General features: G+C 44.9%; 1 protein-coding gene and 1 long non-coding RNA gene across 2 annotated transcripts; one reads left to right on the forward strand and one right to left on the reverse strand.

The window, feature by feature from the left end:
* The first annotated feature begins 5,953 nt into the window (after positions 1-5,953).
* Positions 5,954-7,128, forward strand: LOC143937322 (uncharacterized). Its single transcript, XR_013263657.1, has 3 exons — positions 5,954-6,060; positions 6,260-6,526; positions 6,624-7,128. It is a non-coding gene; the product is annotated as an uncharacterized LOC143937322 (long non-coding RNA).
* A 2,778-nt stretch (positions 7,129-9,906) lies between these two features.
* Positions 9,907-27,591, reverse strand: LOC143937306 (interferon-induced transmembrane protein 1-like). Its single transcript, XM_077460797.1, has 2 exons — positions 27,108-27,591; positions 9,907-10,346 (listed from the first exon to the last, which is right to left on the reverse strand). Exons 1-2 carry the CDS (start codon positions 27,372-27,374, stop codon positions 10,167-10,169), a joined length of 447 nt encoding a protein of 148 aa, XP_077316923.1. The 5' UTR covers positions 27,375-27,591; the 3' UTR covers positions 9,907-10,166.
* Between the last annotated feature and the right edge of the window lie 44,498 nt (positions 27,592-72,089).

Consider the following 72,089-nt stretch of genomic DNA (forward strand, 5'->3'; position numbering starts at 1 on the left):
CATGCACAGTGCCAGATATCTAGCTCTGTAGCACTGTATGTGGGTGGAGGTCCCCTTATTATATTAGTAGGTGAAACTATTTATTGCATTTGAGTTTATATGCAGCTACTGTTATTTTAGTTAACTCAACCCCTTCCGATTTTGGATTCTGTAGCTAGTTTTAGCTTAGGGCTCAATAACCAACATAGGATAGAGCCAGATTAGACATCTGACAGCCACTTCTGGTAGTTAGAGGTCCAGCTGCATAACAGATTAAATTTTTTGTGAAAAACGTGTAGCGCTTATTTGTTTTTACCACATTACAATGTGACCAATGTAATCAATACATGTGTTAGACTGTGCACAAAACACATAAAAAGAAATATATAAAAACATTTAAACACTCAATTGCTGTATATGTAAAGCTAGAATGTCCAAGTAAATATATATGAAAAAAATATGTCCACAAAAGTGGAAAAACAGCATGAAAACAGATGAAGAGTTCTCCAGATTTTCCAAGGTTACTGTGTGTGACACGATGAAGTGAAAAACAGTCCTACACCTTCTCCAAAGGATAATCACACAATCACCGCGTGAACCCTCCACCACATAAAATGGGGGCTTACCAGATTTAATGGATCCTACTCAAAATTATATTTGGAGGATCATATGTGCTTGTAGGTATACATAGGCTATTTTTGGAGTGTTGTCTTTTTCTGGAAGGCTTTCAAGTGTAGCTATTTTCTCTGCGGTATGTCTCCATCCACATAGATCATCATAGGTAATGGGATAGATATAAAGGAAGAAAGCAGGGACCACAATAGTGTAACTCCGTTTTTCGTTTCAAACAATTTAATTAAAAATTATCAAACTCACGTGTACAAAGAACATAAGCGCTTTTTCAGTAAAATCTTCACTGCAGCCTGAGATTTTACTGAAAAAGCGCTTATGTTCTTTGTACACGTGAGTTTGATAATTTTTAATTAAATTGTTTGAAACGAAAAACGGAGTTACACTATTGTGGTCCCTGCTTTCTTCCTTTATATCTATCCCATTACCTATGATGATCTATGTGGATGGAGACATACCGCAGAGAAAATAGCTACACTTGAAAGCCTTCCAGAAAAAGACAACACTCCAAAAATAGCCTATGTATACCTACAAGCACATATGATCCTCCAAATATAATTTTGAGTAGGATCCATTAAATCTGGTAAGCCCCCATTTTATGTGGTGGAGGGTTCACGCGGTGATTGTGTGATTATCCTTTGGAGAAGGTGTAGGACTGTTTTTCACTTCATCGTGTCACACACAGTAACCTTGGAAAATCTGGAGAACTCTTCATCTGTTTTCATGCTGTTTTTCCACTTTTGTGGACATATTTTTTTCATATATATTTACTTGGACATTCTAGCTTTACATATACAGCAATTGAGTGTTTAAATGTTTTTATATATTTCTTTTTATGTGTTTTGTGCACAGTCTAACACATGTATTGATTACATTGGTCACATTGTAATGTGGTAAAAACAAATAAGCGCTACACGTTTTTCACAAAAAATTTATTATGTCACATTTGTACACCTAGATGTTGTGTTAGCTGCTGTTTGTATACTGGTTACACATTCGAATAGCGCAGTGTTTTTGGTTCTTTTTGAAATTTGCATAACAGATTAGAAGTTACTAGGGCTAAGGATGCAGAGTAGATAGGCTAACTCTCAGTTCCAGTACCACAAAACGGTTTCTGCTGGTGAGAATCTGTGTTCCAGGCTGGTTGGACATCATTTGGAGGATCTCCCCATCACCCCTGGTTTTGTCTTCAGGTCTCTGACACAAAGACAGACCCTGCATTGTGATCATCCTTAGGGACCCCTTCAACTGAACTTTGGTGCAATATTCATCTGGAGGTATCTTTATTATTGCTATAATGTATATACCCAGGAATATGTGTACAATTCCACCAAGACTCTTGTTGGGCCTTTGTGATAATACCCATTTGTACATTGGATGTATGTACTACTTGCTAGTGCAAGTATTTTCTCCTTAAAGTGGAACTTCACACTGTCAATCAATTGACTATTTAAAATCCTTATGCTGCTAGCCTTAGTAAATAAATAGCAAAGCATATTACAGTTACATTGGATTATAAGCATAATTCATTCCAGAAGAATGCTTGTAATCCAAAGCACTCATATATCAAAGCGAGTTTGCCCATAAGAATCAATGGAAACTCAGATAATTCGTTCCACAGCAACTGCTGGTGTATGCAGTACCGCATGTGACCAGAGGTGCGGGGGCACCAGAGACACTCGGAGACACTTCCTGTCTCCGAGGGTCACAGTGCTGCGTCACCTGCGCCCCCGCCCTTGTGGCCACTGTACTGAAGACAGGGATGAATGGGGGCGGGGGGGGGGGGTACTGACTCACATATTGATTCATTAATCCCTGTAGTGTGGGGAGGTGTATGTGTGTGTGTGGGGTTGGGTACTGTAAGGGTGGATATTCTCTCTTTATTATTTTATTTCATTTCATGTAGTTGAACTTTAAAGCTGAAAGTGATTGTAAAGTCTAGTTTTTTTGTTGTTTTTTTTTTTTTTTAAATAACAAACATGTTATACTTACCTGCTTTATGCATTTGGTTTTGCACAGAGCAGCCCGGATCCTCCTCTTCTCGGGTCCCTCTCTGCTGCTCCTGGCTTCTCCCTCTTGTCGAGTGCCCCCACAGCAAGCAGCTTGCTATGGGGGCACCCGAGCTGAGCTGCAGCTCCATGTGTCCATTTAGCTGCCACAGAGCTGCCATTCGGCCCTGCCCCCCCCCTCTCCCCTGATTGGCTAACTGACTTTGATTGAGAGCCACAGGAGCCAATGGTGCCGCTGCTGTGTTTCAGGGAGAGTCACAGATTAGCGAGGGATTCTTGGACATTGCTGGACAGAGAGGGGGCTCAGGTAAGTATTAGGGGGCAATGGGGGGGAGGGGCTGCTGCACACAGAAGGCTTTTGCATAGAATGCATTAAGATAAAAAAAAACTTCTGCCATTACAACTCATGTGCAGGCAAGAAGCATGCTGATTGGAAGAGAGAGCAGAGTTAAAGTTTATCACTGTGCTGCTTCATCTTTTACTGTCCAGTGATAGTCTGGTGAAGGTCCAGGAAGAACTGGACTCAGAGGAAGTGGGTAAAATAAAAAAGGTGCTGTTTAGAGTTCCTTACAACATACTTTGCTTATTGCCATATGCATTACAGAATTGCTGTTTTGCCATGTTTGTGTTGCTTTAAAATACAGACTATTAGTTAGTGTACAAACTGTTCTACAGTGCAAATTAGCACATTTTCAAAATACCTTCACATGACTCCATACCCATTGCTTAGTCATTTGTTATGTGTTTATGAAACACAACTGTAATATGTAGTGATGTTGTAACATGTAGATTGCAACAGTAGACTTTACATTTTGCTACCATTCTGTACTAGAAGGACTATATCTCATTCTCATCCCGGTCCCTTCATGGGCATACTTAACTTCCATACTAGAAGAAAATGCTCACACCCAGAGTGCAGACAGCTGATAACATATCAGGAAGATGTCATAGGTGCAGCAAGTACAAAACAACAGCAGAGGCAATACAAAGTACCCAAAGCCCCCGTTCACATTGACTGGGGCTTTGAAATCATGTAACTTCATCTGAAATTGCACGATTTCAAAGCTGCATCTCAGTGCGACTTCGGGTGCGACTTTGAAGACCTCTGTGCAGCTTCGTCTATTCAAGTTGCACCCAAAATTGCCAAAAGTAATACTGTACTAATGTACTACTTTTTCAAATTAGTGCGGCACCGCAAAGTCGAACAGTGCCATTTCCGGCAATAGGACTTGACTTGTCATGTGATTTGACCAGTCAATGTGAACGGGAGCTAAACTAGCGTATTTAAAGTGGCTCTAAAGTCAAGACATGTTTTACCTTAATGCATAGAGGTAAAAAAAATTCCAGTAATTGTATTGCCTCCTCCTTCAACACCTCTCTAAACACTTACCTGGGTCCTTTCTCAATCCAGCGCTGTTCCCCACTGCAGTGGCCACATGACACGGAGGCAGAAGTGGGAGCCATTGGCTCCTGCTGCTGTCAATCAAATCCTGTGAGGAGGGTGCAGGGTGTAGGGCCCAGTAGGGTCTATTGCCAAGTCTAAGGACGCACACAACCTGCAGTCAGATCAGTCCAAAGAATACACAGGGGTGAGCCAAGGTCAAACACAGGCAGGGTCCAGATACAAGCCAAAGGTCAAGCCGGGAGATCAGGAAACAGAAGCAGAGTCTAGGAACAGGCCAAGGGTCAGACTAGGAGATCAGGAAGCAAGGTCAAAGGCAAGCTGGGTCACAACGGGTAACTCAGATCAGGAAGCAAGGTCAAGGTACACAAGGCAGCTTAGGAGATAATCCAGCAAGGTCCTGTGGTTGCAGGCTGGCTTAAATAGGGCCACTGGCGCCAGAGTTAGTCACACTAGTTGTGCGCCATCGCGCATGCGCAGTATTGCGCATGGGTGTGCGCCAATGTGCGCTGATGACAACCAGCATGCACCAATGTGCGCTGATGTGCACCGGTATGCCCTGATGCGTGCTGATGTGCACTGGCATGTGCCAATGCAGGCTGATGCATGGTGCATGCTCGTGCATATCTTGGGACCCTCCGTAGGCGTCCATGAGTGTTCAGGACGGCATTGCAAGTAGTGTGACCGCCATGTGCCTGACACTCTGTCTTTACTTATTTGAGATGAGAGGTTTAAACAAGAATTATTCAGCCAAATCCTGGGTTTAGCCAAGACTAAGTTGAAATAACACTTGCAGCAATAACAATTAGCAATGACACGTGAATGACAACAATATACACAATCACTATGGGATATTGTAGGAAAGCTACCATTGGATATAAGCAGATGTGCCTACTTTAAAGGGGAACCCCAGGTTGACCTATAATACCTTTATCCTAATGAGAGATAGTATACTATATTGACCAGTAAAGTGTCCCCTTTAAGAGTACAAACAACGCTGTCCTAAAAGCAAGGCCTTGCACTGTCTTCACCGGCAACACTGGAGCTCATAGAACCAAGATTCCTGGCTGCAGCAAAGTGATGATGAACAATGCAAGATAGTAAATCCCAGTTGTTAGCAATACTATTTGTCACATGTGCACTGTGTTGAAAATGTAGTACTGAGCAGGGCAATGGGATCTGTGGGTGCAAGCCCCCCCCCACCAATCCTGATACACCTCGAAGCATCCCGATGGGACCAATAAATGATGCTTCCTTCCTCAGAGGGCAGAGACAGGGATCAGTCTGCTACTTCAATAGACCGGTTCCGCACTGTTCAGCGCTGCTGCAGGGGCTGGAGTGGCAGGCTGTGTGTCACGTGCTAGGCCGCAATTGTCTTACACAGTGGTGCTCACACGGTGAGATCCAGGAAGTCTCTTCCACAATTCCCATGCAGAGCAGTTAGTCTGCTGGGAGATGCAGTTCACGGTCACTTCTACAAGATCAGCAATACCTATCCAGCAGACTACATCTCCCACAATGCCTTTCTCTGTGCTTCAGTAGATGATGTCAGTGATTCAGATCCAGCACTAGGGGGACATATGAGCAAGGCTAGAATAATGATAGACAGTCTGCAAAAGTCAGATAACCATAGTCTGCTCCCGGCTCTGGCCTGAGACTTCAGGCCACACTGACACACACACCGCCGCTCTAACCAAGGTAAGACTCTGGTCTGACTACTCATCCCCACCATACCCCTATTGTACCGTTTTGACTCCCTCACTCATCCCTACCATACCCCAATTGTACTGGCATCCAAGCCCCCTTCCCCCTCCCCCCCCCTTTTTTTTCATTGGTTCAATCAAATCCCTATGTGTATGGCCCCTTTCCTTTTTTTTTTTTTGTTCCCTTCCCCCAACTCACTATTTACACCAACTATTTCCAGACCCACTGCCTGTTTGAAACACCAAACGTGCTCCGACCTGAGCGATGTGTCCGTCATTTACCACCGCCAGCTTTTTCTCCACAATACAATTGTACACGTTTTCAGTGGCTTCTCAGGTAATCATACTCCTCTATTACTACTTTTATTGCTCACTGAGAGGCCATACCCAGTCAATCATTTCATTTTATGCTGACCGGCTTGAGCTTACTCAGTATATATATATATATATATATATATATATATATATATATATACACACACTATTTACTTTTATTTCAATTTCAATCTTACTTACATCCTACGTACCCTTTTTAGATTACCCCCTGCGGGTTCTGTGAGGGACCTCCACTGACGCCCTCTGTTGGGTGAACCCCCACTTCCTCACTCAAGGCTGTGAGCCTTCCATCCAGGGCGGGAGCAATTCTTCAAGGATCAGTCTCTCTCCACCTCCTGGTTCCTTCGTCGGATGCGAGGAGACACAAGGCAGCACACCTCCCATTCCTGTTCTCCTGAGGTCTACCATTGTTTTTAACTATGTATAATTATGGATGCATTTATGACATATCGAGCTTCTGATACAGGGTCAGTACAATACTAGCTTTTACTCAATGTTAGTATGCTACAGTGACTATAACCTTTGTATTAGCCACGCATCTTATGTTATTTCCTTTTTTTGTAGATTGATATTATATGTTTGCTGATCCATTTCCCTCTGGAAGAGTTTGAAACACTCGAAACACGTCGGAATAGGAATATTCACCTGTATTTTGCTCTTTGTGTTTATTGTATTTTGCATCCTGTTTTGCTTTTTGTACCCACACATTCATTCATATCCCTTCTACTATTTGGGCTTCTGTTTGCCCATATGACCACTATCCCTTTGATTTTACTTGAAGTAAAATAAAAATATTTGTTTTAAAGTAAGATATTGCCTACTAAATACTTGTCCTGCCCCTTTAACCACTTGGGATCCGCGCTATTGCCAAATGACGGCATTAGCGCGGACCTACATTTCCGGGACTACGTCTATTGACGTCGTCCCGTGTACGAGCGGCCTGCGCGCCCCCTGAGGGGCGCGCGCGGCGCGCTCTGTGATCGGCGAGTCCATGAGACTCGCCTGATCACCAATCCGTGCAAGGGGTCGATCCCGACCCCTTATCACGTGATCAGCTGTCAGCCAATGACAGCTGATCATGTGATAGAACGGAGCCGGTAATCGGCTATTATTCCTCCTCGCGCTGACAGCGCCGAGGAGAAAAAAAAAAAGCCGATCACCGGCGGCCGTGATCGGGACATCAGTCCCGATCACGGCCATCAATACAAGGGACCACCTGCCACCTGCCAGTGCCCACCTGCCTCCCGCAGTGCCATCCTGAAGTAAAATAAAAAGCTAAAGTAAGTGCCCCCCGTCAGTGCCCCCCGTCAGTGCCCATAGTGCCCACAGTGCCACCCACAGTGCCACCCACAGTGCCACCCCACAGTGCCACCCACAGTGCCACCCACAGTGCCACCCAATCTGCCTCAAAGGTGCTGCACCCCAGTGCCGCCCATCAGTGCCCAGCAGTGCCGCCCATCAGTGCCCAGCAGTGCCGCCCATCAGTGCCCAGCAGTGCCACCTATCAGAGCCACCTATCAGTGCCACCTATCAGTGCCCATCAGTCCCATCTATCTGTGGTACCTATCAGTGCCAATCCGTGCCACCCATCCGTGCCACTTATCCGTGCCACCCATCCGTGCCATCTTATCTGTGCCCATCTTTGCCCATCAGTGCCGCCTTATCTGTGCCCATCGGTGCCGCCTTATCTGTGCCTATTAGTGCCGCCTTAACTATGCCTATCAGTGCCCACCAGTGCAGCCTATCAGTGCCCACCAATGCAGCCTATCAGTGCCCACCAATGCAGCCCATCAGTGCCCACCAATGCAGCCTATCAGTGCCGCCTAATCAGCGCACTTCAATGAAGGAGAAAAATGACCCGTTTGCAAAATTTTATAACAAACTATTAAAACATGATTTTATTTTTATTTTTTTTTGCATCTTTTTTTGTTTGTTTAGCAAAAAATAAAACTCCGAGCTGTAACTAAATACCACCAAAAGAAAGCTCTATTTGTGGGAAAAAAATGATAAAAATTTCATTTGGGTACAGTGTTGTATGCCCGCGCAATTGTCATTCAAAGTGCATCAGCGCTGAAAGCTGAAAATTGGTCTGGGACTGAGGGGGGTTTAAGTGCCCAGTAAGCAAGTTTAAAGTCCCGCCGAGGCACCCTTTTCGTATCTGCCAGAAAACTAGTGAGCTCCTAACTTCTTGTTTTAGCTGACAACTTTGCCTTTGCCGCAATCTCAAGCAGTGTTATCAGCCTGACTACAGAACACCTCCCCCTTATGTCATGGAGATAAAGAGAGGGTTGTTTTTTCAGTAGTCCATCACAAGTTCACTGAGCAGGGTTGACAACATTGCTTGGGATTTTAGTGTAGCATGTTGTCAGCTCAAACAGGTGGATCGCAGGTAGATCAATAAGAATTTTCAACAAGGGGAAATGTATTGCAGGGCTCAGCCCACCCCACAACACAACTTATTGGCCAATGTCTCCGTTTGTGTGACAAGCATAGTGGCTGAGGGAGCTCAGTAACACTGAGCCTGTGACTTTATCAGGGTCAGCACTGCTTAGCTGCACTGAGGACATAGGGGTTTATTTACTAAAGGCAAATCCGCTTTGCACTTCAAGTGCACTTGGAAGTGCAGTCACTGTAGATCTAAGGGGGACTTGCAAAGAAAATAAAAAAAACAGCATGTTTGCTTGTACATGATTGGATGATAAAATCAGCAGAGCTTCCCCTCATTTCAGATCTTCCCTTCAGATCTACAGCGACTGCACTTCCAAGTGTACTTGTAGTGCAAATTGGATTTGCAAGGAGAGGCAGAACAAGGAGATGCCTATGTAAACAAGGCATTTCCCCTGCACAGATCCACAGAATCGGTTCACAGGACAACTATTGGTCGCACACTCCACAAATCTGGCCTTTATGGAAGAGTGGCAAGAAGAAAGCCAATGTTGAAAGAAAGCCATAAGAAGTCCCGTCTGCAGTTTGTGAGAAGCCATGGGGGGGACACAGCAAACATGTGGAAAAAGGTGCTCTGATCAGATTGAACTTTTTGGCCTAAAAGCAAAACTCTATGTGTGGCGGAAAACTAACACATCACTCTGAACACACCATCCCCACTATGAACACCACCACTGGCAGCATCATGTTGTGTGGATGCTTTTCTTCAGCAGGGACAGGGAAGCTGGTCAGAGTTGATGGGAAGATGGATGGAGCCAAATACAGGGCATTCTTAGAAGAAAACCTTTTAGTCTGCGAAAGACATGGGACTGGGGTGGAGGTTCACCTTCCAGCAGCACAACGACCCTAAACATACAGCCAGAGCTACAATGGAATGGTTTAGATCAAATCATTTTCATAAGTTACAATGGTCCAGACCTTAATCCAATTGAGAATCTGTGGCAAGACTTGAAAATTGCTCTTCACAGACTCTCCAGCCAATCTGACAGAGCCTGAACTATTTTGCAAAGAAGAATGGGCAAAAATGTCACTCTCTAGATGTGCAAAGCTGGTAGAGACATATCCAAAAAGACTTGCAGCTAAAGGTGGTTCTACAAAGCATTGACTCAGGGGGGCTGAATACAAATTCACACCACAATTTTCTGATATTTATCTGTAAAAAATGTTGAAAACCATTTATCATTTGCCTTCCATTTCACAATTATGTGCCACTTTGTGTTGGTCTATCATATTAAATCCCAAATAAAATAAATTTACGTTTTTGGTTGTAACATGCGAAAATGTGAAAATGTCAAGGGGTGTGAATACTTTTTCAACTGTACCTTGAAGGGATCTTCATTCGCAGATCAACGTGTTGGATAGATAAAAAGGGCACATTTAAAGAATAAGTCAAAGGCATAGGTTACATTTTGGAAGCTTTATTTCAATTTATTTATATCAAATTTATCTAAGCCCCAAAACATGTGAAAGGTGTATTCAAGCTCATGCAATAAAATAATACAAGAGGCAAATTGATAAGTGGAAAGTGCATTGCCCATAGCAGTCATAATCCACGTTGTACTGATCTGACGTCAGAAAAATTTGTTCTGATTCCTACAGATTCCACTTTGCGTTTTCTCCTTACACTCTTCTGCAATCACATTATTGCTTCACTCAACCCCTTTATTTCCCAAAAAAGTTCAGTATTGCAGCCTTCAGTCGAACAAAATTATAAATGATGACAGACACTGTGATCAAGAACCAGAGTATAGTCAGTACTGTGGAGAAGATATTTAAATAGCGGGCAGAGGTGCTGTATTGCCTGGCTTGACTTTGCTTTCCATTCAACTTCTGGTCCCGAGACTGAAAGGAAAAAAGAACAAAAATAAATAATGAGCAATCACCAGTACCTTGTATTGTAGTAGATAACTATGCATTTAGTACGTTATTTGTAGTAAAGGAAGCCCAACTGTGCTGCACTTTCTGAATGGCCCAGTGGCGGGGGAAGGACGAGAACTTCTGAGTGATTTCACTGCGAAAAGATCTCTCTGCAATGGGGATGGGTACCTGTCAAAATAACGCTTATGTGCCCCCCCCTCCCCCCAAAGGTGCCAAATATGGTACCAGAGGGTGGGAGGAGGCTGATGAGCAGAGCTTCCACTTTTGGGTGGAATTCTGCTTTAAGGTGTATTCATTGATTGCACAGCTTGGAATCACTAAGTACTGTTTTAAGGTAGATTTAAATCAAGTCTCTAAAGATTCATAAGCATTAAATGGGTTGTAAACCCTTGTTTTAAAAATACTGCTGCTTACACAGCGGCTGTATAGCGTAATGAATGAAGAGAGATTAGGCAGCTTAGTTACTGGCGTGCAGGCAGTGTATTTGATTATATATATATATATATATATATATATATATATATATATATATATATATATATATATATATATATATACTCTGCATTTAGCGTAGATTAGATATTCAGTGTAGTATCTATATTCAGGCAGTGCAGTATATATATCATTTAGTGTATTGAAATCCATACCAAACCCTTATCCGAGCACACAACCTGGCAGGCCGCAGGAAAAGGCGAGAGAGCACCCCCCTCCTGAACTTTAACACGCTACATTTTCTCAACATGGGGAGGGTGCTTTGGGGTCCCCCCAAACACCTTATCCCCATGTTGATGGTGACAAGGGCCTCTTCCCCACAATCCTTGTCCGGTGGTTATGGGGGTTTGCGGGCGGGGAACTTATTGGAATCTGGAAGACCCCTTTAACAAGGGGGCCCTCCAGATCCCGCCCCCCATGTGACTGGGTATCGGGTACATTGTACACCTATCCATTCACCAAAAAAATGTCAAAGTAAAAATGGCAGACAGTTTTGGACAAGTCCTTTATGAAAAAATGTATCACAGTGTCCGGTGTTTCCAAGAAAAAAAAACACGGAAAAACTCTGCCTCAATGTGAGGCGTCCCCGCGACTGCAGCCTTTTCACAATAACAGCTGTTATATAGCTGAGGGAGGGTCACCCGGTGACGTAAACGGGTGACCCTTCCCCCTCTAATGTCACGTGATGTCAGAAGGGGGCAGGGGTCACCCACTTATGTCACCTAGTGGCCCCGCCCTCAGCTATATAAGAGCTGTCAAAGCAAGTGTTCTCTCACCCCCCACCCCCCCCCCCTTTTCCTGCAGGCAGATTGCGTGCTTGAAAAAGGGTCTGGTATGGATTTTGGGGAGGACCCCACTCCATTTTTTTTATTTTGGAGCAGGGTTCCCCTTAATATTCATACCAGACCCAAAGGGCCTGGTAATGGACTGGGAGGGGAACCCGTTTTTTACAACCATGTTTATCTATATTGCCGGGAAATGAGTATGGGTGATTCCGCGCAAGGAGTAAATACCAGCAGGAAAAAATAAAGAAAAGATGTATAAAAGAAAAAAATGTTTTTAAATAGGGTAGGTGAAAAGAACTGCTGCCTCTACTAATCTACTAATCACTGTAATGTGTATATATATATATATATATATATATATATATATATATATATATATATATATATATATGTATGTATATATTGCTGCTCTATTAGTGACCATTAATGCATAAAACCTGTGCTATAATCCAATATAATGCATACTGTAAAGTGAACAAAAGATGATTATATATATATATATATATATATATATATATATATATATAAGTGCTCATGCTCCGTGATTCACACACAGTCTAAAGTGCTTAAAATAATTCAACAAAGTCCATGGAATGAAAAATAAAAGTCCATAAAATGAATAAAGTGATTGCATGAAGACACCTGATCACTTTATTAATTTTATGGACTTTGTTGTTTATTTTTCATTCCATTGACTTGTTTGATTCACGGAGCATGAGCAATTTATATATATATATTATATAGATATATATAATATTTTTTTATTACATTTACAGTATGTATTATATTGGATTATAGCACAGGTTTTATGCATTAATGGTCACTAATAGCGTGGTACTATATACATATATATGCACACACACATATATATATATATATATATATATACATTACAGTTTTTTCACATTGTGGGAAAGTGTGGGAAGTGCAAGCAGCTGTTTTTAGCTTTTTAGTTTTTAGCTTTATCTCACGGTAGTTTACAGATTTGGCAGCTCACAAGGTTTTACCCATATTTCTCTACTAATTACTACCACCTGGGTGAGTAAATAAATGAAAGGAAGTGAAGTAGAATTTGGCGCTGTTCTAACAACTGATCTAAATGTTATGTGACAGGTGATAATAAATTGTGACTCAAAAAGGCATGTATAAATGCCCCTAAATATACAAACTAGTGCTCATTAGATTATGCATGGACTACTAATACATAATTTGCACATAAATATATAAACAGTCACATTAAAAGAAATTTGTGTGAAAATAAAAAAAAATATGAATATGTAATGATTAATAACAAAAATAAATATACCAAACGTGATGAATTATGATACCAAGCCAATATAATACGGCAACTCAATTGGTCAATAGTAATCCAAAAATAAATATATAGTGCGGTTCAATGGTCTAAAAATAAATAAATAAAGTGCTCTTGTGCCAGTGAAGAAACAACGCTGATCTAGTTCATTTTCCAATAGGTGATCACAACATGTGTGTCTTATTCGTGCTCCTATTGTGGCTTCACTCACCAGAAATTTCTCCCCCTCCTGGGGTCTGAAACATTCACAGTATATGCCACTGTGTAGCACTCTAGAGACTGTCCCATCCTCGGTGGTTTAAAAGTACTGCCATCATATACCAAATGCCATAAAAGAGAGAGGGATCCCAATAGTGTAATACTGTATCAAACTATTTTATTGCATAAAAAATGTGGAAACTCACATTCAATGAAAACAGTAAAGCATGTAATGCTAACACTAGCGCTTGTAGCCAGAAGTGATGCAAGGACGTATGCTGACTCCACCCTATGTGTTTTGTCACTCTGAGGTCATTTGGAGCATGCAGTATACGTCCTTGCATCACTTCCGGCTACAGGCGCTAGTGTTAGCATTACATGCTTTACTGTTTTTATTGAATATGGCCATGCACCATTTTAGCTCGGATTTCAGCCTGAATTTTTGGGCCGAATTCAGATCTGAAATGGACCAAAACCAAAAGACACACAGGACCCCTGTGCAAATTCGTACCTCAGCCTCCATAAATAGCAGATCACAATCTCCTACCATGTAAATTGGATGCAGGGGAACCCACATCTAATTTGCATAGGTGTGAACCCAGCCTTAAGCTTACATAAGATTTTAATGATGGGGATTGATAAATGGGACTCTGCATAGAAACCATTCAGCTTCCAGTTTTTGTTGTTGTCAAAGCTTAATTGAACAAGCTGAAATTAGATTTTTTTTTACCATTTACCATTTTTTTCTAACATGCACAGATGCACCAGATTTTGCACTCTCCAGTATTAGTAAATCGACCCCTATTTAATTATCTTTAAAAACTAAAAACTGTTATGCATAATTCACTGGGGTGTAAAACCTGATTGTTTTTTAATCCAATGATCCTCCATATCTGTCAGTAACTGATTTTCCAGGGGGAGGATTATGGTAGCAATGAAGTGCAGACATAATACGAGACAATACTTCATATAAATGTCCACTTCTTCAGAGGAATATTAAACTGTTAGCACCAATCAGAATTTGGTGACAGGCTTCCTTTTATACAGTATGTCTAGCCCTGTCAGCCCTTGGATTGCATATAAATGATGTGAGAGAGTCCACCACTAATCCACTAACGTTGCTTGGGTAAATGGGAAACTATGGGCCAGAAATGAGGACCAAATGAAATGTTAGAGAGCGGTGACCCTGGGGGAGGGGGTTTGTAGTGTTCTACAGTGCCTTGCAAAAGTATTCGGCCCCCTTGAACTTTTCAACCTTTTGCCACATTTCAGGCTTCAAACATAAAGATATAACATTTTTATTTTTTGTGACGAATCACCAACAAGTGGGACACATTTGTGAAGTGGAACGAAATCTATTGGATTTTTGAAACTTTTTTAACTAATAAAAAAATGAAAAGTGGGGTGTGCAAAATTATTCGGCCCCCTTGCGTTAATACTTTGTAGAGCCACCTTTTGCTGCGATTACAGCTGCAAGTCGCTTGGGGTTTGTCTCTATCAGTTTTGCACATCGAGAGACTGAAATTCTTGCCCATTCTTCCTTGCAAAACAGCTCGAGCTCAGTGAGGTTGGATGGAGAGCGTTTGTGAACAGCAGTTTTCAGCTCTTTCCACAGATTCTCGATTGGACTAAGGTCTGGACTTTGACTTGGCCATTCTAACACCTGGATACGTTTATTTGTGAACCATTCCTTTGTAGATTTTGCTGTATGTTTGGGATCATTGTCTTGTTGGAAGATAAATCTCCGTCCCAGTTTCAGGTCTTTTGCAGACTCCAACAGGTTTTCATCCAGAATGGTCCTGTATTTGGCTGCATCCATCTTCCCCTCAATTTTAACCATCTTCCCCGTCCCTGCTGAAGAAAAGCAGGCCCAAACCATGATGCTGCCACCACCATGTTTGACAGTGGGGATGGTGTGTTGAGGGTGATGAGCTGTGTTGCTTTTACGCCAAACATATCGTTTTGCATTGTGGGCAAAAAGTTCGATTTTGGTTTCATCTGACCAGAGCACCTTCTTCCACATGTTTGGTGTGTCTCCCAGGTGGCTTGTGGCAAACTTTAGATGAGACTTTTTATGGATATCTTTCAGAAATGGCTTTCTTCTTGTCACTCTTCCATAAAGGCCAGATTTGTGCAGTGTACGACTGATTGTTGTCCTATGGACAGACTCTCCCACCTCAGCTGTAGTTCTCTGCAGTTCATCCAGAGTGATCATGGGCCTCTTGGCTGCATCTCTGATCAGTCTTCTCCTTGTCTGAGCTGAAAGTTTAGAGGGACGGCCAGGTCTTGGTAGATTTGCAGTGGTCTGATACTCCTTCCATTTCAAAATGATCGCTTGCACAGTGCTCCTTGGGATGTTTAAAGCTTGGGAAATCTTTTTGTATCCAAATCTGGCTTTAAACTTCTCCACAACAGTATTACGGACCTGCCTGGTGTGTTCCTTGGTCTTCATGATGCTCTCTGCGCTTTCAACAGAACCCTGAGACTATCACAGAGCAGGTGCATTTATACAGAGACTTGATTACACACAGGTGGATTCTATTTATCACCATCAGTCATTTAGGACAACATTGTATCATTCAGAGATCCTCGCTGAACTTCTGGAGTGAGTTTGCTGCACTGAAAGTAAAGGGGCCGAATCATTTTGCACGCACCACTTTTCAGTTTTTTATTTGCTAAAAAAGTTTAAAATATCCAATAGATTTCGTTCCACTTCACAATTGTGTCCCACTTGTTGGTGATTCTTCACAAAAAAATTTTAATTTTATATCTTTATGTTTGAAGCCTGAAATGTGGCAAAAGGTTGAAAAGTTCAAGGGGGGCGAATACTTTCGCAAGGCACTGTAAGTATGGCTTTCATGAAGTTGGATGTGATTCAATGTCATTGGTATGTGGCTTCCTTCCTGTTTACTTCTGAATGCAGAGTAAAAGAATTTTAATACCTTTTTTTTTCTTTTAGAAGACAGATACGTTTTGTTTATGTAGCTTAAAAAAAATGTTTAGGGGGAACTTAAAGTGATTGTAAATGATCACTTTATAAACAACCCATTCAGTTTAAAATTGAAATGAAAAGCAAAACATTTTTGTATAGATATAAAAATACATTATAAATCCCTTTTTTTCATTTTATATTAATGATCACATTCCCTTGGTTCTCAGCTGCATAAAAAGGGCTGGGGGGAGGAGAAGTAGCAGCACACTTCTCCAGTGACTGGCTGTGCAGAGGGGGTCTGTCAGGACACATCTGATCATTGAAGGAGAGCAGGCTGAGTTCCCAGCATAGCTAGAGAACTCATTAACGCTGTGCTCTCCTGCTTAGTGTGGTCAGTTTTTAATAGGAAAGCAGAGGGACTACCAGGAACACCAGGTATTTCACATAAAGGAAGCAATACAAAGAGAACAGGAGACTTTCTCATATAAGTACATGGTACAGCAGGAACATATCAGGAATATAAAGTTTTGAAGTAACAAACACTTTAAATCCCACTGGACAAAATTGCCAGAAGCAAATGTTTTTTGAAAAAATAAAAAAAGTTCCCCATGCTCCTAGTAATTTTTCTTAATGAATGTTCTCTGCATGGTGCTTGCACATTGCAATATATGCCCTGACCCATTCTCAGCACGTCAAAAAATATAGCAGCAATTGCAGCCATGATCTGTCGGCCACTGACCAGTATGTGTGCGATAATGTTCAGGTATGTTATGGCAAACACTCATCTGCACACATAGAAAATTAGTTCTGCTTCAAAGTACCAAATGAATCCTCTTTCTTAGTTTCGTTACAGGTGCCTTACTTCCTTGGCTTCATAGCTAAGTCTTGCCAATACTTATTCCACTGTCCAATGAGACTGCATTAGTGGCCAGCATTAGAACCTTTATGGCACAATGGGATGGTGGAGCTAAGCCATGAGGTGAAGGAAGTGTGGCCTCATAACAATGTGAGACAAAGGCTCGTTCACACTGAAGTAACTGATGAATTCAATCTACTGTTACTATTATCAGTTATGTATTCCTTTGTCTAGTCCCTATAGTTCAGCTAATCTATCAATACGCCAAGCACATGTTATCGTTAATATCACCATACTATCACCATTGGCTATGAAATCAATACACGGTCTAAGATCAATTAAATTTCATTTATTTCCCAAGGAAATAAGAAAACGTGCATCAAGTATCAATAGAAGTTACAATAATACATAGCATACAATCAAAGTACAATATAAGCCTTATACTTATCTACCCTTGTGACTGGATCTCCTGATGGAATAGAGAGAGAGACCAAACTCATTGTTGTAACCCTTTTTGTTAAACATACCTCAGCCATACCACACCCCATAGTCCCCCTGCTTTTCCCGTGGACCAATCAGCGTCTCTGGGGCGTTTCCTCCCCCAGGCTAATCACCTCGGACAGTCCTGCCATACTTGGCCTCTGGGGGGCAGTGTCTGCCCATGAATTGCAACTGCTCCGACTGGGTTCCCATCTTGTGGTTCGATCTCGGACGCCCCCTCCCGCTCACGAACTATCTTCTTTGTTCTTGCAGACAGGCCGGCACCATATTTTCTTTGAAGTTCAGTACATTCCAGGTGGGCTGAATAGAACTCATTCTGCTATTCAAATTGTGTCTTGGTGTCACATTCCTTGCTTTTAAACATGTGAGACTGCATGGTATCAATATGGCTGAGTTCGGCTGTACAAACAGCTGTGTAGATGTATAATATTAATTCCTGTCTGATTCCAACACACACCATACGTGCATGAAAACTGATGGGAAAACTGCGCAAATTTCACTTGCAGAGACATCAGTTTACATCAATTGTCACAAGCTTTTCAGTGAGATTTTATGTATGTTGCCATCAGTGTGCATGCGTGTCAGTTATGTGCCCTGTTCACACCATCAGTTTTTTTCTGTGCAGAAAACTGCATAAATGTTGCAGATTCCTGCGCACAAAAAACCTGCACGTGATACCAGTGTTGTGGTATGAGCAGGGCACATAGGGAACAATTGTTTTATTTTATTTTTTGTGCCCTTGCAGAGCGCATGCAGAAAAAAAATTTACGTTTCTGCACATGGTGTGAACGAGGCCTAAATCAGAGAAGGGCATACAGGTTATCAGGCACATACAGTATCTCACTTAAGTGAGTACACCCCTCACATTTTTGTGAATATTTTATTATATCTTTTAATTTGACAACACTGGAGAAATTACATTTTGCTACAACAGAAAGTAGTCAGTGTACAGTTTGTAAATTTGCTGTCCCTTCAAAATAACTCAACACACAGCCATTAATGTCTAAAATGCTGGCAACAAAACTGAATACACCCCTAAGTGAAAATGTCTAAATTGGGGCCAAAGTTTCAATATTTTACATGGCCCCATTATTTTCCAGCACTGCCTTAACCCTCTTAGGCATATAGTTCACCAGAGCTTCACAGGTTGCCATTGGAGTCCTCTTCCACTCCTCCATGACGACATCACAGAGCTGGTGGATGTTAGAGACCTTATACTCCTCCACCTTCCACTTGAGAATGTTCCTCAGATGCTCAATAGGGTTTAGGTCTGGAGACATACTTGGCCAGTCCATCACCTTAACCCTCAGCTTCTTTAGCAAGGCAGCGTTCTTCTTGGAGGTGTGTTTGGAGTCGTTACCAGGTTAGACTACTGCCCTGCAGCCCAGTCTCCGCAGGTTGGGGATCATGCTCTGCTTCAGTATGTCACAGTACATGTTGGCATTCATGGTTCCCTCAATGAACTGTAGCTCCCCAGTGCTGGCAGCACTCATGCAGCCCCAGACCATGACACTCCAACAACCATGCTTGACTGTTGGGAAGACACGCTTGTCTTTGTGCTCCTCACCTGATTGCCGCCAAACACACTTAACACCATCAGAACCAAATAAGTTTATCTTGGTCACATCAGACCACAGGACATGGTTGCAGTAATCCATATCCTTAGTCTGTTTGTCTTCAGCAAACTGTGGGCTTTCTTGTGTATCATGTTTAGAAGAGGCTTCTTTCTGGGATGACAGCCATGCAGACCAATTTGATGCAGCGTGTGGCGTATGGTCTGAGCACTAAAAAAGCTGAATACATCCAAATGTATATGATAAATTCACGAGGTGTGCGCCGTGACGTAACGTGTAGGACGCAAAACCGGAAGTAAACATCACATACCGGAAGTCGTTACGACCGTCTGGAAGTGGATGCCGCAGACCAGAAGTAACGTTAGAAGTGGTGTGGAATGCCGTTACACTCTGAGTCTGGCCTACTTTTAGCTAATGACATGTAAGCAGACATTTTTATTTAATAAAGTGTATATTATTTGGGTAATGCACCATTTATTTTACATGTGAATACCATTAGTTTCCCAACTTAACCTGTATTGCTGGATTGACCTACAATCACGGATGTGGGGATAAGATTTCTATAAGAGCGCTTTTTACAAGCCCATGAGGTAAGGGCACTGAGCACTTTATAGGATTCACGAAGCACTTTAATCACATGAATTGGGAGTGAATGGACACAGCTTTTTGGACTTTGGACATTTTGTTGCACTTTATTTGTATTTTGCACAGCTGGTAGCACTTTATTATTTCCACAGTGAGTGAACTTTATGCACTTTAAGAACACTCTATATCACTGCACTATGTTGAATGCATATTGAATGCATCACAGTGTCATCACTAGTAGTGCACTTTATACAAACAGATATTGTATTTGATTATTATATGCAATGTTGTTAATGCACTTTATGGTTCTAGCACTTTATTAGCCTCTATTAATATTATTTTCAATAATTTATTTAATTAATTTGGTGGTCATTGGACCACGCAGGCTATGCGCTAAGTCTTAGCCCTTGTACACATGGTCGGACATTCCGACAACCAAATCCGTCGGATTTTGTCCGACGGATCTTGTCCGAAACTGTTGCATACACACGGTCGGACAAAGTTGTCGGAAAATCCGATCTTTCAGAACATGATGACGTCATTTCGTTACGATGGTACTACATTCAGGCTAGTAGCCAATAGCTTTGATGTAGGAATTTGATCTGAGCATGCGTGGCACTTGGTCCGATCAAAATTCGCTACACATGATCGGAGTATGTCCGATCGGAGCAGTTTGTCGGAAAATATTTCTAGCAAGTTGGAAAATTTGGTCCGACGGATATTCCGACGGAAACAGTCCGATGCATACCACACACAGTCGGATTATCCGACAAAACGCTCCGATCGGACACATTCCGACGGAATCTCCGACCGTGTGTACAAGGGTATATACTTTTGGATGCATTCAGCTTTTTTAGTTTCATGTGAGTGGTGATCACTTTAGATTTGGCAGCATTTCCATACATTTTGTTTGTTTGTATAGTGGCACAGAAGTCCCCTTTTATATTATTGTCTGAGCGCTGACAGGCTGACCCCCCACCCCTTCAACTTCTGCAGTAATACTGTCAGCACTTATATGTCTATTTCCCGAAGACAACCTCTGAATATGACACTGAGCACGTGCACTCAACTTCTTTGGTCAACCATGGCGAGGTCTGTTCTGAGTGGAACCTGTCTTGTTAACCCTTTAATGTTCTGCTCCACAGTTTGGTAGCGCACATTTTGAGTCACGCTAACTCATTGAAAAATGTGGATGAAATGTGGTCTTGGCCACCGTGCTGCAGCTCAGTTTCAGGGTCTTGGCAATCTTCATATAGCCTAGGCCATCTTTATGTAGAGCAACAGTTCTTTTTTTCAGATCCTCAGAGTTCTTTGCCATGAGGTGCCATGTTGTACTTCAAGTGACCAGTAAGAGAGGGTGAGAGCGATAACACCAAATTTAACACACCTGCTCCCCATTCACACCTGAGACCTTGTTAACACTAAAGAGTCACATGACACCGGGGAGGGAAAGTGGCTAATTGGGCCCAATTTGGACATTTTCACTTAGGGGTGTACTCACTTTTGTTGCCAGTAGTATAGACATTAATGGCTGTGTGTTGCGTTATTTTGATGGGACAGCAAATTTACAAGCTATACACTCACTACTTTACATTGTAGCGATGTATAATTTCTTCAGTGTTGTCACATGAAAAGAAACAGTAAAATATTTACAAAAATGAGATGGGTGTACTCACTTTTGTGAGATATTGTATATGTAATCATCATTGGGTGTGTGCTGTTAAATTTGGACTATTGCAGTAAGGCTCACTTTAAAATACAGGTATGACAATCATTTAAAGTGTAAGGATGGACTTTGGATACAGTGGGAAAATGTTAAAGTGGTTCTGTATCAAAAAGCAAGGGGCAAGAAAGGCAAGTAAAACTGACCAGCAGCGTATAACCCCAGAGGGATTGTTATGAAGCCCATTGCAAAGCAAATATTATATGAAATGTGAGGATGTTAAAACAGACTACATAACATCTCCTCAATCCCTGTCAACTGCCCCATGAAAAGTGATCCACTACAGAATGCTCTTCAGAGGGCAAAATCAGTATAAATTGTGCCAAGTGTGGGGGCGATGACCTTATTGGTATAAATTAAAGGGTCTCAAGGAAATGTACAATGCTTTGAAAAAGTATTCACACCCCTTGACATTTTCCACATTTTGTCATGTTTCAACCAAAAACATAAATTAATTTTTTTTATTTACAAATAAATATGTGAAAAGTGTGGTGTGCATTTGTATTCAGGTCCCCTGTGTCAATATTTTGTAGAACCTCCTTTTGCTGCATTTACAGCTATAAGTCATATTGGATATGACTCTACCAGCTTTGCACTTCTAGAGAGTGACATTTTTGCCCATTCTTCTTTGAAAAATAGCTCAAACTCTGTCAGATTGGAAGGAAGAGCGTCTGTGAACAGCATATTTCAAGTCTTGCCACAGATTCTCAATTGGCTTTAGGTCTGGACTTTGACTGGGCCATTCTAAGCCCTTGTACACACAGTCAGAAATTCCTACCACAAAATCCGTCGGATTTTGTCCGAAACTGGTGTTGCATACACATGGTCGGACAGAGTTGTCGGAAAATCTGATTGTTCGGAACGTGATGACGTTCATTTGTTACGACGGGACTATGTTCAGGCTAGTAGCCAATAGCTTTGGTCTCGTAATTTGACCTGAGCATACGTGGCACTTTGATCGGAATTCTCTACAAACTGATCGGATCATGTTTTGGAAAATTTCATATCCAGCTCTCAAACTTTGTTTGAGCCCCCACACAGTCGGATTATACGACAACGCGGTCAGATCGGACATTTTCCGCCAGAATTTTTGACCATGTGTACAAGGGCTAACACATGAATATAATTTGATCTAAACCATTCCATTGTAGGTCTGGCTGTATGTTTAGGGTCGTTGTCCTGCTGGAAGGGAACCTCCACCAAGTCTTTTGCAGACTCTTCTTCTAAGATTAAACTTTATTTTGCTCCATCCATCTTACCATTAACTCTGACCAGCTTCTCTGTCCCTGCTGAAGAAAAGCATCCCCACAACAGGATGCTTCCGCCACCATATTTCATGGTGGGGATGGTGTGTGGAGGGTGCCGTGCAGTGTTAGTTTTCTGCCACACATAGTCGTTTTTAGGCCAAAAAGTTTAATTTTGATCTCATCTGACCAGAGCACCTTCTTCCACATGTTTGCTGTGTCCCCCACATGGCTTCTCACAAACTGAAAACGGGTCTTCTTGTGGCTTTCTTTCACCAATGGCCACTCTTTCATAAAGGCCAGATTTGTGGAGTGTACGACTAATAGTTGTCCTGTGGACAGATTCCCCCCCCCCCCTGAACTATGGATCTCTGCAGCTCATCCAGAGTTACCATGGGCCTCTTGGCTGCTTCTCTGATTAATGCTCTCCTTGCCCAGTCTGTCAGTTTAGGTGGATGGCCATGTCTTGGTAGGTTTGCAGTTTTGCCATACCTTTTCCATTTTCAGATGATGGATTGAACAGAGCTCAATGAGATGTTCAAAGCTCGGGATATTTTTTTATAACCTAACCCTGCTTTAAACTTCTTCACAACTTTATCCCTGACCTGTCTGGTGTGTTCCTTGGCCTTCAAGATGCCGTTTGTTCACTAAGGTTCTCTAACTAACCTCCGGGGGCTTCACAGAACAGCTGTCTTTATAATGAGATTAAATTACACACAGGTGGACTCTATTTAATAATTAGGTGACTTCTGAAGGCAATTGGTGCCACTAGATTTTTGTTAGGGGTATCAGAGTAAAGGGGGCTGGATACAAACGCACGCCACACTTTTCAGATATTTATTTGTAAAACATTTTGAAAACCATTTTTCATTTTCCTTCCACTTCATAATTATGTGTTACTTTATGTTGGTCTCTTACATAAAATCCCAATAAAATACATTTACGTTTTGTGGTAACTTTTCAAGGTGTATGAATACTTTTTCAAGGCACTGTATGTGTGGCTATGTAACAAACCATAAAAGATGATTGCAAAAGTTACAAAGTAAAAACTAAAAGACAAAATTTAAACAACGAGGCCGGTAACCCAATTGACTATACACATTGCCATTGATTACTAGCTAGAAGGTGCAGCTTGAAGCAGCCATGGGTGATTGCTGTGACACTGAAAACAAAAGGCAAAAGACAAGCACAACCTCCATAGTGTAGTATACAAAGCGAACAATATTTATTAATGATTAAAAACACGAGTTGCTGTGGAATTCCCCTGCTCCCTCTACCCCTGCTTACGGCTGGAGCAGGGGAATTCCACAGCGACTCGTGTTTTTAATCATTAATAAATATTGTTCGCTTTGTATACTACACTATGGCGGTTGCGCTTGTCTTTTCCCGTTTGTTTTAGGCTGGGTTCACACTTATGCGATTTGGATTCGGGTTTCCCCGCATCCAATTTGTAAGACAGGAGACTGTGATCGGCTCTCAATGGAGCCGGTTCACACATTTCTGGGGTGGCTACAGAGCGAATTGCACATGAGTCCTGTGTGTCTTTGGCTCCATTTGAAGTCCAAATTCAGGCAAAAATTGGGGCCTGATTCGTTCCTTAACCACATGCCGACCAGCCGCCGAAGTTACACTGCGGCAACATGGCTCGGCTCTCATCTGTGCTTGTACTAGCCAGCACCTGGAGCTCTCTGCCTGGAAGTGGAGTGATTATCCGGTGGTTCGACCTGGAGCGGTGGTATCTTTTTCTCTCACCGTCACGGTATGTCGGTACCAGACGGCCACTAGAGGCGCACGCCCCCCAGACTCACCCACGGAGCCGATGCGAGTTCCCTGGTGGTCGCGATCACTGCCAGGTTCCCACGATTGCTTGGGGCACACTGAAAACCGGGATCTGTGTGTGTAAACACACCATTCTTGGTTCTCTGAGGGGAGAACAGACAGATCGTCTGTTCATACAGAGTATGAACAACAATCTGTCATCTCCTCTGCACAGTCCCCTCCCCACTTCAGTTAGAACATGTACTAGGACACACTTAACCCCTTCACTGCCCCCTAGTGGTTAACCCCTTCATTGTCAGTGACATTTTCACAGTAATCAATGCAATTTTATAGCATTGATCGCTGTAAAAATGGCAATGGTCCCAAAAATGTGTCAAAATTGTCCGACGCTTCTGCCATAATGCCGTAGTCCCGATAAAAATCGTAGATTTCCGTCATTTCTAGTAAAAAAAATAATAATAAAAAAGCCATAAAACTATCCCCTATTTTGTAGATGCTATAACTTTTGCGCAAACCAATCAATATACGCTTATTGGGATTTTTTAACAAAAATATGTAGAAGAATACGTATCAGCCTAAACTGAGGAAAAAAAATGTATATATTTTTTGGGGGTATTTATTATAGCAAAAACTAAAAAATATTGAGTTTTTTTTTTCAAAATTGTCGCTCTTTTTTTGTTTATAGCGCAAAATATAAAAACCGCTGAGGCAGCCAAATACCACCAAAAGAAAGCCCTATTTGTGTGAAAAAAGGACGTCAATTTTGTTTGGGTGCAACGTCGCACGTTTGCGCAACTGTCACTTAAAGCGGCGCAGTGTCAAATCACAAAAAGTGCTCTGGTCAGGAAAGGGATAAAATCTTCCGGGGCTGAAGTGGTTAAAATTCTGTATAGCTTTTATAGTTGTCTCTTTCTTTAAGGGGTAGATTTGAAATAGAGTAGAATTCTCCTACCATAAATACAGACAGCATTAAAAACCTATATCAGCGTAGAGTGGGTAAGAGTTAAAAGCTCTGTCAAGTTCCTTCTTCTTCCCTAACTGGTGGCAATTTTTTTTTTAATACCATCCTTCAGAAATGCAGCTACAACCACTTCCAGACTGCCGCATGCCAATATACGTCCTTATTTGAAGGCATATATCGTTGCCTAGCTGCTATAACCCCGGTATCCTCTTGTTCGGCTGGCGCCGGTTTCTGATAATAGTGATCACTGTGGCAGATTCGCCGCAAGATCACTTTTATCGTCGGCGGGAGCGGGCCCCCCCTCCCGCCGCACTCTGGTGCCCTATCGGAGCTGTCTGCAGCGGCAAAGGTGATCGGATCTTCACCCTTGCTGGGCATGGAGATGAGTATGGGGAAGATGGCCCCTACCCGTCTCCACAACAATGCAGAACAGAAGCAACGTCATAAAGAGGAGGACCGGTTTAAAAAAAAAAAAATTAAAAGTCAGCAGCCGCAAACACTGTAGCTGCTGACTTAATAAGCACACTTACCTGTCCAGGGTGCCCGCGATGTCGGCCACCCGAGGCCGACCCGTCCCTCGGCTCTCGCGTCCTGGCGCCGCCATTCTATCTAAGGGAAACAGGCAGTGGAGCCTTGCAGCTTCACTGCCCGTTTCCTACTGCGCATGCGCGAGTCGCGCAGCGCTTTGTGAATGGGGCACGCTGTGTTCTGGGACACACAGTTCCCAGAACACAGCGTGACCTATTACCCAGAAGACGCTGCACGGAGGAGAGAAGAAAGAAGATCTCCGCGGAGGAGGAAGAGGCAGATTAGGATGATGTGCCTAGCAACAGGCATTTCTGGTAAGTTAAAAAAAAATATTCATTTTTTTTTTCTGATTTTTTTCTAATTTTTTATGTTTTTTTTTTTCAGGGTGGCCCTCCACTTAATGTCACTTCCACCCATAGCTCTTAAAGGGCCGTTTCTTTTACATAGTTGCATTTAAGTGTAAATATTAGAGTTGAGGTCTTTTTGACCCCAGATCTCATATTTCAAAGGGGCTTTTTTCTATTACAAGGGATGTTTACATTCCTTGTAATAGGAATAAAAGTGACACAATTTTTTTTTTTTCAAACTGTGTAAAAATAAAAGGTAAAATAAATATGAATTTTTCTTTTTTTTTTTTAAATATGCCCTGAGCTTGCATGCAGAAGCGAACACATACGTGAGTAGCGCCCGCATAAGAAAACGGTGCTCAAACCACACATGTGAGGTATCACCACATTCGGTAGAGCGAGAGCAATAATTCTAAACCTCCTCTGTAACTTAAAATGTGCAACCTGTAGAATTTTTAAAACGTCGCCTATGGAGTTTTTTAAGGGTAACATTTTATCACCATTCCACGAGCGGGTGCAATTTTGAAGCGTGACATGTTGGGTATCAATTTACTCGGTATAACATTATCTTTCACAATATAAAAAACAATTGGGCTAACTTAACTGTTGTCTTCATTTTTAATTACATTTTTTTCCCAAAAATATAATTCAATTGTTTTCCAAAAATTTAATTACATTTTTTTCCAAAAAAGTGTGCTTGTAAGACTGCTGTGCAAATATGGTGTGACAGAAAGTATTGCAACGACCTCTATTTTATTCTCTAGGGTGTTAGAAAAAAAAATGTATAATGTTTGGGGGTTATAAGTAATTTTCTAGAAAAAATAAAACAGTTTTTTAACTTGTAAACAACACATCTCAAAAAGAGGCTCGGTCCTTAAGTGGGTAAAATGAAGATGTCAAACTCTCACCTTGACTGAGAAAATGAGTGCAATGAATCCCAGACAGCAGAAGTTCATGTAGATGGTGTTAAATATAGACCAGATTAGATGATCTTGCACAGGATGTTGGTCAGATGTTATGGCCAACACCGTACATTCCTTTTGCCCACTGGCATCTTGCAATGGGGTCATCTCCACCTTTAGTCGTTCATCTTGCTTGCTCTCACAGTAATTTAACTTTTCAGCAGAGGTTTCCATAAGTTGCTGAGAGGACGATTCATTATCGTAAGTCTCCATGTTCACAAGGAAGGGACGAAAGCTATCAGTTCGTGGATGAAACCTTCTGCAGGGCTGTGGGAGGAAGATATATTTATGAAGATTGTAGAAGAGTGTGGAACGTCATACAAGTTTTTTTCATTATTCTCATGCTTTAAAAAAAAAATCCAGCAGTCTTTGGTGACGTTATTCTGTAATGTGGTTTTGCTGAGCTTCCAGATTCTATAGACCAGACAGATCATTGTGAAACAGTTTAAAGTTTAGAAGATCAAAGTAAAGTAAAAAGCAATACAATGCAAACAGAAAGTAGAACATTAATGAACCTGCTCTAAGTTAGGGGTAATGCATGCTTAGGATTGGCTCACACCAGATAAGTCGCCATGCATTTTGCTACAATTCTACTTGAATTAAAACTCCTAGACATGAGAAGATCCATTGCGGTCGACAAACATTGATGATACCAATACTTGGCACTTAAAGTGGCGGTAAACCTCTACATATACTGAGCAAAGTGACTGGCCTCAGGTGAAACCCCCTCCCCCTTTGGAATACATGCATGGGGTGCCCTGTATATAGATCACGTGGATGGGGGGACAGCTCCCCTGCACCCCTAATGTATGGGCCTCCACTGCTTTCGATAGAGCAGATTGCATCATTAGCTGCCTAACAACCAGAATGTGATAGGCAATGCCAGTTGGATATGGGCATGCAGTGCCAAACCCAGAAATTGCATTCAGAACTGTCAAACTCTCAGACAAGAAGGGCAGTTTGAATCAGAAAAGGACTTATTTTAATCCCAGCACGTGACTACATGAGATGGGGAACTGCTTTGAAGAGTTAAAGAGGAACTACACTGCATCTGAGCACCACAAACCAAAATGCTATTTAATTCATTTTTAATATTCAAAGCAAACTTCCCCATCCACATATGTTTTCATGCTTTATTTTGCTGAGAAATCTCTTTGAAAAACACTCCCATTGAATTTTATTCATGAAGCATTTACTTCCTGGAATCCATCTGCCCTTAGCTCAAGCATGCACGCAGGAGAGTGTGCTGAGAAAACCCCTCCTCCTCTCCTCCCCTCCTGAAGACTCCTGGAATGTATGACATCATTTGCCTAGGCCTGGAAACCAGGAAATAACTGAAGAAATGTAAAAATAAAAGTTTAAAACAAATAAATATGATAAACTTTCCTATCTATTTATTAATGTTAGTAGCATAAGGATTAAAAATAGTCAATGTTGATTGAGAGAGTGAAGTTCTGCTTTAACCCCCCTGGCGGTATTCCTGAGTCTGGCTCGGGGTGGAGATTTTGTACCAAAAGTGGTAACCCCGAGACAGACCGCATCGTTAAATGCAGGGAGAGTTTACTTACCATCTCCCCTGGATCCAGCGATGTCCCCCCCCCATCCCCCCCCGCTGTACGAGCGAGCTGTGCTCCGCTCGATCTATCACGGATCTCCGTTCCCTGCGAGGGTTGCGATGCACGGAGAAGGAGAACGACGCCAAATTCAAAAAGTGAAACACACAATCTTACAGATTACATTGCTGTATGTAATTATTTCATCCCCTTTGTCCCTAGTGTTCTGTCCAGTGTCCTGCATGCAGTTTTATAATATAAAAACTGTTCTTTATGCCTGGAAACTGGAGATTGTCCATAGCAACGAAAACTGGCCCTTTACATCAAAAATTATTTTAGACCAACTAGAAAACAGCGATAATAAATTAGAATCACTCGCAGAATTGAGGGATAGCGATTTGTGGGGAGATCCGTCATCAAATATTGAAAAGTAATGACAGCGACAATTCTGCAACTGAGCAACTTTCAGTGTTTTTGATTTGATTACATTATTGAATCATTTTTATTATTGTTATATTATTATTTGGTACAATTATTTATAATTATTTATTATATTATAATTTATGATTTCATCTTTCAAACTTTATCATACCCGGGATGTCTGCTAGACTCTGGTTTGGACAGATTTAAGTGAGTTATTGCTAAGAATTACAGGACTACAATATAAAACGCCAAATTTTCATACAAAATAATTGTACCGCATTCAGCACCTAAAATCTGAAATAATCATACCGCCACAGAGGTTAAGCCTGTGTTTAACTTGTTGATTATCTTCATAATAAGAAATTATTTGATAATTTAGCATGCTGTCATTGTAATTTCATGATACCAGCCTTCTGATAAGTTGGGCTAAGGTAGGATTCTTATTTCCTATGTGTCTTTAGTGCAGATGTTTCATCAGATTGGGCGACCCGTCAGAATGTGTCAAAACGTTCTGTCACCGCCAACTTGCTACACCCCACACTCCTCCACAGTAAGGATACAGTGAGAAGGGGGAAAGCGGACAACTTGTTACACCCACCTGCATTTTACACTTATTTTTAACAGTAAAGTGAGTTTATATAGTGATATACAGTACTTAGAACTCCGTCTGACTTAGATGTTGAATCTTAAAAGCAGCAGCAAGCCTTCTCATCTCACAGGTTTGCTAATCTTACAGAAGTTTGCTGCTTTTAAAATGTAACATCTAACCAGTGAGACGGAGTTCTAACTACTGTACTTCAATATATAAACTCACTTTACTGTTAAAAATAAGTGTAAAATGCAAAACTCCAGTGGGTGTAACAAGAGGTCCACTTTCCCCCTTCTCAGTGTATCCTTACTATCGAGGAGTGCAGGGTGTAGCAAGATGGCGGTGACAAAAAGTCACTTCCGTTACACATTCTGACGGGTCGCCTAATGTGACAAAACAGGAAATATTCAAAAGTCTTCCCAGTGTGGACACAGACAGCAAAGAAAACCCCCCAAAGGTTCTAACCCTTCTTCAGTCTGCCCAAAACTTAAAAAAGTTTTGGCTGGAGTTGCTCTTTGACCACATAGGAAGTGAAGGAGGGTCTAACTAATGGGGGACATAGAATAGCAAAATCTGAAGGCAAATCTAAGCTTCCTCTAGCAGAAGTGATGGAAATTGAGACCGATTATGAGGATGTTTCCTTGACTGTATTGTACAGAATAGAATAGTGTTCAGCTTCTCTCCGCCTCTAACAATGTGAATTTTCCTATTTCCCATAGGGTCCATCTTTTATGTCCACAGAATACAAAACCAAATTCAATGTACAATCACCTCATCATACAGGTGAGTCACTAAATGAAATGTGGGGGTTCTTCCATCCACTGACTTTTCACATATCTTTGGATTGGATACTAGCAGGTAAATCATCAGCTAGCTTTGCACATTCTTTTGGGACTTAGGATGACAGCAAGTCTCTTCACTTAAGTTTCCAAGTCTACCCAGCAGCCATTGCAAAGCTATTAAATCACACTAGGTAAGTGCATACCTCCCAACATTTTGAGATGGGAATGAGGGACACCTACTAGCAAATGTATGTAGGCATAGGACACGCCCCCTTAAAGGAGAATTAAACAAAAAAAAGGTTAATTAAATCCACAAGGACTTTTTTTTACCACTACTATTTATAGTATATTGGCTTTTTAAAATGTACAAATGCAGCAATTTAGAAATTGGATGAAAGCAACGGGAAACACTTTTTGAAAGATAAAAAGTGCTTTATATACAACTATATGGATCAGACCAAAATGAGGGACAAATGAGGGGGAAAGAGGGACAGTCCTACAAAATCAGGGACAGTTGGGAGCTATGTAACTGCAATTATGTGATTGACAAATCGTGTCATGTTAATATATGAACCATAATGCCACGTACACACGATCGGACCTTCCGGCAGACTTGGTCCGGCGGACCAGAATCCGTCGGACAATTCGATTGTGTGTGGGCTCAGTCTGACTTTTTCTTCCCAAATAGAAATAGAACATGTTTTAAATCTTGGTCCGCTGGACCCAGTTCCTATCGGGAAGCCCGTTCGTCTGTATGCTGGCCCGACGGACCAAATACGACGCAAGGGCAGCTACAGCACCTGCCCGCGAGAATGTTTCCAGCGTGATCCTATTGCGCTGGTTCTCAGCAGCAGGGTACTGTACATCTCACGCTCGCTGCAATAGGAAAAACAAATTTTCCTATTGCAGCGAGCGCGAGACATAGGCGGCAATGTCCCTTGGGTCTGGTATGGATTTTAAGGGAAACCTCCTACGCTGAAAAAATGGCATGGGGGTCCCCCGAAAGTCCATACGAGACCCTTATCCAAGCACACAGCCTGGCCGGTCAGGAAAGGGGGTGGGGACGAGCGAGCGCCCCCCCCTCCCCCTCTCCTGAACCGTACCAGGCCGCATGCCCTCAACCCCAAAGCACCTTGTCCCCATGTTGATGAGGACAAAGGCCTCTTCCCGACAAGAAGATGGCGACGATGAAGGAGAAAGCAAGGCCGCCACTAGCAAAAGAGCAGCAAAAGAGCAGAAGATAGCGGAGGAGCCTGGCAGAAGAACTGGAGAGTGGGAGAAGAGGCCAGAAAGTGGGAGAAGAACTGGAAAGCGAGGAGAAGTCAGAAGAGACCCCCAAAGTCAGAAGAAGACCCCCGGAGCTGCCTAATAAACTACTTTAAAAACCTGTGTAGTGTGTTTTTTTATTGACACTTTTTCCCCCAGGTGAATAGATAGGGGTACGATGTACCCCATACTTATTCCCATAGGGTGGTGGGCCGGGATCGGCACCCCCTTATTAAAGGGGGCTCCTTGAGTCCAATAAGCTCCCTGCCCGCAGACCCCGACAACCAACGGCCAGGGTTGTTGGGAAGAGGCTCTTGTCCTCATCAACATGGGGACAAGGTGCTTTGGGGTGGGGCGCCGCAGGGCGCCCCCTTCCCCAAAGCACCCACCCCCCCCCCCATGTTGAGGGCATGCAGCCTGGTACGGTTCAGGGGGGGGGGGGCGCTCGCTCGTCCCCACCCCCTTTCCTGACCGGCCAGGCTGCATCCTCGGATAAGGTTCTGGTATGGACCTTGGGGGGACCCCCACGCCGTTTTTTCGGCGTAGGGAGTTCCCTTTAAAATCCATACCAGGCGATGGGGCTCGCAAGGTGTCAATCTCGCCAATGAAAACTGCAAGAATGACTTTCGTTTCTAGTCCCGTTGTAACTGGAGTCACGTTCAAAATTAATGGACTTTATAGTTCGTTCGTGTGTGCGCAAGTCTGCTGTTTCGAAAGTCCGTTGGACCTCCGCCAAAAGTCTGTCGGGAAGACCGTCGGACCTAGTCCATCGAAAAGTCTGGTTGCGTGTACGCGGCATTAGGTGTATATTCATGAGGTTCCAAATGCAGACTGCACCAGAATAGGTCTGCATGCATACATAATACAGTTGGCATTTAGGTTATCCCACCAGAAAAGTACAGGGACCTCCATTGCTGGCCTCCTTTTAATAATGTGTGTTGCTTGGTGTCAACTTTATCAGTCAAAGATCCAGACACAAAAGTGTCAAAATTCCTTATCTTTATCCTTGTTCCAGGTCACTGGATAAAGAGTGAAAGAATGAGAGCACCAAGCCATTGGCATCAGTCCAAATTTATTCTTTATTAGTCACAATCAGGCTTTTTTTTCAGTAGGTATGCAGGAGAACACAGTCCTGGCACCTCTAGCATTGAATGTATGTAATGGCAAGGGTGCTGGAGATTCTATTGATCCTATCTGCTGAGGGATCTATTGTTGCTGGGAGGGGTCTATAGTTGGAAGGGTCTGTTGTTGCTGGTGGGAGAATCTATTGTTGCTGGGAGGGGTCTATAGTTGGAAGGGTCTGTTGTTGCTGGTGGGGGGATCTATTGTTGCTGGGGATGATCTACCATTGAGGGAGGTGTCTATTGCTTGGGGGGGGGGCTAATGTTAAGAGAGGGGTATATTCTTGCTGGGGGATCTACTGTTGAGTGAGGGGTCTATTGTTGCTGGCTGCTGAAGAATCTATTGATGTCTATTGATATACTTTTGCTGGAGCCGATCTGTTGTTGGTGGCGGGGTCTGTTACTGCTGAAGGTATCTATTTTACTGTTTTTCTTGTTATAATTAACAAATGCCATACAAATTATTTAGCACAAAAAAAATATTATACTTGGTACTGTATTCTCTAAAAGTGGCTGTACTGGAAGGTGGCTAGGGGGTGATACCAAGGGACGTGCTCAAAGGTGGGTAGGGGGCAGAGACAAGGGGTGACTTGGAACGGTGGAGCACCCAGACCTATCCTCTGAGAAAAAAAAGCCCTGGTCACAATACAGTATTCTCGCATGAGCTGACAGCCAACATAATTGGGGGGTTATGTCAGATCCCACTTCATCAGGGTTTAATTACATTGTGTAAGAGGAATCTGTATGGAAGATTGATCCTTAGTTTTAATTCCTTGTAATTGTACTTTGAAGCTTTTACAGTTAAGTTGGCTAGTAGCCTGACAACTTAACAGAGTGAGCTTCTATGTGCTGTAAGCTCCATATAGACCATTTTATTGGGACAGCTTGGTGCGCTTACCCTTTCTTCGCTCTGTATCAGCTGATTTAACCAGGAACCCTGACAGGGCTCCACTGGGCAAGAGAAAGCTACTATTTGAAACTTCCACTAATCTTGGAGTCCAGTGTTCTACCGCCCTGTCACTCAAGGAAGGCATCCAGAGCATCAGCATGACATCCAGTATAAGAGGGCAAAAGGGTAAATTGTCCTGAGCCCCCAGCCAGAAGGGGGCTCCCGTCTATATAAAAACGTAAGAATTGAAAAAAAAAAATATTTTATTCAAATGTATCTTGAGATGCAGTATTTTGCCTGCAAACATAAGTAAAACTTTTTTACGCTAGCATATTGTATTCGTTTTAAATGAATTTTGGCAGCTCAAGCGAGCTACTCATAAAGCTCTTACACACTTTAAGAAGGTAGCCTGTGGTTACGCATGATTTTATAATGACATTGGGGGTTATTTACGAAAGGCAAAGCCACTTTGCACTGCAAGTGCTCTTGAAAGTGCAGTCGCTCTAAATCTAAGGGGTAGATCTGAAATGAGGGGAAGCTCTGCTGATTTTATCATCCCATCATTGCCAAGCTAAAATGCTGTTTTTTTATTTTCCTTGCATATCCCCCTCAGATCTACAGTGACCCAGCCCAGGCTTCTTCTTTTTCCTCCTCCATCTGGCACAACTTCTTCCTGGGACTTATAGTACCACCAAGTCTCTCAGTTTAAAATCTCCAGATGGGGACAACATCCTCTGCAAAACCCTGCAGTTCCCAGCAGACCTACACAGCTCCCTGGGTGGGCTTTCCCTGGGATATTCTGCCATCAATCCTTGCCCTCCTGCTGTCTGAGTGGTAGGTGGGACCGCCATCCTGCAGCTGCAGAGTCCTCTTTCTGCTCTTCTGTAGCCCAGCAGCTCTGGCAGGGAGAAGTAGAGAGTGTGCAGGGTAAGGCGTGTGTGACGACCCATCATGCAGAGGGACAAAGCAGCACCACTGCCCAGGCTGCAAAAGCAGTAATGTGTTAAAAAAACAGTACAGGGATTTAACTGCTTTAAGACCAGGACTTTTTCTGACACTTGTTGCTTAAAAGTTAATATCTGTATTTTGTGCTAGAAAATTACAAAGAACCCCCGAACATTTTATAAATTTTTTAGCAGAGACCCTAAAGTATAAAATGGTGGCCGTTCCAATATTTTATGTCACACTGTATTTGCGTAGCGGTCTTTTAAACGCAATTTTTTTGGGGAAAAATACACTTCAATGAATTAAAAAAAACAGCAAAGTTAGCCCATTTTTTTTTGTTTTTGTATAATGTGAAAGATGATGTTACAGTGGTGTGAAAAAGTGTTTGCCCCCTTCCTTATTTCCTGTTCCTTTGCATGTTTGTCACACTTAAGTGTTTCGGAACATCAAACCAATTTAAACAATAGTCAAGGACAACACAAGTAAACACAAAATGCAATTTGTAAATGAAGGTGTTTATTATTAAAGGTGAAAAAAAATCCAAACCATCATGGCCCTGTGTAAAAAAGTGATTGCCCCCCTTGTTAAAACATACTATAACTGTGGTTGTCCACACCTGAGTTCAATTTCTCTAGCCACACCCAGGCCTGATTATTGCCACACCTGTTCACAATCAAGGCATCACTTAAATAGGAGCTGCTTGACACAGTAAGGTCCACCAGAAGATCCTTAAAAGCTACACATCATGCCGAGACCCAAAGAAATTCAGGAACAATTGAGAAAGAAAGTAATTGAGATCTATCAGTCTGGAAAGGGTTATAAAGCCATTTCCAAAGCTTTGGGAATCCAGCGAACCACAGTGAGAGCCATTATCCACAAATGGCGAAGACATGGAACAGTGGTGAACCTTCCCAGGAGTGGCCGGCCGCCCAAAATTACCCCAAGAGCGCAGCGACGACTCATCCAAGAGGTCACAAAAGACCCCACAACAACGTCCAAGGAACTGCAGGCCTCACTTGCCTCAGTTAAGGTCAGCGTTCATGCCTCCACCATCAGGAAAAGACTGGGCAAAAATGGCCTGCATGGCAGAGTTCCAAGGAGAAAACCACTGCTGAGCAAAAAGAACATCAAAGCTCGTCTCAATTTCTCCACAACACATCTTGATGATCCCCAAGACTTTTGGGACAACATTCTGTGGACCGATGAGACAAAAGTGGAACTCTTTGGAAGGTGTGTGTCCAAGTATATCTGACGTAGAAGGAACACTGCATTTCATAAAAAGAACATTATACCAACAGTAAAATATGGTGGTGGTAGTGTGATGGTCTGGGGCTGTTTTGCTGCTTCAGGACCTGGAAGACTTGCCGTGATAAAAGGAACTATGAATTCTGCTGTCTACCAAGAGATCCTGAAGGAGAATGTCCGACCATCTGTTCGTGTACTCAAGCTGAAAGGAACTTGGGTTCTGCAGCAGGACAATGATCCTAAACACACCAGCAAGTCCACCACCGAATGGCTGAAGAAAAACAAAATGAAGACTTTGGAGTGGCCTAGCCAAAGTCCTGACCTGAATCCTATTGAGATGTTGTGGTATGACCTTAAAAAGGCCGTTCATGCTCGAAAACCCTCTAATGTAACTAAATTAGGACAATTCTGCAAAGATGAGTGGGCCAAAATTCCTCCAGGACGCTGTAAAAGCCTCATTGCACGTTATCGCAAACGCTTGGTTGCAGTTGTTGCTGCTAAGGGTGGCCCAACCAGTTATTAGGTTTAGGGTGAAATCACTTTTTCACACAGGGCCATGATGGTTTGGATTTTTTTTCACCTTTAATAATAAACACCTTCATTTACAAATTGCATTTTGTGTTTACTTGTGTTGTCCTTGACTATTGTTTAAATTGGTTTGATGTTCCGAAACACTTAAGTGTGACAAACATGCAAAGGAACAGGAAATGAGGAAGGGGGCAAACACTTTTTCACACCACTGTATGTCAAGTAAATAGATAACTAACATGTCAAGCTTTGAAATTGCGCAAACTCATGGAATGGCACCAAACTTCGGTACTTAAAAATCTCCATAGGCGACGGTTTAAAAATAAATTTTATGGTTACCCATTTAGCGTTCCAGAGGAGGTCTTGTGCTAGAATAATTTCTCTCGCTCTAACAATCGCGGCGTTCCCTCACATGTGTGGTTTGGACACTGTTTAAATTTGCGGGCGCGACTTACATGTGCGTTTACTTTGGTGCATGAGCACGGAGGGATGGGGGGGCTTTAAAAAAAAAAAGATTCTCTTATTTTTTTCACTTTAAATTATTTTTTTTTATCACCATTATTGCTGTCACAAGGAATGTAAACATCCCTGTGTCAGCAATAGTCATGTGTCAGGTATTTTTTTGGAGGGTATGACTAAATAATTGATAAAAACATTGGGGTTAGTAGTCAAGGATTACAGCTTATAGCGAATCAAAAACCCGTCCCGTTAGGGTGGAGGTCCCTCAACAACAGAATTTAAATACTCAAAATTGAACCCGAGGGTCAAGAAGAGACCACCCAAATAAGTAGCTGTAAAGTGAGGACCAACTGCAGCGTTTTTGAGGGGTTTTTTTGGGAGGGGGGATCTGGGGTCTATAAGGCCCCAAATCCCTCCTTTGCATTTAAAAGTAGTCAAAACGCCAAGGTTGGCATTTTTGAATGCTGACATTTTTTTTTAAAGCTGGCGATGTTGGCTGCCGAGTAAAATGGAAGTGACATTGTGACGCTGCTCCAGTGTCACCATGTCTTAAGAGACACAATAAAAGCTGATTCTGGCTTTGTTTGGGTATCCAGACAGCCGGCGGATGTGCTGGCTGGTTGCTGGGGCCTCCCTGTGGGACGGAGAGCCCGGATATAACGCCTGCTTAGCTGCATTGGTTGTTATCACAAGAAAGCCGACCGTCACCTCTAAAAGAAAAGTAGCGGGATGATGCCTGGAGCTGCATATCCCCCCCGGTACAACCACTTGTAGCAGAATGACGTACAGGTATGCGATTTTGCATCAAGTGGTTAAAATGCAACTACTATAAGTACTTCGATTTGACTTACTATCAGCCTCGTAGGTTGCTGGTCACAGACTGGAGCAACGTGTCCCGTGTTTCCAAATGCAGAACAACATTGAACAGTAAGGTTTCCATTTTATTCTATGAGGCCCATTCTCATGTGAGTGGTGTGCCGTCATCCCAGAGAAGTACAGACACTTCTTTGGGGCAGGATCGCGTGTTTTTAGCCCAACAGAAATCAATTGGAGCACCTGAAAAACATACGTAACCTAACAGCCAGTCTCCTCCTCCTCCAAGTATCCTCCTTGCAATTGGCTGAAACAAAAACCCTTATACCTGAACATGTATGAAAAACACAAGTGAAGAAGCCGACACTCACGTGTGCACCGAGCTTTAGCATGTTGCAGAACTGGCCAATCAGTAGCTGTGTCTAAATAGTAACCATATTTTCTGCAGCAGCCATGTGACCAGAGTCTCAGCAGCCCTGGAATGAGCGATTTCCCAAAAAGGATGCAATTAGGGTTTATTAACCGCTTCCGGACGGTCCCACACATATGTACTGCGGCAGGGCGGCCCTTCAGAGCAAAATCATACCTGTCCTGTACATGATTTTTTTTCTTTGGGTCGGGCGCCAGCAGTGAACCCGCTGTCTGCTGGGACACACTGATCCCTCCCGAGGCAGACAGAACGGCGGTCTGCCTATGTCAGTGATGGCGAACCTTGGCACCCCAGATGTTTTGGAACTACATTTCCCATGATGCTCAACCACACTGAAGTGTGCATGAGCATCATGGGAAATGTAGTTCCAAAACATCTGGAGTGCCAAGGTTCGCCATCACTGGCCTATGTGAACAAGGCAGATCACCGTTCTGTTAGAGGGGAAGATGGAGATCTTGTGTTTCTGCTAATCAGGAAATGGATCTCTGTCTTCACCCAGTCAAATCACCTCCCCCACAGTTAGAAAGCAACCCCAAAGAACATGATTAACCCTTTGATTGCCCCTGATGTTGACCCCTTATCTGCCAATGTCATTAGTACGGTGACAGTGCATATTTTAACTGCTTGCCGACCAGCCACCGCAGTTTTACTGTGGCAGAATGGCATGGGCAGGCAAATCACCTTTATGTTGCTCCCTCTGGTGGCCATTAGGAGCGCGTGTGCCTGCAACTCACCCCCGAAGTCGATGCAATGGACCAGCGGTCTCGATTGCTCGTAACATGACGAGAAACGGGATCTCTGTGTGTAAACAATGAAATCCGGTTCTCTGAGGGGAGAAGTGACAGATCGTCTGTTCATACAAAGTATGAACAGCGATCTGTCATCTCCCCTAGTCTGTCCCCTCCCCCTTACAGTTAGAACACACACTAGGGAACACAATTAACCCCTTGATCGCCCCATAGTGTTAACCCCTTCACTGCCGGTGACATTTTTACAGTAATCAATGCATTTTTAGAGCACTGATCACTGTATTAATGCCAATGGTCCCAAAAATGTGTCAAACTTGTCCGATGTGTCCGCCATAATGTCGCAGTGCTGATAAAAATCGCAGATCGCCGCCATTACTAGTAAAAAATAATAATAATAAAAATGTTATAAATTTATCCCCTATATAGTAGACGCTATAACTTTTGGGTAAACCAATCAATATACACTTATTACCAAAAATATGTAGAGGAATACATATCGGCCTAAACTGAGGAAATTTTTTTATTTTTTTTTTAAAGGGGGATATTTATTATAGCAAAAAGTACAAAATATTGTGCTTTTTTTAAAATTTTGCTCTTTTTTTTGTTGATAGCGCAAAAAATAAAAACCGCAGAAATGAAAAGAAAGCTCTATTTGTGGGGAAAAAAGGACGTCAATTTTGTTTGGGTACAGAGTCGCACGACTGCGCAATTGTCAGTTAAAGCGACTCAGTGCCGAATTGCAAAAAGTGCTCTGGTCAGAAGGGGGTAAAATCTTCCGGGGCTGAAGCGGTTAAGCACTGATCACTGTAATGGTGTCCCTGGTCCCCAAAAAGTGTCCCTTAGCCCCGGTTCACATTGATGCTACTTTGAAATTGTGCTACTTCACTTGAAGCGTGATATCAAAGTAGGAAGGTCGGCGTGATTTCCGGGGCTACTTGATAGACATCAGTGCGGCTTCATGTACAGATCTCTATTGAAGCCGCACCTGAAATCGGCAAAAGTAATTCAGGAACTACTTTTGGAAATCAGTGCGGCACCACAAAATTGTTGTGGCACCGATTGGAACAATGCCATTGCCTCCAATAGGCTGCGACATGTCATGTGAGTTGGTCTCTCAAATCGCATAACAAATCGCTCCAATGTGGACCTGGGCTTAGTGTCCAATTTGTCCGCCACAATGTTCGCGGTGCTGCTAAAAATCGCTGATCGCTGCCATTACTAGTAAAAAATATATAAAAATTCCATAAAAACTTCCCATGGTTTGTAGAAGGTAGAACTTATGCGCAAACCAATCAAAATACACTTATTCGTTTTTTTTTTTAAATAGCAGAATACATATTGGCCTAAATTGATGAACAAAATGTTTTATTTTTATCAGTTTTATAGCAGAAAGTAAAACTTTTTTTCCCCCCAATTGTCGGTCTTTGTTTATAGCGCAAAAAAAGAAAAAGAAAACGCAGAGGAGATCAAATACCACCAAACAGAATCTCTATTTGTGGTGAAAAGGGACATGAATTGTATTTGGGTACAATGTCACACACACTGTGCAATTGGAAGGTAAAGTAAATGGCCTGGTCATGGAGGGGGGTAAATCTTCTGGGGCTGAAGAGGTTAATCTTGGGTTCACGTTCTGTTCTATGACTGAGGATCATTTTTATAACATTCCTGTAATGATAAGGTAGAGATCTACATGGAGGGAAGAAGCTTTATTCTGAGAATTCGTCTCTTATCACACAGAACAATCCAGTAGTGTGACCTCCATGTGTTATAGTGATGAGCCCTGAGGTGTGAGGATAGGGGGAGGGGAGATGAGGGGGCTGTGTGAGGAGTAGAGGGGGGGAGATCTGTGGTAAGTTGTCCCCTCTCCCTCCTTCTACCTACCCACTGAAAAACATCTCCTTCCTCCCTCCAGTCATTCGTGTGACAAGGGGATAGAATGTGAGAGAACGGGCACAGCCTTCCCTCACTGCACAGCGGTGCTCTCTATTGCCACCTGCAGGCTGGAGGGAGAAGAACGCTGAATCCTCTCTCCCGCTGTCTTCTCCTGTCACTACATGAAGCTGAGCTAGGTCACGTGCCGCTTGCTGCGAGGGGGGGGGCCGGGCGCGTTCACTCTGATTGGCGGAGGGGGCGCGTTCACTCTGATTGGCGGAGGGGGCGCGTTCACTCTGATTGGCGGAGGGGGCGCGTTCACTCTGTTTGGCGGTGTAGTGTCACAGTTTGATGCCTATCACAGGATGGTGCGGAAGTGACGTTGTTGCGTACTGCGCATGCGCGATGCGCTCCAAACGCTCGCGCCGTGCGTTCCAACATAGTTTCGGCAATACAGTTCAGCGAAACCATCACATAATGTTACGGAAGTGATGTTACACACAACGCAAACACGGGCCACGTTGTTGCGTACTGCGCATGCGCGATGCGTTCCAAACACTTGCGCCGTGCGTTCCAACATAGTTTCGGCAATACAGTTCAGCGAAACCATCACATAATGTTACGGAAGTGAAGTTACACACAACACAAACACTGGGCCGTTCGTTACAACACTAATACTTCCCTTGTTACCTAGTAGGTTTTGCATTGCTGGGACTTGTAGTGCCTATCCTGAGCTACATGCTTCAATGTTCAGTGTCCTCATCCCTATCCCCAGGCTTCAATGTTCAGTGTCCTCATCCCTATCCGCGAGCTTCAATGTTCAGTGTCCTCATCCTTATCCCCGAGCTTCAATGTTCAGTGTCCTCATCCCTATCCCCCTGCTTCAATGTTCAGTGTCCTCATCCCTATCCCCCTGCTTCAATGTTCAGTGTCCTCATCCTTATCCCCGAGCTTCAATGTTCAGTGTCCTCATCCCTATCCCCATGCTTCAATGTTCAGTGTCCTCATCCCTATCCCCGAGCTTCAATGTTCAGTGTCCTCATCCCTATCCCCGAGCTTCAATGTTCAGTGTCCTCATCCTTATCCCCGAGCTTCAATGTTCAGTGTCCTCATCCCTATCCCCCTGCTTCAATGTTCAGTGTCCTCATCCTTATCCCCGAGCTTCAATGTTCAGTGTCCTCATCCCTATCCCCCTGCTTCAATGTTCAGTGTCCTCATCCCTATCCCCGAGCTTCAATGTTCAGTGTCCATCCTTATCCCTGTGCTTCAATGTTCAGTGTCCTCATCCCTATCCGCAAGCTTCAATGTTCAGTGTCCTCATCCTTATCCCCATGCTTCGATGTTCAGTGTCCTCATCGAAGCAGGGGGATAAGGATGAGGACACTGAACATTGAAGCTCGTGGATAGGGATGAGGACACTGAACATTGAAGCAGGGGGATAGGGATGAGGACACTGAACATTGAAGCTCGGGGATAAGGATGAGGACACTGAACATTGAAGCTCGCGGATAGGGATGAGGACACTGAACATTGAAGCTCGCGGATAGGGATGAGGACACTGAACATTGAAGCAGGGGGATAGGGATGAGGACACTGAACATTGAAGCTCGGGGATAAGGATGAGGACCCTGAACATTGAAGCAGGGGGATAAGGATGAGGACACTGAACATTGAAGCTCGCGGATAGGGATGAGGACACTGAACATTGAAGCAGGGGGATAGGGATGAGGACACTGAACATTGAAGCTCGGGGATAAGGATGAGGACCCTGAACATTGAAGCAGGGGGATAAGGATGAGGACACTGAACATTGAAGCTCGCGGATAGGGATGAGGACACTGAACATTGAAGCAGGGGGATAGGGATGAGGACACTGAACATTGAAGCTCGGGGATAAGGATGAGGACCCTGAACATTGAAGCAGGGGGATAAGGATGAGGACACTGAACATTGAAGCTCGCGGATAGGGATGAGGACACTGAACATTGAAGCAGGGGGATAGGGATGAGGACACTGAACATTGAAGCTCGGGGATAAGGATGAGGACCCTGAACATTGAAGCAGGGGGATAAGGATGAGGACACTGAACATTGAAGCTCGCGGATAGGGATGAGGACACTGAACATTGAAGCAGGGGGATAGGGATGAGGACACTGAACATTGAAGCTCAGGGATAAGGATGAGGACACTGAACATTGAAGCTCGCGGATAGGGATGAGGACACTGAACATTGAAGCACGGGGATAAGGATGGACACTGAACATTGAAGCTCGGGGATAAGGATGAGGACACTGAACATTGAAGCACGGGGATAAGGATGGACACTGAACATTGAAGCATGGGGATAGGGATGAGGACACTGAACATTGAAGCATGTAGCTCAGGATAGGCACTACAAGTCCCAGCAATGCAAAACCTACTAGGTAACAAGGGAAGTATTAGTGTTGTAACGAACGGCCCAGTGTTTGTGTTGTGTGTAGCTTCACTTCCGTAACATTATGTGATGGTTTCGCTGAACTGTATTGCCGAAACTATGTTGGAACGCACGGCGCAAGTGTTTGGAACGCATCGCGCATGCGCAGTACGCAACAACGTGGCCGTGTTTGTGTTGTGTGTAACATCACTTCCGTAACATTATGTGATGGTTTCGCTGAACTGTATTGCCGAAACTATGTTGGAACGCACGGCGCGAGCGTTTGGAGCGCATCGCGCATGCGCAGTACGCAACAACGTCACTTCCGCACCATCCTGTGATAGGCATCAAACTGTGACACTACAGCGGAGGGAGCGGGCGCATAATGGTTATACCGAGCGCGAGACAGCTGACCGGCGCCATTTTATTCTGTGGATTGGGAGAAGGCGTGTCTTATCGGCTTTCGTCATAGAAGAGACACAGCACCCTCCAGCGGATTTCTCGCAGATTACAGGCACAGCTTTTTCATCGGAGAGATAGTAAGTGTCATTAGAATTGATGCCGCCTTACTATTGGGATCGGGTCCGGTGTCGGGATGTGTGTGGGGGAACAATAGAGAGCTGGACCAGCTTGTGCTGTAATAATGTGTCAGTGTTTTCTCTCCTACTTTCTGATGCTGAGGTGTTACACTCAGGATCAGATCAGAGCTGCCATTAGAGATCACAGGGGCCCCGAACACCCCACTGACAGGGCCCCTCCCCCCAGATCGAATCTTTACCCCCAACTCCTATAGGAAAGGGGCGGCACCCCCCCTGCAGTGTTTGTGTCGCCCCCCAATGCCTGCTGTCTCCAGAGATCTGCCTGGGCTGCATCCAAGCAATGTGTACAGAGCTGCCTGTGAGACAGGAGATCACATGGAGCAGATATTGGGGATTGTAAGATCTGCTCGGTGTGTGACACTGTCATGTATTGTAATGTGACTGCATGGGGGGGAGGAGCTGTCAGAATTCAGAGGTCATGTCAGGGGTGGGCGGGCCCCTTCGTGTATGTGGCTCTGCCCCTTTCCTAAGCAGCCGAATAATTGGCTGGTGTTAGCCGCTCGCTCCCGCCCACCCCTGACATCACCCCTGAATTCTGACAGCTCCTCCCTCCCCCTGCATGCAGTTACATGACAATACATGACAGTGTCACACTCTGAGCGGCTCTTACAAGCCCCAATATCTGCTCAATGTGACCCCTCCCCCACCTCTGTCAGTGCCACCTGTCAGTGGCAATCAGTACTTCCAATCATTGCCACCTGTCAGTGCCACCTGTCAGCGCCAAACAGTGCTGCCAATCAGTGCAGTGCCAGTCAGTAAAAAACAGTGCCACCTGTCAGTGCCAATCAGTAAAAAACAGTGCCACCTATTAGTGCCCATCAGTGCCACCTATCAGTGTCAATCAGTGCTTCCAATCATTGCCACCTGTCATTGCCCATCAGTACTTCCAATCACTGCTTGTAATCAGTGCCACCTCTCAGTGCTGCTTATCAGTGCCCATCAGTGCTGCCAATCAGTGCTCATCAGTGTTGATTAGCAGTGCTGCCTATCATTGCCCATCAGTGCTGTCAGTTAGTGCCCATCAGTGCTGCCAATCAATGCCAGTAAATGCTGCCAATCAGTGCTTCCTATAAGTGCCATTGGTGCTGCCAGTGCCACCTATCATTGCCAATCAGGACCCATCAGTGCTGCCAATCAGTGCCCATTGGTGCTGCCAATCAGTACCCATCAGTGGTGCCTATCAGTGCACTGAGTACAGAGATGGGGAGATGAACTCAGCAACCAGGCACATTTTCTATGGGGGGCCGGCCTGGTGGGGCACAACTGAAATCTGTTGATGTTTATTAATGCCACCTGCCGATCTTTAGTATAATAGGTCATCACCACACTACTATTTACAATAAACTACTGGATGTAAAATAAAAAAGTGTCAGGAAAAGGTCTGCCGCTAAGCACTGTTATGTGTTCCCACACCACAAAAAAAGTGCAGCGTTAACTTACTAATCAATAACTTACCAATAACGGTAGAGCCCTCCAATGTATGGAAATCTCAATAAACTTCAATATTAGCACAATACCGGTCTCTATGATACGTAACTTCACATATAATACACATCAAACTGAAAATAAGACATCAATTAAAAACATAGCAGGGATGGTGGAAACCCCTCCTATAGATATTTGGCCTACAGATTAACCTCAAGTGCAACAACTTTTTAGTTGGGAGGTTCCCACCATTATTGCACTTAGACATTTTTCTTTTTTAGATCCTAATGGCGCGTACACACGAGCGGACTTTTCAACATCCAAAATCCGACGGACTGAGTCCGTCAGACTATCCGATCGTGTGTGGGCTGCAACGGACTTTTGACTCGCCAAAGTCCGAAGGACTTTAGAATATGGAACATGCTTCAAATTTTTCCGAAGGAACTCCGCCGGACCCGGTCCCTTCGAAAAAATTTGCTCGTGTGTATGCTACTCCGACGGACTAAAACCGACGCTAGGGCAGCTATTGGCTACTGGCTATGAACTTCCTTATTCGAATCCAGTCGTACATCATCACGTTCGAATCCGTCGGAGTTTAGTGTGATCGTGTGTGGCCAAGTCCGCTCAGCCGAAAAGTCTGTCAGAACTCCGTCGGAATTCCAGCAGAACTCCGACGGAACTCCTTCGGAAGTCTGTCGGACATAAGTCCTCTCGTGTGTACGGGGCTTTACACTTAATTTTAAATGTTTTAGTTACTATTATAATGTGAATTTCTGCACAAGTTAATTTTCCAGCACCCTTGCTAAGTCCATGTCTTTATGGACCTTGCTTTGTGCTCTGGTGTGCAGTCATGTTGGAACAAGAAGGGGCCGTCCCCAAACTGTTCTCACAAAGTTGGGAGCATGAAATTGTCCAAAATGTCCTGGTATGCTGATACCTTAAGAGTTCCCTTCAATGGAACTAAGGGACCAAGCCCAACCCCTGAAAAACAACCCCACACCATAATCCCCCCTCCACCAAATGATTTGGACCAGTGCACAAAGCAAGGCCCATAAATACATGGATGAGTGAGTTTGGGGTGGAGGAACTTGACTGGCCTGCACAGATTCCTGAACTCAACCCCATAGAACACATTCGGGATGAATAAGAGTGGAGACTGTGAGCCAGGCCTTCTCATCCAACATCAGTGCCTGACCTCACAAATGCGCTTCTGGAAGAATAGTCAAACATTCCCATAGACACAACCCAAACCTTGTGGACAGCCTTCCCAGAAGAGTTGAAGCTGTTATAGCTGCAAAGGATGGGCCAACCCAATATTGAACCCTACAGACTAAGACTGGGATGCCATTAAAGTTCATATATACACACACAAGCATGTGTATGTGAGCGTTGGGGTGCACACCCTAATGCAATAGGCTGCACACACCTATGGACGGCAGGTAGGAGAAGCTGCATAAGGACATAATAGTAGGGCCCTGAGGTATAGTAACAAAGTATAACCTAAACTGAATTAGTAAAAATACAAAATGTACTTTATTATATATCAAATGATAAATGTAATGTAACCACAGCGGACTGGCCATGCCTGAGGGGCCCGGGACCAGTAGGGGCCCCATGAGAGTCTCCTGGGCTGGTAGCTTTATTGGGTCACCACTTGCCCGCTGTAAGTCTCCCCTCTCCTATGACAGCTACTGTGTTTGTATCCGGCTCGGACCGGAAGGGTGTCCTTAAGGGCCGGTTCACACGTGTGTGATGGCAGACATCGCACGTAATTCGCAGCGCACGGCTGTTCACATTACATGCGATGTCTGTGCGGTGCGATGTCAGACATACACATAGTATGGCTGATATCACATTGCATTCGGTGCAAATACGCACAGGACCCTTTTTTCAGTTTGGACCAGAATCGGATGGCATGTGTGTTCATACATATGCGATCTGATTCATGTCTGAACTGTCAGTTCGCAGTGCGATATGCAAGCTGAAATGGGGGTGTCGTTAACATATAATGACACTCTCCAGTAGTTCACATATGCCAGTGTGAACTGCCGTGCGTGCCGGGTCTGATGCGGGAAGCCGCAGTTTATTCGCAGGGTTCTCGCATCGCAAAAGTGTGTGAACTCGGCCCTATGTTGAGGATTTCCACATAGTGGGCAGCCCGGCTGGCCAGTGGTTACCGTTGCTAGGATACAAGGGGCTGCATAGAGCATGCGCGGTCACAGCGATCCTTTCCGGTTGGACCAAAAGCAGCTTGCCTGCTGACATAAATGCCACCCCCTGCTGCCTCTCACTCACTGCTGATTGCTCTGAATAGGTATCTACAATATATGTTTACCCCACAGTGATCACACACACTACCCAATGGGGGCAAAGAGATCCCTGCCAGGGAGCACACACTACCCAATGGGGGCACAGGTATCCCTGCAAGGGGGCACAGAGATCCCCACCAGGGGAGCACACACACTACCAAGTGGGGGCACAGAGATCCTTCCTGGGGACACACACGCTACTAAGTGGGGGTTAGAAAGATCCCTGATGGGGGCACACACTACCCAGTGGGGACACAGAGATACCTGCCAGGGGGGCACACACTACCTATTGGGGGCACAGAGTTCCCCCTTTACATTTGAATCCACAGAGTTCCCTTACACTGTAAGGGGGCTTTGCAGACTCTGATGTAAGGGAGAACTCTGGGGACTCTAACAGAAGGGATGCTCTGGGAACCCATATTTAAGGGGGAATACTGAGTACTCTGATGCATGGTGAGGACTCTGATGTAAGGGGCAACAAAGTGGCTTCTGGTGTAAAGGGGAACTGTGATATAAGGGGTGCTCTGAGAACCCTGATTTATCTTTGCGTACTCACTCAGAGGCAGGAGAGAGAAGGGGGAGATTTCAGTCACAGACAGGGATGGATGGTGAGCTCACTCACCCCTTGGCAGTCAGCACCTCTCATCCAGATGTATCTGAGGCTGCTGGACTTAATATTCCCGGCCCCCACTTTCCTTTTCTGAGGTACAGCACTGGGGATTGGAGTGTGGGCAGACACATAGGAGTAGGGGCAGGAGGAAGAGGAGCAGATCGAGCCCTCTCTCCTCTCCCATCTGTATGTGGGGGGAACTGTTAGTGCTGGCTTTGGGCAGTGGGAAAAGGAGTGTAACAGACACTTTAAGCTTGGAAAACTGCAGTCAGCAACCCTGCTGGGAGCCCATAGTCCAGTCTGAATAATGTGTCCGGGTTTTAGGCAGTTTGAAACCCGGACACATGATTCCTAACCAGAACTGTCCGGGTGAATCCCAGACAGGTGGCAACCCTAGTGCAATGCCACAGGCCTCATTCAGATATTGTCTTTTTCAGTCGGCGATTCCCCACACCATAAGAATGATCATAGCAGCTGTTCAGCCGCTTGATTGTTCTTATGGGCAGTGGGAGGGGACGTCCCCCTTCCCGCCGCCCCCCGGTGCTTCTACTAACTTACCGATGCCATCGGTGAGCCGGAGAACAGATCTGCCGACCCCAGATGTTTACCAGAGTCTACGATCGTTTAGAGGCAGGGCGCCCGCCCTCTGCATTCAAATGGCGCTGCCACGACTGGGAAGCTGAGATTTTTTTTTATTTTTGGGATTTCAGCTGTCGCAGCCTAGAGGTGAGATGTGGGGTCTTATTGCCCCCCGTATCTCATTGTAAAGAGGACCTGTCATGCCATATTCCTATTACAAGGGATCTTTACATTACTTAAAGTGTCAAAGTAAAAAATGTAAAGTAAAATTAACAATAGATTTTTTTTTTTAAAGTGCCCCTGTCCCCGTGTGCTCGCACACAGAAGCGAATGCATATGTAAGTCCCACCCACGTATGAAAACTGTGGTAAAACCACACATATGAGGTGTCGCCATGATCGTTAGAGCGAGAGCAATAATTCTAGCCCTAGACCTCCTCTGTAACTCAAAACATGTAACCAGTAAAAAAAAATGGGTGGTGAGTGGTTAAAGGAGAAGTACAGCCAAAGCTGACACATTACAGAAGTTGGTCCAGGGTCCACATCATCACAACAATGGAAGTCGGGATCCGCCAGGTCCCTGGACCAACACCCAGATCAGCCTATCAGTGAGCCGCCACTCCACCCCCTCCACAGCCCAGCGCTCCAGTGAGCGAGGAGGGGATAGACCGGAGAGCGATGACTGACAGTCTGCAGTTCTCTGCTCATGGAGCTGTCAGAACCGAGGGGTTGACAGTATTCGATTGCTCAGTTTTCCATGTAGAGGGGCCGGGGGACAGATGCAGCATCCACCTAGGTAAGTATGATACTGGAAAAAAGCACCCAGCATAGGGGACAAGAGAAGTGGTACCATGCAGGTTCCACATATACAGACTAAGAACAGATATTGAGAATAATGCCCAGCATACCCAGCCATTATAATGACCATAGTACAGTTTAATTATATGTAAAATCTATGAAATGATATAAAATGTATTTGGCTCCAGTGTTACATGACTGAGGTATTCCCAGTCCAAGTTTCCAGGCCTGAAAAGTGGCAGCTGGTATGAGGTATGCGATGTCACAGTGGGCTGCAAACCAGTTCAAACCGGACTGCAGTTGTTTCAAAACATTTCGGCACTGGGAGCTGACCGAGTCACGTCAGATTGTGTCTCCTGGGATTAGGTGGCACAGTGCTATAGTGGGTGGCACACCCACCTAGCAGTAAGAAGGGCTTGAATCCCAACCATGACACTACCTACATGTAGTTTGCATGTTCTCCCTGTGCTTGCGTGAGTTTCCTCCGGGTACTCCGGTTTCCTCCCACACTTCAAAGAAATGCTGGTAGGTAAATTGGCTTCTGTCCAAAATTAGTAACTATTGTAGCGTTTTGTATTCAAATATATTACTATTGTATTATTATTGTATATATTACTATTATTATTAAACATTCTTAGTTTTTTTTCAGGCATCAGTCACCACCACCATGCCACGAGCTTCACGACGTCGGTCCCGTGGAGGGCGATCCCGTCAGGAGGGAGGAGAGGATCCAGTTGCTCACAGGACAAGAGGACAACTTCGGAGGCGACGGGAGGAGGCAGCAAACCGGAGCCGTTCTCCCGCAAACAGGCATGCTGAACACCACCCAGCACCACCGAGACCACCAGCAGAGGAGCAGCCTATCTGTTCCATCTGCCTCTGTGAGTATAATGCAGAGGAGACCAGAAGAATACCATGTTGTCATACATTTCATTCTAACTGTATCAACAGATGGCTTCAGCAGAGTCCCACCTGCCCCGTGTGCCGGGCATTTACAGAACCAAATGAAGACCTCGCCCTGAACTTCGATGCTTTCCTGAGGTTTCTTTGGAATGGAGGAAGATGAATGTCTGTCCGGTGATGTACCACCTTTCTCTTTACATGCCTCCAGAACACCATGGGGTAATGTACAGAATACCGATATGTATGTGTTTTATATTTCCTGCATATGATAGAAAATGTATGGAAAAAACATATACTTTAGACACTTACCACCGTAAGGGAGGCCCTTCACCATGACGTGGTCTCTAGAACGCAGGTGAAGGCTCCTAGACACTTACCATCGAAAGGGAGGCCCTTCACCCCGACGCGGTCTCTAGATCGCGGGTGGCGGCTCCCAGGCAATGTCTGTCCGGTAATGTACCACCTTTCTCTTTTTACATGCCTCCAGAACACCATGGGGTATTGTACAGAATACCGATATGTATGTGTTTTATATTTCCTGCATATGATAGATAATGTATGGAAAAAACATATACTTTAGACACTTACCACCGTAAGGGAGGCCCTTCACCTGACGCGGTCTCTAGTTCGCGGGTGGAGGCTCCTAGACTCTTACCATCGAAAGGGAGGCCCTTCACCCCGACGCAGTCTCTAGATCGCGGGTGGAGGCTCCTAGAAACTTACCATCGAAGGGGAGGCCCTTCCCCCAATGCGGTCTCTAGATCGTGGGTGGAGGCTCCTAGACACTTACCATCGAAAGGGAGGCACTTCACCCCGATGCGGTCTCTAGATCGCGGGTGGAGGCTCCCAGGCAATGTCTGTCCAGTAATGTACCACCTTTCTCTTTTTGCATGCCTCCAGAACACCATGGGGTAATGTACAGAATACCGATATGTATGTGTTTTATATTTCCTGCATATGATAGATAATGTATGGAAAAAACATATACTTCAGACACTTACCATCGAAAGGGAGGCCCTTCGCCCCGAAGTGGTCTCTAGTTCGCGGGTGGAGGCTCCCAAGCAATGTCTGTCCGGTAATGTACCACCTCTCTCTTTTTACATGCCTCCAGAACACCATGGGGTAATGTACAGAATACCGATATGTATGTGTTTTATATTTCCTACATATGATTGATAATGTATGGAAAAAACATATACTTCAGACACTTACCACCGTAAGGGAGGCCCTTCACCATGACGTGGTCTCTAGAATGCAGGTGAAGGCTCCTAGACACTTACCATCGAAAGGGAGGCCCTTCCCCCCGACACGATCTCTAGATCGTGGGTGGAGGCTGCTAGACACTCACCATCGAAAGGGAGGCCGTTCACCCCGCCACGGTCTCTAGATCGTGGGTGGAGGCGCCTAGAAACTTACCATCGAAGGGGAGGCCCTTCCCCCAAACGCGGTCTCTAGATTGTGGGTGGAGGATCCTAGACACTTACCATCGAAAGGGAGGCCCTTCACCCCGATGCGGTTTCTAGATTGTGGGTGGAGGCTCCCAGGCAATGTCTGTCCGGTAATGTACCACCTTTCTCTTTTTACATGCCTCCAGAACACCATGGGGTAATGTACAGAATACCGATATGTATGTGTTTTATATTTCCTGAATATGATAGATAATGTATTGAAAAAACATATACTTCAGACACTTACCATCGAAAGGGAGGCCCTTCACCATGACGTGGTCTCTAGATCGCGGGTGAAGGCTCCTAGACACTTACCATCAAAAGGGATGCCCTTCACCCCGACACGGTCTCTAGATCGTGGGTGGAGGCTCCTAGACACTTACCATCGAAAGGGAGGCCCTTCACCCCAACGCGGTCCCTAGATTGTGGGTGGAGGCTCCTAGACACTTACCATCCAAAAGGAGGCCCTTCACCCGACGTGGTCTCTAGTTTGCGGGTGGAGGCTCCCAGGCAATGTCTGTTCGGTAATGTACCACCTTTCTCTTTTTACATGCCTCCAGAACACCATGGGGTAATGTACAGAATACCGATATGTATGTGTTTTATATTTCCTGCATATGATAGATAATGTATGGAAAAAACATATACTTCAGACACTTACCAACGTAAGGGAGGCCCTTCACCATGACGTGGTCTCTAGAACGCAGGTGAAGGCTCCTAGACACTTACCATCGAAAGGGAGGCCCTTCCCCCGACACGATCTCTAGATCTTGGGTGAAGGCTCCTAGACACTTACCATCGAAAGGGAGGCCCTTCACCATGACGTGGTCTCTAGATCGCGGGTGAAGGCTCCTAGACACTTACCATCGAAAGGGAGGCCCTTCACTCCGACGCGGTCTCTAGATTGCGGGTGGAGGCTCCCAGGCAATGTCTGTCCAGTAATGTACCACCTTTCTCTTTTTACATACCTCCAGAACACCATGGGGTAATGTACAGAATACCGATATGTATGTGTTTTATATTTCCGGCATATGATAGATAATGTATGGAAAAAAACATAAACTTTTGACACTTACCACCGTAAGGGAGGCCGTTCACCCCACCGCAGTCTCTAGATCGTGGGTGGAGGCTTCTAGAAACTTACCATCGAAGGGGAGGCCCTTCACCCCAACGCGGGCTCTAGATCGAGGGTGGAGGCTCACAGGCAATGTCTGTCCGGTAATGTACCACCTTTCTCTTTTTACATGCCTCCAGAACACCATGGGGTAATGTGCAGAATACAGATATGTATGTGTTTTATATTTCCTGCATATGATAGATAATGTATGGAAAAAACATATACTTCAGACACTTACCACCATAAGGGAGGCCCTTCACTCCGACTCGGTCTCTAGATCGCGGATGGAGGCTCCTTGAAACTTACCATCGAAGGGGAGGCCCTTCCCCCCAAACGCGGTCTCTAGATTGTGGGTGGAGGCTCCTAGACACTTACCATCGAAAGGGAGGCCCTTCACCCCGATGCGGTCTCTAGATCGCGGGTGGAGGCTCCCAGGCAATGTCTGTCCGGTAATGTACCACCTTTCTCTTTTTACATGCCTCCAGAACACCATGGGGTAATGTACAGAATGCCGATATGTATGTGTTTTATATTTCCTGCATATGATAGATAATGTATGGAAAAAACATATACTTCAGACACTTACCACCGTAAGGGAGGCCCTTCACCCCAACGTGGTCTCTAGATCGCGGGTGGAGGCTCCTAGACACTTACCATCAAAAGGGAGGCTCTTCACCCCGACACGGTCTCTAGATCGTGGGAGGAGGCTCCTAGACACTTACTATCGAAAGGGAGGCCCTTCACCCCAATGCCGTCTCTAGATCGTGGGTAGAGGCTCCTAGACACTTACCATCCAAAAGGAGGCCCTTCACCCGACGTGGTCTCTAGTTTGCGGGTGGAGGCTCCCAGGCAATGTCTGTTCGGTAATGTACCACCTTTCTCTTTTTACATGCCTCCAGAACACCATGGGGTAATGTACAGAATGCCGATATGTATGTGTTTTATATTTCCTGCATATGATAGATAATGTATGGAAAAAACATATACTTCAGACACTTACCACCGTAAGGGAGGCCCTTCACCCCAACGTGGTCTCTAGATCGCGGGTGGAGGCTCCTAGACACTTACCATCAAAAGGGAGGCTCTTCACCCCGACACGGTCTCTAGATCGTGGGAGGAGGCTCCTAGACACTTACTATCGAAAGGGAGGCCCTTCACCCCAATGCCGTCTCTAGATCGTGGGTAGAGGCTCCTAGACACTTACCATCCAAAGGGAGGCCCTTCACCCGACGCGGTCTCTAGTTCACGGGTGGAGGCTCCCAGGCAATGTCTGTCCGGTAATGTACCACCTTTCTCTTTTTACATGCCTCCAGAACACCATGGGGTAATGTACAGAATACCGATATGTATGTGTTTTATATTTCCTGCATATGATAGATAATGTATGGAAAAAAACATATACTTCAGACACTTACCACCGTAAGGGAGGCCCTTCACTCCGACGCGGTCTATAGATCGCGGGTGGAGGCTCCTAGACACTTACCATCAAAAGGGAGGCCCTTTACCCCGATACGATCTCTAGATCGTGGGTGGAGGCTCCTAGACACTTACCATCGAAAGGGAGGCCCTTCACCCCGACGCGGTCTCTAGATCGCGGGTGGAGGCTCCCAGGCAATGTCTGTCCAGTAATGTACCACCTTTCCCTTTTTACATGCCTCCAGAACACCATGGGGTAATGTACAGAATACCGATATGTATGTGTTTTATATTTCCGGCATATGGTAGATAATGTATGGAAAAAACATATACTTTTGACACTTACCACCGTAAGGGAGGCCGTTCACCCCACCGCGGTCTCTAGATCGTGGGTGAAGGCCCCTTGAAATTTACCATCGAAGGGGAGGCCCTTCCCCCAAACGTGGTCTCTAGATTGTGGGTGGAGGCTCCTAGACACTTACCATCGAAAGGGAGGCCCTTCACCCCGATGCGGTCTCTAGATCGCGGGTGGAGGCTCCCAGGCAATGTCTGTCCGGTAATGTACCACCTTTCTCTTTTTACATGCCTCCAGAACACCATGGGGTAATGTACAGAATACCGATATGTATGTGTTTTATATTTCCTGCATATGATAGATAATGTATGGAAATAACATATACTTCAGACATTTACCACCGTAAGGGAGGCCCTTCACCCCGACGCGGTCTCTAAATCGTGGGTGAAGGCTCCTAGACACTTACCATCGAAAGGGAGGCCCTTCACCCCGATGCAGTCTCTAGATCGTGGGTGGAGGCTCCCAGGCAATGTCTCGCAGGTTACCTAACTAACGCTCCCAACCCGGTCCTGAGCTCTGTGACTGGGACCGCGGGACCAGCAGACTCGATCGCCGCTGGTGTCCTGCCACCGGGTCACAGAGCTGAAGAACGAGGAGAGGTCTGTGTAAACCTCTCCTCGTGCTTCCTACTGAGCCTGTCACTGATCGTTTGTACCCTGTTATAGGGAAAGACGATCAGTGACATCAGATGCCAAGCCACACCCCCTACAGTTAAAAAAACACACACACACACACACACACACTCACACACTTAACCCCTCCCTGCCTCCTAGTGGTTAACTCCTTCACTGCCAGTGTCATTTACATAGGAATCAGTGCATTTAAATAGCACTGATTGCTGTATAAATGACAATGGTCCCAAAAATCTGTCAAAAATGTCCGATGTGTCCGCCATAATGTGGCAGTCACAATAAAAATCGGCGCCATTACTAGTAAAAAAAAATATTTATAAAAATGCTATAAAACTCCCCTATTTTGTAAACGCTATAACTTTTGCGCAAACCAATCAATAATCGCTAATTGTGATTTTTTTTTTACCAAAAATATGTAGAATACGTGCCGGCCTAATCTGAGGGAAAAAAATGTTTTTTATATATTTTTTGGGGATATTTATTATAGCAAAAAGTAAAAAATATTACATTTTTTCCAAAAGTGTCACTCTTTTTTTGTTTATAGTGCAAAAAATAAAAACCGCAGAGGTGATCAAATACTACCAAAAGAAAGGTCTATTTGTGGGAAAAAAAAAGACGCCAATTTTGTTTGTGAGCCATGTCGCACGACCGCGCAATTGTCAGTTAAAGCGACGCAGTGCCGAATCTAAAAAAGGGGCCTGGTCCTTTAGCTGCAAATTGGTCTGGGGCTTAAGTGGTTAAAGGGAGACGCTGAGTGTAAATAGAAATATATACCAACAAAACCGGAGACGCCAAATTGGGTTGATTACCTGGGGGCATACAACGGTTCCAAATTAAAGATATACTCATATGCTGTTACATTACAGCAGTAAGGTAAGGGGACACCCATATATCACGCTCCTCAGAGGACAAGAAGTCACCTATTTTTAGCACTTTATTGCAGGATGTGACCACCAGCACTTTATCTTTTGCTCACTGATATACAGTCACAAAGTTGCTGTACTGTATGCTTTTAACCAGTTGCAGACCGCCACACGACGATGTACGTCAGCAGAATGGCGTGGGCAGGCATATTGGCGTACCTGTACATCCATGCCCGCCCATGGGTGGGGGGCCTGATTAGGCTCCCCGGTGCCTGCGGCGGTCGGAAACCATTCAGGAGCGATCGGTGATGAGGGGGAGGCCATTCATTCCTGGCCACCGCTTTGCGATCACTCCTGAGGAATAGAATGCTTCCTCTGCTCCTGTAATGTAAACAGGAGCAGCGGAAGTGATGTAATCTCTCCTTGTGTGGGTCTTTTTCATTCCGGCGCTAAGGAGAGAAGACCTATGCGAGTTGCACCAACACTACACAGTACAGTAGAACACGCAGGCACACTGTTCCCCCACACCCGATCACCCCCTGCACCCCCTGTCACAGTGACACCAATAGCAGTTTTTTTTAAATTAATTATTGCATTGGTGTCATTTGTGACTGCAATAACTGTTAGGGCAGTTAGGGTTAGCCCCCTTTAGGTCTAGGGTACCCCCTAACCCCCCCTAATAAAGGTTTAACCCCGTGATCACCCGTCACCAGTGACACCAAGCGATCGTTTTTCTGATCACTGTATTAGTGTCACAGGTGACACTAGTTAGGCAGGTAAGTATTTATGTTCGCTGTCAGCTTTTTATAGCGTCAGGTATCCCCATATACTACCTAATAAAGGTTTTAACCCCCTGATTGCCCCCCTAGTTAACCCTTTCACCAGTGATCACGGTATAACTGTTATGGGTGACACTGGTTAGTTACTTTGTTTTGTATATTGTTAGGGCACCCGCCGTTTATTACCCAATAAAAGTTTAACCCCCTGATCACCCGGCGGGTTATATAAGTAAGGTTTTAGGGTCTGCGTTGCCCCAGGCAGCGTCAGGTTAGTGCCAGTACCACTAACACCCACGCACGCAGCATAAACCTCCCTTAGTTGTATAGTATCTGAACAGATCAATATCTGATCAGAACTATACTAGTGTCCCCAGCAGTTTAGGGTTCCCAAAAACGCAGTGTTAGTGGGATCAGCCCAGATACCCGCTAGCACCTGCGTTTTGCCCCTCCACCCAGCCCACCTAAGTGCAGTATCAATCGATCACTATTACTTACAAAACACTAAATACACATAACTGCAGCGTTCGCAGAGTCAGGCCTGATCCCTGTGATCGCTAACAGTTTTTTTGGTAGCATTTTGATACAGTCGCTGACAGCCTAGGATCTTTTTTACCTGTCTCACTAGTGTACCACTAAATTTAGAGCCCAAAATGGCAAATCGAAGGTACACTAGTGAAGAAGCCTACACGTTTCTGAGCATGACAGATAGTGAAGAGGAAGTCACTCATCTGTCAGATTTAGGCTCAGAATATGATTCTGTAGACGACAGCGGCTCCATGACAGATCCCGATCTTCTTCTTCTGTTGTTGAGGTGCAAGAACCACAGGGCTCTTGTATGGAGCAGAGGAGTACTAGCACTGCTATTCCTTCTGGTGATCTGGCAAGCACCAGCGGCCTAGTGCACTCTGGTTGTACATCCAGCACTGTAGTAACACTTGGTGACGTGGCGAGTCCTATAAGTGCAGTTCAAGCTGGCGAGGTGGCAAGCACAAGTAGTGTCCCGCTGCCACCAAGAAGACAAAGACAGGCCCGTCATGCTCATAGTGCCCTTCCTGCTGCATTCGCCAATCCTAACTGGGAACCCACCACTTCTGCAGCACCTGTACTTCCCCCAGTCACTGGCCAACCCAGCATTCAGGTGGAACCAGTTGATTTTACGTCACTTGATTTATTATTCGCTGTTTTTTTCTATAGATCTTTTGTGAACCAAAGCAATTTGTACGCTGGTCAATACATCATTGCTAATCCCCAGTCCTCCCTTGCCAGAGATTGGAGACCAATTACGGTCTCCGAATTTAACATCTTTCTGGGCCTTTCCCTCGAAATGGGCATAGTTAAAATGAGTATGTTGCAGTCATATTGGTCCACTGACTCAATGTACCTTATGCCCGTGTTCTCTGCTTCCATGGCCAGAGCAAGATACGAGCAGATTTTGCAGGTCATGCACTTCAATGACAATGAACTCTGTCATCCTCGCGGAGACCCTGAATCCGATCGGCTCTACAAAATTCGGCCCCTCGTAAACCACTTCAACCAACGTTTTGGCACGTAAGGCCAGACACTGGTACAAAAAAGCGTTGTTTATTTATTTCAATTGGCTTTGCTGAACGCTCATGTGCTATACAGAGCTTCAGGATGGACTGGATCCTTCCTTAAATTCCAGGAAGAGATTGTCAGAGCGCTTTTGTTTCTAGACGGTGCTCCGCCTCACCTTCCCAATCCAAATCCAGTAACCCGGCTGCATGAGAGGCATTTTCCCCATGTCCTCCCGCGTACCCCTACCCAACGGGCCCCCCAAAGAAAATGTTGTGTCTGCAGAAATCGCGGTTATAGTCGTGACACCTGTTATTATTGTCCCCGCTGTCCTGACAATCCTGGTCTTTGCATTGGTGAATGTTTTGAACGCTACCACACACTAGTTGAGTATTAGCGTAGAGTACAGCATTGCACAGACTAGGCACACTTTCACAGGGTCTCCCAAGATGCCATCGCATTTTGAGAGACCCATACCGCTGGAACCGTTACAACAGTTACAACCATTAGAACTGTTACAGTTACAAAAAAATTGTGTAAAAAAATCTAAAAGAAAAAATAAAAAAAATAGTTGTCGTTTTATTGTTCTCTCTCTCTCTATTCTCTCTCTATTATTCTGCTCTTTTTTACTGTATTCTGTTCTGCAATGTTTTATTGTGTTTTATTGTTAACCATTTTTTGTTTCAGGTACCCCATTCAGCTGCAGCGCGGATTTATTATTTATTATCTTGACAGCAACAGTGTTTGCTCCCACGATACATAAAGCCGTGACTCCAGCGCTGTCGGAGGTGATTTCACCACCACAGTTAAAAAAAAGAGCATATATGCCTAAGCATGGGGGCAGAAGGGGTGGAGGAGCGATTTGCTCCTAACTTTTGCGGGAGGATGCCCCCATGCTTTGGCATATATATATATATATATATATATATATATTTTAGGCACAGGTTGCATTAAAACATTTTTTATTTTTTACTATATGTTTTTTTTTGTATTTGCTTTGCAGGTATGGTAAGTCTTAGGCCGCATACACACGCGGGGACTGTTCGCCCAACTTTGTTCGTCAAACAGTTTGAGCGGACAGTCCGCTCAAAATTAGCATGGACGGACTTGGCCACACACGACGAACGAACAGTCCGCTGAAACTTGCGCGATGACGTGAACGGCACGTACGACGGGACTAGAAATACGACGTCCTATACACTGCAATGCAACCTTCGCCGTGTAAATCCTTTCTGAGCATGCTCGGAACTTAGTTTGACGAACAAGCCTACACACGGGCGGACTGTCCGCTCAAACTAAGTTTCAGCGGACAGTTTTACGGAATTTCCGAAAAACTTTGTTCGTCAGACTGTCCGCTGAAACTGTCCGCTGAAGCCCACACACGAGCGGACTGTCCGCTGAAACACTGTTCAGCGGACAAAGTTGAGCGAACAGTCCCCGCGTGTGTACGCGGCCTTACTGTTATACTGTAATGTTACTTTGTTTTAGTGTTAACCATCATTTGCTTAGCAGGTACGCCATTCAGCTGCAGCTCAGATTTATTTATCTTGACAGCAACAGCATTTGCTCCCACGATAGATAAAGACGTGACTCCAGCACTGTCGGAGGTGATTTCACCACCACAGTTAAAAAAAAGAGCATATATGCCGAAGCATGAGGGCAGCAGCAGTGGAGGAGCGATTTGTCCCTAACTTTTGCAGGCGGATGCCCCAGTGCTTCGGCATATATATATTACTCTTATATTCACCGACCAACACAGCTCCTCTCTGTAACTAAAGGGGTTGTATAGCCTGCCATTAGGAGAAACTAGGCAAAATTGTTATACAATACACAGAACTTTAATCCCACCCCAGGGGGCGGACCCTGTGCTATCAACCCTCCCCCTGGTGCTAGCAGCTCTCGGTCCATATTTTTACTGCAGGTTTGCTGCTTTTTCCTCAAGATGTGAGATCCTGAGATCTTCTATCAACTGCCGGCTGGGTGACAGGCTGGTTAATGATATCCTTGTAGTCTCCCCAGTCCGGCCATCGAGCGTGAGCAGGCCGCAGCTACGGCTCGGCAGGCCATGACATACCTCATGCTCCAGAGGTGGTCTGTGAGCTTCAATGCTCCGGGGTATACATATGACCAGGCTACTGATGTCTGGATCACAGTATACTGAGGCCAGCAGCTACCCTGTAACTGCGCAGGCGTAGGTCTGTGAGGGAATGTCCCCTTCGGTGAGGGGAGCAGCTAGGCATTCCCGGGGGGGGGGGTCGATTCGGGGGCCACCTCACCTCCTTATCTTCTCTCCCAAGTCCCTATCACCCCTCCCTCCCCCCTCTGAGGGGGGTGTCAGCATGCGCTGTGGGTGGTGTGTGTGTGTGGGTCACTGTTTCTCACCTGTGGGGCCTCTGTGTGGCTGCTGTTCAGTCCTGGTCCAGGTCTGGGGGTCCCAAAAATCAGTTTTTTGGAGGTTGTCTGTCTGTCAGCAGGCTGCTTGGTTTTATTTTTGCTCTATTCACCACATGGCGCCGTTCCGGCGGCCATCTTGGATTTGGGAAAGCTATAGATTCCCCTGGTGAGCTTCAGCAGCCATTTTCCCTAGGATTCCTATTGATTACATTGGCGGCTATTTTATTAAAGCCTGAATGCTTTCTTCACCGCTGTCCTATTGTGGCAGCATGACATGTGCTTTCACTTGTTACTTCCTGTATCCACTGTGTGTGTGGAACACTGGATGGCTCTGTACTGAACACTGAAGCTGTTCTGCAGATCGTTGCACAGCTGTTGGAGCTGCTGCTGCTGACACAATTTTTTCTCCTCTCTGCAACTGGGAACCTCCTAGGGACTACAGGCACTGTTGTTGGCATTCACAGAATGCCCCAGGGTGGGGAGTCTAGCGCTAAGTACCCCCACGCCCCCACGTGGTGGCTGCAGGAGGGTGGGACCTTCACTGTCCTAAGTCCCCTTGCAGGTGGCAGACAGGCTAGGGTCAGCATGGCTTCAGAAACTGGTGTTTCTTCCCCCGAAATCCAGGCTATAGCAACCGGGCCACCTGCGGTTAGTGCGGTGCGCATGGACACCCTGACGGCGTTCCTTGACTCCTATGTTGCTAAGATAGAGGCGGCACGTGGCAGGAAAGGTGCACGTAAGAGGCCCCTGCCCCCCCCTCTGGGGAGAGCTCTGATGCAGACTCGTGCCCTGCTGCAGCTGGAGACCCCTGCTCTGACCTATCAGACGTGGATGACCAGGACTGTGAGGATGATTCCCCGTCCGGGTCTGGCCGCGACAAGGAGCTTGTTGGAGCACTTATCACAGCTGTGCCTGATACCCTGAAGATTCAGGAGCCAGCGGATTCCTCTGCTGATGTTCCGGTCCCTTTTGGGTCCCGCAAGCCAGCACGTTCACCTAAAGCAGGGCTCGACAAACCCCGGGCGCCAGGTCGCATTTGCGACTAGAATTCACATCCAGGCGCCTGGGGCAACACAGCTTGGGTATCCTGTCTCCGTGTGGACCCTGAACTCCACCGTATGATTGCATCGGACTGCGTCGGCCAGTAATTGAGGCCGCAGCTTTGCGGCCTTCTAAAGTCTTTCCGTAGTCTGGCGCCATCTTGTGGTGGATGTTGAAATTACAACCCATCCAATAATGCTAATCGAGCTTCAAAGCCCTGCCTGTTTTTCACTGCCCGCCCATTTCCTTCCCAAAGTGAAGAGAAGGAAGTGATTGCGGGCGTCATCTGGCACCTTTTGCCCAACGATGAGTGTGGTGGCTGGTAAATAGCTTCATATATATATATATATATATATATATATATATATATATATATATATATATATAAAACAAGTAGTACACAAATAAAGAACAGTCCAAGTCCTGTAAATATCGGTACTAAAACAGCGCTAAAAAAAAGGTCCAAAATAGCAGCATATAGATAAAATCGTTAAAATGTGCAGAAAGGGTGACAATGGTGGTTTGATCAGCGTTGTAAGGTGATAGTGGTGTTCGTCATAAGTGCTGTAAATACTCCATCCACCAGGATTGCACCAGTATTTCACCACGTGTAGCTCGTACCCCCTTTAGGGGGTTAAACTCACCAGACAAATCGTCCCTCTCTTGTTTACCGCAATTCCATTATGATCCACCAGGGTTCGACTGCCATAAGTGCTCTTTTCAGCTTCCTTGCTGCTCAGGCCTTCCACTTCAGGCTCTCATCTGTCTTGTTAGATGCACACAGCTTCAACACACACAGCGTCTATCTAGAAAGCAGCCCCTCACTGCTCTGATGCTCAGACTTGGGTCTCTGGCTTTCACTAGTGCACACCTGTACACCTGCACTCTTTGGACTCCTGGAGACCTCCTGTCTCTCTGGGTGCAGCTGTGCCTGATACGGTCCCTTTTGGGTCCCGAAAGCCAGCACGTTCACCTAAAGCAGGGCTCGACAAACCCCGGGCGCCAGGTCGCATTTGCGACTAGAATTCGCGTCCTGGCGCCTGGGGCAACACAGCTGGGTTATCCTGTCTCCGTGTGGACCCCGAACTCCGCCGTGCGATTGCATCGGGCCGCGCCGGCCAGTAATTGAGGCCGCGGCTTTGCAGCCTTCTAAAGTCTTTCCGTAGTCTGGCACCATCTTGTGGTGGATGTTGAAATTACAACCCATCCAATAATGCTAATCGAGCTTCAAAGCCCTGCCTGTTTTTCACTGCCCGCCCATTTCCTTCCCAAAGTGAGGAGAAGGAAGTGATTGCGGGCATCATCTGGCACCTTTTGCCCAACGATGAGTGTGGTGGCTGGTAGATAGCTTCATATATATATATATATATATATATATATATATATATATATAATAGCTTCATATATTTTTTTTTTCATAATAGCTTTTATTTATTTTTTAAAAGTAAAAAAAAAAAATTTTAATTAAGGAAAATAAATTATTATTTGTAATCCTACCTGCTTGGCCCCTTTCACAAGGGCTGTCTGATCAGGTTCACCTGTCAGTTTTTCAGGCGGACCTGATCGAACCCTTAGCGGGGATATGGCAGTAAATAAGCGGGAATATGGCTTTTGTTAACCACTTCGTGCCCGCGCTATAGACGAAAGATGTCTACAGCGCAGACACCAATTGCCGGGAGGGCGTCCCTGGACATCCTCCTGTTTACTTCCCCTCTGCACGCCGCCATGGGCGCGCATCGGGGAATTTCTGTGTTGGCCGTGTCCCTTGGATACCGCAAATCACAAATCATGCTAAATGGCCAATCACAACGGCCATTTTGCACTCGAGCGGTGTGTCCAATGAGAGGTGATCTCATATGTGGGGGGCTGGGGGCTATCTTCCCCTCACTCGTCTCCATGTCAGGCCAGGGACAGGTCCAGATCACCGTCACAGACCTGGCTCCTAACTTTTTTAGCTGGCTCCTAGATTCCAAGCAAATTTGTCAACCCCTGACCTAAAGTGTTCCCGTATTTGACTTATTTTGACAAATTCATCTACAGGGAATGGGGTCGTCCGCAACTAACCTTTTCGGTCCCCAAAAATTTGGCGCTACGTTACCCCTTTGAGGAAAGCCTTCTCAAAAAGTGGTTGGCTCCTCCGGTCGTGGACCCCTCAGTATCTAGGTTAAATAAAGTAACCATGATCCCGGTTGAGGGGACTCCTGCATTCAAGGATCCCATGGACAGGAAGGCCGAGGCAGTGGCTCGTTCCCTGTTTACGGTTGTAGGGTCAGCCGTGCGACCTGTATTGGCATCCGCACTGGTGTCGCAGTCACTGACTGACTGGGCAAAACTTTTGCACCGTGAATTGGGAGAGCAGAATGCCTCCCCTGTCTGCGTGGAGCTAGCAGACCAACTAGTGCATGGCCTTAAGTACGTTTGTGACGCGGCCCTGGACACTCTCCCCCTGTTGTCCAGGGCTTCAGTGTCAGCTGTGGTGCTGAGGTGCCTGATTTGGCTGAAATGCTGGTCTGCTGACCAGGCATCCAAGAAAGCCCTGACGGATCTTCCCTTCCTTGGCGACAGGCTCTTTGGAGCCTCATTGGATGACATTATTAAGAATGCCACGGGTGGTAAGAGTACTCTACTCCCACAGGCCAGGAAGGCTAAGGAGTCACGGCGCAGGCAAGGGCCCTCTTTTTCCGCTCACAAGTGGCTTTTTTGCCCGCCCAGTGCTTCGGTGAAATGCCCCCAGCCCGACAGGACGCCCACGGACGGTCAGAAGCGTGCCTGGAACCGCAATCCTAACAAGCCTGCGAACAAATGTGCTACCGCATGAAGGTTTGCCCCAACCATGTTCCAGGTGGGGGGTCGCCTTTGGGAGCTTGCAGCCCGGTGGACCTCCTGGTTATCCGACCAATGGGTCTGCGATCTGATTTCCACGGGCTACAAGATAGAGTTTCTCTCTTGGTCGCCAAACAGATTCTTCGCCTCCAGCATACCCGTGTCCCCGGTTCGCCTGGAGGCCCTGTTAGGGGCGGTGAGGGACTTGCTGTGTCAGGGGGTGATCGTACCAGTTCCGGATTCGGAACACTTCCAGGGGTTCTACTCAAATCTGTTTGTAGTTCCCAAGAAGGAAGGGGTATGTCCAATCTTGGACTTGAAGGCCCTCAATCACTTTGTGAAAGTGCAGAGGTTCAGAATGGAATCAGTTCGCTCAGTAGTCGCTGCACTCCATCAGGGGGACTTTCTGGCGTCTTTAGATGCGTACCTGCACATACCCATATGCCTTCGGCATCAAAAATTTCTGCGTTTGGCAGTCGGGGAAGCCCACTACCAGTTTGTGGCTCTTCCTTTTGGCCTGGCATCAGCCCCCCGAGTCTTTACCAAGGTACTAGCTCCAGTATTGGCGTTGCAGAGACAATGCAGGATCGCGATCGTGGGTTACCTAGACGATCTCCTCCTGAGAGCTTCTTCCGCCTCAGAATTACTGGAGGATGTGGCGATCACCTTGTAGACCCTGCAAGATTTTGGGTGGCTGTTGAACCTAAAGAAGTCGGTGGTGGTACCGACTCAGTGTCTGGAGTACCTGGGGTTACTGTTGGACTCCAGGGAAGCGAGGGTTTTTCTCCCCTCAGACAAATTGAGAACTCTCTGATTGGATCTACTGATGAGCCGCAAGTGCTCATCACTCCGCTTTTGCATGCGTGTGTTGGGGCTCATGGTGGCCTCCTTCGAGGCGGTACCTTATGCCCAGTTCCACACGAGAGTCCTGCAGAAGGAGATTCTGACGAAGTGGGACAAATCTCTGTTGTCTCTGGATCGGCAGATCCAGGTGAGCCAACCAGTCAGGGACTCCCTGATCTGGTGGTTGAGGTCCCCGGTGGTTCAGTCCAGGAAATCGGTCCTTCCTCTGACATGGACGGTGATCACTACAGATGCCAGTCTGTCCGGCTGGGGTGGAGTGATGGGGATTCAGTCGGCTCAGGGCCTCTGGTCGACGGAGGAATCCAAGTTGCCGATCAATCTGCTCGAATTGAGAGCGATCAGGCTGCATCGATGAGTCTTCAAGGGAGTCCGATCAGAATACAGTCGGAAGAAGAAGAAGTTCCTTAAGATAAGGTGGAGCTTGTCCATGTATGCATTGATGGACAAGAAGAGAGACCTTATACTCAATCCTTGTAGAGCCCGGCAGCCAATGAAGAGATTTTAAAATTGGAGTGATATGCTCATGCTTCCGCACTCTCATTAGGATCCTCGCTGCAGAGTTTTGAACGTATTGCAACCTCTGCATGCTCTTTCTCGGAATCCCAATGAGAAGTGCGTTGCAATAATCCAGCCTGGAGGAGACAAAGGCATGAATCAACCTTTCATCGGAAAAAGAAAGGATAGAACGAAGTTTAGAGATATTACGAAGGTGGTAGAAAGAAGTCTTGCATACTTGATTTATATGAGCTTCAAAAGTGAGTTGGGAATCCATTTTTACACCAAGATTAGTGACAACAGACGAAACTGGAATTTTAGAGCCCGAAAAGGCAATACTTGTTATCAGCGATGATTTAATCTGGTGAGATGTTCCAATCATAATAAACTCAGTTTTGGAGCTATTTAGTTGCAAGAAATGTTGTTCCATCCACTCCTTTATCTTCTCCAGACAGGCGGTAAGGACTGAAAGGGGTGACTGCACTGAAGGAGTTTCAGCTGCAGCTTTTACATAAAGCTGTGTATCGTCAGCATAACAATGGAAAGAAATATTATAACGATTTATAATATGGCCCAAGGGAGTAAGATATAGAATAAATAAAATCGGGCCAAGTCCTGACCCGCAGGTAACCACATGCGGTTTAGATTTAAAATGACCCAATGTAGTTTGTTCAATCCTATCTGTAAGATATGACTCGAACCAACTGAAGGCTAAATTTTTTAGTCCAACATTAGAACGAAGACTATCTAAAAGAATGCCATGATCGACAGTGTCGAACGCAGCTGACAAATCCAACATAATAAGTAAAGACGGAGAACCGGCATCAGATGACATAAGAAGATCATTTGTAACCCGAACAAGAGCGGTCTCCGTACTATGAGCAAAACGAAAGCCTGATTGAAATTTTTCAAAAAGGCTGTTATGCTTGAGATGATCCTGAAGATGACTTGCAACTGCTTTCTCAAGTACCTTAGATAAAAAGGGAAGATTAGAAATAGGCCTATAATTAGAAAGGACTTCCGGATCAAAAGTGGATTTTTTAAGCAGTGGTCTAATAACAGCACTTTTTAAAATGGATGGAACATGGCCAGTTCGAAAAGAGTAATTAACAACAGCAGTAATCAATGGACTTAAAACTGAAACATAAGTTTTTACCAGTGGAGTTGGAAAAGGATCCAAGGAACAGGTTGTGGGCTTCATTCGCTTAACAATACCCTGTACCTCTTCCAACGACACCTCTGGTAAATGATCCATTTGTCGGGGCACAAAACAGTTTAAATGGACAGTTTGAGCCAAAGGACCAGACAGAGAAGAATGGATATGATCAATCTTGGATCTAAAAAAATCCATAAATTCATTACACCGCTCTTCCGAAATAGCAGTAGTCGATGGCGAATTTGGCTTAAGCAGTTGATTTATAGTTGAAAAGAGCTGCTTAGAATTTCCTGAACTATTTTGTATAACTTTAGAATAGAACTGCGACCTAGCCTCCTTAAGGGACTGTGCATATAGATGTTGATGCTCCCGGTAAATTTGTTTATGGACAGTGAGGCCAGAGGCTCGAAAACGCAGTTCAAGAACCCGCCCCACTGCCTTCATCTTACAAAGCTCATCTGTATACCACGAGGCTGAGTGAGTAAAAGTAACAGCTCTCGTTTTTAGCAGGGCATAAAAGTCCAACAGACTGCTAAGCTGGCTATTATAATATGCCACTGCATCATCAACAGAGCAAAATTGTGTAGATAGATGCTGAAAATCCGTTGCCAAAAGTTCAGGATTTATATTTTTTAAGTTTCTAAAACAAATGTCCAGCTTGGGCTTATAACAACTGGATGGTGATGTCAAATCCATTGAAATAGCCATATGGTCTGACACACCTAGGTCATACACCTGCAAATTAGTCAAAGGAGCAAAATTCGTAATGACCAAATCCAAGGTATGCCCCCTAATATGTGTGGGGACATCAACGAGTTGTTTTAAATTTAAAACAATCCAGCAGCTAAAGAAATTCACCTGCGGGATGGCATGAATATTTAAATCTCCTAAAATAATAACATTTGCATTTGATATACAAAAGGTTGTTAAAAGATTTGACAACTCAGCAGTAAATGATGAACTAAATTTCGGTGGCCTATAAACAAGAATGAACAACACAGGGAAAGGAATTTTACATTTAAAAGCAAGACATTCAAATGACACTAAATCTGGTACTAATTGCAAAGATAGCTCCAAATGGCTTCGATAGATAACTAGCAGACCCCCACCTCGCCCTGTGCTGCGGGCTATTTCAAGATAACTATACCCATTAGGACAGCTCTCATTAAAAGAAGAAAAAATATTTGGCTGATGCCAAGTCTCTGTAATGAACACAAAATCCAAACATTTATCCAGAATATGATCATGAATAAAACACGATTTGTTTGTAATAGATTGTGCATTTAAAAGTTCAATTTTGCTACTTGAAAACGCAACACATCTTCGCACCGGTCGCAGCAGACTAAAATCCACCCCACGTTTCTCCTTCAACTCAGCAAGCGATGTTGCCATAGAAATGTTTAAACCACATAACTGATGATCACCAGCGCTCCGCTGACGCATGCGTGAAGTAACAGTTCGTATTGCTGACCAAAGAGTCGGGATGGTATGATTAGTCTGTGAACAAACAAACCTTCGCCGAGAGCTTCTATGGATATAACGTGGGCGGTGGAGTACTCCCAGCTGTTTAATCACCACATGTCACGGTCCCTACCATGTATTTTGGACAGCCAGGTGTGGTCACGCCCCAAGTGGCTCTGGGTGGTATTGAACTCATGACTGCCAGTAGTTGTTCCTGTTACCTTACCTCTGAGCCACACCTCAGTTCTATGCTGCCTGCTTTCCAGCCATGTCTAGTTTTGCATAAGTACTGTGGGCAATTCTGTTTGTACCTGTCACTCTTGGATCAGCTGTGGCAGGTTACCTAATTATCTGGGTATAAAGCATTGCTTCACTCTTAGGACTTGGTCAGTTCATTGTCTCTTGTTGCCAAAGGTTCCTGTGTTCCTGGTTACAGTGTTCCAAGACTGACCCTGGCTACCGACCCTGGCTTGTATATCGTTTATTCTGTCTTCTGGAATCCCTGACTACGGCTTTACCTGGACAATCCTTTGGCAAATTCCTGTCAAGCCCCGTGCACAGATTCACAGCCCAGGTAGCTTATCTGTTTGTTACTGTGGGCTGTGTCTATTTGCAAGGGTGAGCATACATCTCTGCAACATGGACTCCAATCTACCGCAATACATGGTGGAGCCAAAAAACTGGTATAATTCATCAGCTGTTTAACTGAATAACTCAGACGTAATAATGGTACCAATGGCAGCATTTTAAAAGCACAAAATAAATATCCGTAGCACTAAATTGCAATGTATGAAATGTCTATGAAGAAATACAAATAAAATACAATCAGGGTTATATTAATCTATACCCTGAATAGCTACAACATAGTGCAGGAGTTCATTGTGGGCCAAATACACTGTAGTCCTTCCAAAATTGCACTGTTCCCAGTTTATGTGAAAAATTGCAAAGTACAGTAAGGAAAATGCAGAATTTAAAAAATATAATCCAAGTCCCCGCACCTGCTTACCAGCTTCCAAGTTCAAACAAGAGCAACAAAACTGTGTAGCCTAAGGGAGAGGACCTGCTCAGCCATTCAAACACTCTGCTACTCAGTTTCTCTGCCAGTGATAGTATTCAGCTGTTCCTCGTCACTCCATTTTCCTTCCCCACCTCCAGGTAGCTGATTTCAGCCACTCGGCTCTTTGAATACTCGGCCGCTCAGCTGTCTGAATGCTCGGCCGCTCAGCTGTTTGGGCACTCGGCGCTCGGCCGTTCGGCTGCCCGCCTGATCGATGGCTCTGGAATCGACTGGCCGGCCGCTCAGCTGGCAACAGACGTCATAGGGCTCCTCCTTCCTCGTCGTCCCCTCCTCGTCTCCAGCTCGACACAGGACACACAAGTGGAACACACAAGTGCCGGCTGGAACCCGCCCACCAAAGCGGAGAAACAACAGAGAGCGGCGAACAAGCAACAGGCCACGCCAGCGTCCTCTCCTTCCCTCTTCCTACATTGTATTGCCATTGTTGTGTTCTAAGCCGAAGCACCCCAAGGAGGTGGCCCTTCACACGCTCGATGTGGTTAGGGCTCTGAAGGTGTACTTGTCTGTCACAGCTTCCTTTCGGAAGTCAGACTCACTGTTTGTTTCGGTGGCTGGTCCTGAGAAGGGCATGGCAGTCTCGTCGGTCACCATTTCCAGGTGGATAGCTATTGACTAATAGCCTGAACGTAGTCCCATCATAATGAAATAACGTCATCACGTTACGTATGATCGGATTTTCCGACAACTGTGTCCGACCGTGTGTATGCAACATAAGTTTCGGACAAAATACAACGGATTTTGTTGTCGGAATGTCCGACCGTGTGTACAAGGGCTTACTGTTATACTGTAATGTTACTTTGTTTTATTGTTAACCATCATTTGATTAGCAGGTACGCCATTCAGCTGCAGTGTGGATTTATTTATCTTGACAGCAACAGCATTTGCTCCCACGATACATAGCCATGAGTCCAGCGCTGTCGGAGGTGATTTCACCACCACAGTTAAAAAAAAAAATAGCATATATGCCAAAGCATGGGGGCAGCAGGGGTGGAGGAGCAATTTGCTCCTACCTTTTGAGGTGGATGCCCCCATGCTTCAGCATATATAAATGGTGCATGTATGCCCATCATTAGAAGTGGGTGGATGAAGGGAGGTATTCTAATGGTGGGCATACTCACCGATCAATATTTTTTTTCGCTCAGCCCACGGGCTGCATGAAAAAAAAGATTACAATATGTGCCCAACAAGGACCGGCAACGTACTGGTATGTTGCTGGAATTTGAGTGGTTATACCAGAATGATGCCTGCGGGTTTAGGTAACATCTTGGGATCATTATTTTCAGCCAGCGGTCGGCTTTCATGAAAAATCAATCCTAGCGGGTAATTAGCATCTAGACTGCTTTTACAAGCAGTGGGAGATGTCCCACCCCCCACCACCACCATCTTCCATGGGTTTTCTCTGGCTCTCCTGTCCCAACAGGGAACCTGAGACTGAAGCCGGTGGTTCCACCAGCTGACCATAGAGCTGATCAGAGACCAGAATGGCTCCAATCATCTCTATGGTCTAAGAAACCGGAAGCTATGAGAATTTCATGACTTAGATTTCGCCGGATTTAAACAGCGCCACTGGGAAAGCATTTTATCACACCGATCTTGGTTAGATACTTTAAGGGCAGAGGAGAGACCCCAATTTTTTTCAATTTTATCACTACCTATTGCAATCATAGGGGATATTTACATTCCCTGAGATAACAATAAAAATGATAAAAAAATAAATAAATGAAAGGAACGGTTTAAAAATAAAATACAATAGCAAAATAAATAATAAAAAAGTAAATAAAATAAAAAAGCACCTCTGTCCCCCCCTGCTCTCACACAAAGGCGAACGTAAGTGTCAGTCTGGCATCATATGTAAACAGCAATTGCACATGTATGTGAGGTATCACCGCGAAGGTCAGATGGAGGGCAGTAATTTAGCAGTAGGCCTCCTCCGTAAATCTAAAGTGGTAACCTGTAAAGGCATTTAAAGGCATTTAAAAATGTATGTAGTTTGTCGCCTCTGCGCAATTTTAAAGCATGTTGTGTTTGGTATCCATGTACTCGGCCTAAGATCATCTTTTTTATTTCATCAAACATTTGGGCAATATAGTGTGTTTTAGTGCATTAAAATTAAAAAAGTGTGTTTTTTTTTTTTTTTTTTTTTTTTTAAATGCGTTTGAAAATCACTGCGCAAA

The sequence above is a fragment of the Lithobates pipiens genome, unplaced genomic scaffold, assembly GCF_037356315.1.
Source record: "Lithobates pipiens isolate NorthernLeopardFrog02 unplaced genomic scaffold, aLitPip1_a1.2 Scaffold_10, whole genome shotgun sequence".
In the NCBI taxonomy this organism is placed as follows: domain Eukaryota; kingdom Metazoa; phylum Chordata; class Amphibia; order Anura; family Ranidae; genus Lithobates; species Lithobates pipiens.

Bases quoted from the DNA above. Each gene is read 5' to 3' on its own strand.
- LOC143937306 (XM_077460797.1), bottom strand. From the start codon at position 27,374: ATGGAGACTTACGATAATGAATCGTCCTCTCAGCAACTTATGGAAACC. The intron at 10,347-27,107 runs GTGAGAGTTTGA...TTTTCCTTTCAG, and splicing joins CACTCATTTTCTCAGTCAAG to TCTCGGGACCAGAAGTTGAA.